Source organism: Lissotriton helveticus, chromosome 9, assembly GCF_964261635.1.
Source record: "Lissotriton helveticus chromosome 9, aLisHel1.1, whole genome shotgun sequence".
Lineage (NCBI taxonomy): Eukaryota > Metazoa > Chordata > Amphibia > Caudata > Salamandridae > Lissotriton > Lissotriton helveticus.
In genome coordinates this window covers 76,313,034-76,385,122 of record NC_136070.1, presented here as the reverse complement: position 1 = coordinate 76,385,122, position 72,089 = coordinate 76,313,034, and the positions used below count along the sequence as shown (strand labels likewise).

The 72,089-nt window shown below is 45.3% G+C and overlaps 1 protein-coding gene across 1 annotated transcript; it reads left to right on the top strand.

Moving 5' to 3' along the window:
• Positions 1–23,894: 23,894 nt before the first annotated feature.
• Positions 23,895–63,564, top strand: GPX2 (glutathione peroxidase 2). Its single transcript, XM_078661988.1, has 2 exons — positions 23,895–24,120; positions 62,726–63,564. The coding sequence occupies exons 1-2, from the start codon at positions 23,899–23,901 to the stop codon at positions 63,074–63,076; spliced, it is 573 nt and encodes a 190-aa protein (XP_078518114.1). The 5' UTR covers positions 23,895–23,898; the 3' UTR covers positions 63,077–63,564.
• Positions 63,565–72,089: the final 8,525 nt, after the last annotated feature.

Sequence of the window (72,089 nt, the reverse complement as noted above, 5' to 3'; positions counted from 1 at the left end):
AGCACAGGCAGCTCAAAGCTGTAATCCTCATGGGCGCTATTTTGGAGAGGGGGCCAGCTGAAGTGGACAGATCTACAAAATGCACCTGCCCGATCTCGAGGAAGCAGACATGCCTAATCTGATGGCGCTCCCCAGCTAGGACTTTTGGATGAATCAATATGGAGTTAACGTCAGTTACATAAAGTTTATATTTGATGCCTCTTCATTTGTGTTTAACAAGTGTTTTTGAGCATTTGGTACAAATTTAGATCAACTTCACCCCCTGCTTTCACTGCCCCATCGAAGCCATGTAGTGTTTCTTAGCCCTGGGGCTCCACTTGGTGAACAAGTGTCTTGTTTTCAAATTGCAGCTAGTTTGTACACGAATCCCTGACCCCAGCAGAGCACAAGAACATCAGGATGTGCCCAGGGAGGCAAATCCTGGGACTTTTCCCAGACTTGTCGCAATACTGTTCTGTGCTGTAGCTATCACTTTAAAAGCAAAAAAATCTGGACACGGGAGGGGGCGGCATAAGTCAATTCTCGCCTAGGGTGGCAAAACACCTAGAAACGGTCCTGTATTTAAGCAACTATCTTTGAAAGTGCTATAGAGTGCCACTTACTTTGTCACAAAATGTCAGACGAACATAACTGTGCACAGCGGGTGACATGGTAATATACCAATGTATGTGCCTCTATAGGTTATGTGAAGATATTTCTGATTTTATGACAACAGATTACATAGTTATGACTTCTAAAACATCAAATGCGATTATTTTACTGTGGGTGACCTTCATGGCGAAATACCATTACGGTGAAAGCACTCTTAAGAAAAGTAATTATAACATTTTTTATTTATGGTCAAGATAGCTAAATAAATGTAACTTTTTTCATTATTGGATTAAAAAAAAAACAATGTGAGTAGGCTACGGTCTTAAAATGGATAGTGCAGAGTTAAAATGGGAAGAGTAGACAATGCATTTTTATGTAAAAAGGGTTCACTATTAAAGTGTCATTATAAAACATCAAATTTTTATATAAATTTTCATTGTGGAGGATTCTTCAGTGTGGCTTTTTCAAATGTTTCCATAAAAGGCCCGAGTTTTACCAATGTCTGAGAGTCACTCAAATATTTCACCAAATACTTTTTGTTGTTTTCCTCTTCAAAAAAGTATCCTTCATGTCAAGATAACTTAACTTAGAATGTGATCTGGTTTAAAATGTGCACTTTCTCTTGTCCAGATCTTTCTCTGCGTACTCTGTGAACTTTTGATTTTCTGTTTTGCACAAAAAATATATAGTGGATATTCAGGACATACTGATTTGGTTTGTGATACTTTTCACATGAAGTACAATGTGGCCTTGTTTGAGCAATCAGAATTTCTATTTCGTTTAATGTTTTGTATGCTCAAACTGCACAGATGGTGCTAATCAGAACAGAAGTGTTAGTTAACTCCATATTACATTTTTAAGTTACTTTTCCCCAATTATGTGACAATCTGTGCTTGTAAATTATTAGAGTTTGCCAGATAGACAAAATTTGAGCTTTGATTTTTGCTTCCCCCAAAAAACCAATGCTGCCTCTGCAGAAAGGAAGAAAAGGAGCAAAACACATCCTTATAGTAAGAAATGTGTTTCTGAATGGCACCACAAGTGTGGTTTTTGTAATTTGACCGCTTACATTTTCTAAAGAGGGCGACCCTGGTTTTAAGGAATGAAGTGAAGTTTAGGCCCAGTTCAACTTTTGTTGAAAGATAAGAACTCTGATATAACCTCCAAAAACATGATTTTGCAGTTGAACAAGTTGCCTTTGAACAATAAATTTAAATCATATAAAATTTGAACTCACTTATAGATAAGAAAAAAATCTGCCCCTAAATTCACTTTGCCTTCAGGAACTCATTCTGCACACTTCACCCAGCAGAGTCATGATTTAAAGAGATAAAAGATAATGATCTAAGAGGAGGACAATAGAAAATTATCCCCCATATTCCTCTTGATATTTAATTCCCTAGAAATGGCAGGTCAGCATGAAAGAGACAGAGGAGCACTGCGAGAAGTTGGAGGCCTGGACAGGAGCAACTACAACACTCTGAAAGTGTTCGCATTTTGCTTCACACTTTTTACAAACTAAGATTTCACACACCCTTGACTCAGACTACAGGGTTAGCATTGTGGGGAAAGCATTTGCAAGTGGCAAAGTACACTTCTCATTATTTCCTTTAGGGACAAATTAAGATGGCCGGCAACTTTCCAAAGAGGTAGTACATCAGCCGGAAGTAATGACGTCCTATTTGATAAAAGTTTTTTATATGGAACAGGCAGATATCATCATTTGGTCACATTGGGATATTGAGTAAATTGTATCTGTACCACAATAAGAGGTCTGCCATACGGCAGTTCGGCATTTGACTTTATTTTAAACCTAACTGGAAGTTAATTTAATTCACACCTTTAGCTGTTTTCTGTCTCTTCATGCTGTAACAAATTCAGTCCATGGAAGAAAATATCAATGTTACTGGATATTATTGTACAACAGCACAGTCATTTTTCAACAAGCACTAAAGGTTAAATATAAAAGAAGTACCTGTAAAATATAACACCAGTATTTTAATTTTAATATTTAACATACTCTTTGTGTAATGTCCGTACATAAACTCTGTGTTTTCCTTGCAAGAACATGTGAACAATTTCAGTATATTGTTTTATTTCTACAAAAAAGTGTATTATTTACTCTATTAGAATAAAATGTAAACAAGTTTTGAGTGCAATGTTGAGCCCAAACGGTATAGCTACTGATTAAAAAAGTGATAAAGTCCATGTGTGGCATTTAATAATTTCAGATAATTTGAGCAATGTTTCAAGAATTTATTTTCAAATTTCAATCTGAGATGTAAAGTCGATGTATAGTTTGTATGTGCAGTAGCAACTCTATTTAGTCTGCATCAGAACCTGTTGCACATACACATACTGTAAGAAGAGCCAGCCATGTGAAAAGCTCTTTACGCATTCTACTGCCTCTGTATCTGTGAATTTGCAAACTTTCGTCTCTGGTTAATTGTATGATCTCCAACTGAAGTACATTATTTTAAACACAAATGTTTACAAATAAAGAAAAATTTTAAATTGTTTCCTGATTTCTTCAAGTTAACAAAAACTGAAGGTTGGGTGGTTTTGATTTTCTGAGTCTTAAGAGGCACAGGATGAAAGATCATAACATCCTGGTAAGGAGGAGGGGATATCTAGCAGGTTGCACAGCAGGGACCATAGACCCCTTTGCAATGGTTACTGGTGTATTGTAATATATTTGTCTGTATAGAGTGCTTACTACCCCTCATAAGGCTTGAGGAGCATAGCGGTAGGTAGCACATTACTCCGGAACCCATAGTAAGTAGTTAATCCAGTGGTGTTTGGTTCCCTTGATGAGATGTAGTCTGCTCCATCATCGATTGCAGGAGAGATTGACTAAGGTTGGGATCCCAGGGGTTTGTTGCACATCCGAAGAAGTAAAGATTGTGTAGGGTTGATTCCTGGTCATTTCCTATTTGTCCAGCAACGCCATGGTTCCTTGTGTTACTTTACCTGCTACAGATTCATGAAGTCTCATTAAACCGTAGGACCCCTCTGTTGAAGAGTTCAGAAAGAGTAGGCAAGGAATTTGCCATGGGAAAATACCAATACTGCAGGGGTTGCTATTTTCCTGTCTGGCATTTTCCTGTGGTGACACCGCTATGGGATTCCAAGTTTTCAACCATGGAATGTGGAATAGCCACTGGAATCAGTGTTTTTGCATCGATTTCCACATGTTTTTGCCTTTTTCGAGGACCTCTGACTTGCATAAGTGCTAAAAGATTTTTCCTGCAAAAATTGCCATTTTCCCACCAAACATGTAATCCTGACAAGGCCAGCAACTCCTGTTTCCTGCCAGTTCAGGATTTCCCTGGTCCTCCTGATGAAGGTCTAAGTTGCTAGCTCTCAATCCTCAACAATTGTAGAAATTAGACTACCCCGTGGGCTGAGTAGTCGCCACGATGACCTTTGAGCGGTAACTCATTTTATGGAAGTTACTGAACAGGATCCCGGATATGATTCCTATTTAGACGCTGCATGCATGAGCTGATCTAGACCCTGTTAAAGGACCCCAAACCATCTTCACATACTAAAAGGGAATAAGAATTGTTTGAATCTGATCAGATAACTTAACCTCCTTGTGTTATGTATAAAAATAGAATTCAACAGGACAATCCTGTTTAGTACTGTCCTACTTACATGCTCTAGAACACAAAGAGGTGCCTGAGAAATTTTGAGACCAGCAGGGGGCGACAACTCTAACACAAAGTCATAAAACCTTCCTGAGCTCCTCCCTCTCAGTGAGGGGGTTGTAGCCCGATCTGTGACCAGGTTCACATTGCAAGGAGGTTACCCTATGATGAAGCATGCCACCTTCGGGTGAGGGAGGAAAACCGTCCTATAAAAGGGACCCTCCTGCGCTTCCCCGCTACTCTCTATTAGACCCGGGGCCTTTCTGTGCTAGTTACATGCTTGCCTCCCATCCTGACTTTCCCTAAGCAGGACTTATCGGTCCTGCCCCTTCCCCTCTCTACATGCACACAAAGTGCTGTTGTGCATACCGAACCTCACTCAGGGGAAGATCCCCGGCTGTAGAATAGTGGGCCCTGATTTTCTAAAGGTTTGAGCTGATGATCAAGCGACAAAAAGTGGTGGAAACAGCAGCTACCGATCAACTTTAACGCAAAAACTAATTTGTGCTAAAAGTTGACTCACCCTGTGCAAGAAGAGCTTTGCACCCCCCATTAATGTATGCAAAGGGATGTGTCTGGGGTAGGTCAGTGCAAAGAGGCTTGGTTTTTGGTACACAGTCAGAACTATATAGTAACGCGATCTAGTTTACCTTAAATCATACCACCAAGTAAAAGCATGTAAGGGGTCAAGCAGTATACTCTAAAGCACACATCGCCTGACTTTTTTGCTGTTGTCTACACATGAGGAATTTGCACTGAAGCCTCCTGTTCTAATACAAAGCGAGACACCGCTGGCTCGCCTTTTTGCAACACCTCAATCTTAGCATCCAGCAGAACAGTCAGATTTAGAATGAGCACCACGGATAAGTCATTGGCAAGCACCTTTTACTATAACTGGAGCTGTGCTATTATCTGCACTTTGCGCAGTACAGTTTTGCAAGTTTTCATACACCACTCATAGCGTAAAAGGTAGTAAACTCCTGGAGTGGTCTCATGGAAGTGCTTGGCGTATTCCTCGAATCCTTGATCAGACCGGTGTGGAGCATCCATAAAGGCAAAACTGGGTGGCGAATCCTTGATCAGACCGGTGTGGAGCATCCATAAAGGCAAAACTGGGTGGCGACCTAAGGCGCCAAGTCAAGAGGAGCAGAAGCTGATTAAAAAAAATAAAAAATATTAAAATACAGCCTCTAATGCATACACATATAACCGTTTGCATGGCTCACCTATGACACCAGTTGCTGGCGGCTAGTTGAGCGACGCTTCTTTCTGCATGCTATATCAAACACCTAAAACAAATACAAGAAATAAGCAATGGCAAAGCCAATATGTCTGCCCATGGCAAACCAGCAATGTTTTTCTTGTTTTTAACAAGCGTATGCTTGAGACAGTAAACGTCTACCAATAATAAAAAGTGAAAATGCCACTGTCTAAACGCAGCATGCAAATAGATCGGCAAAAGAGTAAAAATAATTATCTCTTACAAACTAAAATAAATAATACACAAAATGAAAACATAAATGAATGCAAAGATTGGTGTACCAGCTATAATATTCCCAGGGGGATGTGTAGGTGTGCAAGATCAAAATGGCTGAAGAGGGTTGATCCACTGTCCTATACTGTTGGCTCTGGTGGGTATTGATTGGATCAACCCTTGGTGGGTGGAAGCAAAATGTGAATGACCCTTGAGCAGACCAATGGTTGAAGAGGGCTGACTGAAAGCCCCTCTGCATGTATGTTTTGGGGAAATCATGAAGCTAGCGAGGTAAAAAAGTTGTCTCTAGGCCAGACCTAAAAAGTAACAAGTCAGGTAGGTAAATAACAAATGTATGAAGGCAGATCCGGATAGTTACAAACCGCATTTTTCTGAAAAAATGCAGCTGTAAAGTTATGACAAGCCTATTTTTTTTTAACAATTTTGGGGTGGTTACCCAAATACAAGTAATTATTCCAACTGTGATGAAGTCCTCTGGAGTACCAAGAGTGCTGCATAGTTCTAATAAGCCGGTATCAACGTATCTCAAACACACCTCACAGACTCTCCCCTACCAGACTTCAGGAAGAAGCTCAAGACCTGCTCTTTGACTGAACCCAGCAGCCTAGCGCCTGGATATCCTCACGGGTGATAAGCCATGCCTTGCAAGTACCCAGTGATTGATGGATTGATTGACCCCAATCTACCCCACACCCCCACCTCCCTGGCACCCATTTATACAAGAATTTACCACCTTAATCAGAGCACAGTCAGAAGAATATGCAGGCAAAATCTCACCAAAGAATACCCACTGTACGACCTGTCAGCTTTAGAGTGGTCTTCCCTCAAACTTTTTGCCTTACTCCTCCATGTTTGCCGATTTCATTTTTGTTGGCCTTAGGCCTCTTTACCACTACTAACCAGTGCTAAAGGGCATTTGCTCTCACCTTTAAACATGGTAAAATTGACTTACACCCAATTGGCATGTTTAATTTACTTGTAAGCACCTTATAAAGTGGTACTACATGTACCAAGCGCCTGTAAATAAAAAGCTACTAGAGGGCTGGCAGCACTTCTTGTGCCACCCACCTTTGCTTTAAACATGTCTAAGGCCTGACATTACAGTTGTATGCAGTTTTAAACTGCCAAGTCAACCTGGCAAAGTAGACCTTTTGCCAGGCCTAAACCTTCCTTTTTTAGGTCTCGGCATTGAGACCTATTGTCGCCGAGTTCACTCTAAACGGAGACAGACCGGGGCACGCGCCGATTCTGGTGTGGGCGCGCACGTCCAGCCACGCGCACATCTCCTGTCCCGAGGCAAAAGCATGCAGTTTAACTTTCGCGCAGACACTGTACTTACACCAGGCTTTTAGTCGACCCGTAAACAACACAGCATTCAACATACCCCACTTACCAGCAATTGTGGTGACTTTGCGCTGGTCTCGTGTCTTCATCGGCATACTCCGTCTTACTCCGTCTTGATCACGAGCCCCGTAAAGTCTGCATCGCCGTCACTGTGCACGAGCCGGAACAGCGCATGTGCGAGCAGCCCTCGCGCTCCAATCCCCTGTCTCCTCCCCGGCTTGGATTTGGAGCACAGGTGCCGCGATGCTTGTTTTTAATACATTTCCATGGGGCTGGCTTTTCTCTAGACTAACCAATTACAGACGTTGTGTTCCAGGACAGCCACCCAATCCCTGTCAGACACTCTTCGTCCCCTATGGGTCATTTTAAATTTCTATTCCAATTGGTTCGAGCGGATTAAGAGGTGGCGGCTGCCTCTGGAAGCGGGAGCTGTGCGGGTGTTTGGGTTAGAGCGTTTTCCGGTGTTGTTTTGCCTTGGCATCCAGTGGGCGATCGCACAAGATAGTGCATACTCTTCGCACAGGGCGTCTGCATGCAACAAAGCACGCAAACTCAGGTGAAGCGTGAAAGAAGCTAACAGTTTTTTTTATTTATTTATTTTATTTTATGCGTTTTTATATAGCGCGGACTTTACCCGAAGGTGTCCGAGCGCTTCACAATAGGAACGAACAGTAATGATACATGAGGAGAAAATTACAAGTGAACAAAATACAAAAGCAAACGTAAAGTTACACGATGGTCCCGTGAGCCCCCTTCTTCGCCAATCTTTACATGCCCCCCTCCCCCTCACTGCCCCTGCTTGCCTCTGAGGCTCCCCCTGCACCCCTCTCTTCTTTCTGTTCCTCGTCTCTCTTGATTACTCGCAGCCCGGGGTCTCTTCATTTCATCTGGGATGCCCTCTTTCCCGGTGAGCTGCGACCCCTCGTTCCCTTCCCATCTCATCCCAGCACATGCCCTCATCCCTCCTCCCCCTCTCGGTCGCCGCCCCCCCCCCTCTTTCCCAGGGATGCTGCCTCTGTTGGCCATCCTGCTCTCCTTTTCTGCCGTTCAGCAGATTCCAGCCCTCTCGCCCCTCCCTCCCTCCCCAGCACACCCCGTGCACACTCACGAAGGCAGGGACACCCCGAGCAGGGAGACCCCCGGCGCCAGACCCCCGATCCCCTGCCCAGCCTGGCCCTGCCGCATGAGGCTGATGTTGCTCTGCTGCACCTGGAGGGAAGAGCTGATGGGCGAGGAGGAAGGTGGGTGTCCGCCTGCGGGGAGTGTCTACAAGGGAGGGTCCCAGGGTCCGACGGGGGGTGAAAGTCAATTAGAGAGGCGAGGAAGTGTGGGTGAGAAGAGGAATGCAGGGCAGAGGGAAGATGGGCACCGAAGGGCAACGAGGGGGTGCCCTGGGGTGGCGCATCGCAGGATGGGGTATGCGTAGGGCTTTGAATTTATTTATTTATTTATGCATTTTTATATAGCGCGGACTTTACCCAAAGGTGTCAGAGCGCTTCACAATAGGAACAGATCTGATACATGAGAACATTACAAGTGAGCAAATTACAAAAGCAAACGTTACATTACATGAGGCAAAAGTGACACTCGTGAGCCAACAAAATACAAGAGGTAGCAAACGGTGCATTACAGGAGGAAAAAAGTGACGTGTGCAGGTTACAAAAGCGTCAATAAATGGAGGACACTCAAACACAAAAACAAACATTACGTAGGCAATGGTGGCACGTGTGCAAGAATTGAAGGCAAACAAAATGTAAGAGGTAGCTGTGCCTTCGCAGTGCAGTTTGCTTTTTGACTCCCAGTTTCTTTGCGCAGCCTCCTTTGTGGTTGGTACATGTTGCGAGTAGCCCCCTCTTCGCAAGTTAGGGGATACAGTGACTTCTGGGGTGCAGGTCCAGTAGCGGATAAGCTTTACCCATAGGGAATGAGAATTTACTTAACCAAGTTATGTCTCTGGTGCATGCCCAACCTCTGATGCATGTGTGAGGAAGCAGATTGTACTTCACTTGTACCTGTGGCCTCAAGAATGTGTTCACCCATGAGCTTATGTATAGCCGCCTTTGGGGTTCTGGATCAGCCCGTCGGGGCACCCATGTTTTTCAAAAGGCTGTGCCTGCATTAACCCTGGTAATGGGTCAGTCTCTTGTATCGGCGTGACGATTTCTCCCTAGCAAGTCTTTCTTCATCCATCTTCTGAGTGCCTACACACATTTATAGACCTCTTCCATACGTGTCCATACAGTCAAGTTTCAATTGAGGACGTAGTTTCGTGTATACCCCATGTTGTATGCTCTCTGCCTCATCACTGCAGCACATAGGGAGGTGGGGCTCTGTAGCAGGCTGGGCAGTCACATTTTAAAGTCCACATTCAAGTGGTCGAGTGCGAACTTGGCTTTAGTCCACTGAAGTTTGTTCTACCTTTTGTATTTTTTTTTATGGCAGTGACCATGATGTTTGAGAGGGAGAAGGAGGTGCAGGTGCAGTGTGAGTGGGGCCAGTGTAAGTACATCACCAGTCACATGGATGACTTCTGTGGACACGCGTGGGAGCATCTACAGCATCACTTTGCGAACGTGGAAGACATGGAGGCCCACGGTAAGTTATGTAGGAGCTAGACTTTACCATAAGATTGAAGGGATGGGGAGGACCAGGCACCTCCAGCGAGGCTCGTGTAGTTTAATCTACAGTTAAATATGTGACTTCTTTTAGGATCCTACTATGATATGTGCGTCTAAATCTTTTTACAGTTGTAGAAGTGAGGTATGTTTTGGACTGATGGCTGCTGCCTCTGGTTCTTTAGATTCACTCCCTGGTAAGCTGTTCATTAGACTGCTCTAGTGTTATTCAGTCAATGGGGTACTTTTTAAAGACACTTGTAGAGCATGGTCCATTTGTTTCTGGCATTGTGTTAGCAACTGTTGAGGAACTAAGTCTCCATGTATATAGTTTGTGAGGTTGGATTGGCCAAGCTGAGTGTAGATAAGTAGTCCTTACGCCATAGCCACATTTTACAGACTTTTCCGGGGGTCAGAGCCACCCAACCAGAAATTAGTTTCAGCACACTGACGTCTAACAAACTTTTGCTTCCTTCACCGCACATTGAGACAATGGCAAGTGCCAAACACACAAACATTTGATTTTGGACATAGTTGCTCATAACCAGAACAGACTGGAAAGAGACAGTTTGTCATCTGCATACACACACAATTACATAACACATTTGTGGCCAGCATCCTTGCAACCACTACAACCCTTTTGTTTCTCAATGAGCCCATTCCATTTATTAGGCGGTGCTTATTAAAGTTTTGATGTGCTGAACTGCAACATCAGCATGACTTTGTGAGCCGTAATCTGTGATGCATGTTAAGTAAAGAAGCCTTGTTCTTACTAGACCTTACTTTGACACTAGAAGAGCCATATCTTCCGGGGCCACTGTCGACCTACAAGCGTTTTTTATTGTTTATTGTCCAGGTTCCGATTGGATTTCTTCCATTTATTACTTGCTGTTCCAAAAGGGAGCTGTAGAGGTCAGGTGTTAGCATCCTGTGGCTGCGACGGCCTGTATCCACAGGATTTGCTACACTTTGTTTTTTTCGTACATTTTATGCAGTACCTCGCAGACATTTTTTAACAATGCTTTTAAAAAGTTTGAATTTTAACCAGGTTCGTCCAGTCCTTTTTAGGTTTCGGACCGACGGCTGGCTTGCCAGCCGGAAGTTGGAGAATTATTGTCTTTCAGTGAGGGGGCTTAAACCTGCCTCTCTCCTGGTCTCTCCTCCATTGGCTGGCTTCCTAAACGGAGGCCAGCCATTGGAGGAGAGAGGCGTCCCTCCAAAAAAGCTCCGTCTCTTTCGGATTCGGGGGCGTGTTCGTGCTGTTCTTTCCACTTTTTAGCCACGCCCCTTTTAGAACGCCGAACACGCCCCCGAATCCGAAATTTCCGGAGCTTTGCGGCCTGGAGAGGAGCTGGTATCACCCCCGTGGCGCCGAGTGCGCGCTTTTACCTTGGGATACTCGGGGCAGCAGCTCGCAGGTATTTTCAGCGTAGGTCTCCGCAATCTGGCCTCCGGTCACTCGGGGTCGGTTTCCTTCCGATGTCCCGATCCGACGATCCTTCGTGGGGGCTCACGCTGCAACAGCCAATCGGGGCTCGAGCCAGCCCAGCAGCCTATCAGGGCGTGAGTTGACTATGACGTGGCGCAGCGGGCTCCAATCAGTGTTCTAGATGGCCAATGACGCGTTGGCCTGCGGACCAATCGCAGCGCGGCTCTGACGGGCCCAGCCTCGGTGCTGCTGAGGGGGCTCGTCTCCGTCGACCAATCCGGGTGCAGCTCCTTCGATGCTGAAGCGGAGCCCTCGAGCTGCGGCGGTGATGCAGGTGAAGGGATCTGGACGGCCGTATGCTTCTGGGATCCCGGCCTCGGGCGTGGGGGCTAAAATAAAGGATGGAGCGGCCGCAGGAGACCCCTCCGACCTGCACTTGTCTCCTATTACTGCAAGCCATCGCTACGGTCTGCCTGCACGTCAATGCCCAGACCCGTCAAATGCGAAGAGTAACTCATCTTTGAGCAGTGGCATCAGTGCTATTTCAAGTCCAAGTGCACTACCGGCCTTCATCCACTACACGACCAGATGCAATGATCTGCAATCCTGTTGTGCGAGTGGCCTCTTAGTACTACTGTACAGCCCCGGTGACAAAAATCCTTAACTTTAAATCATTGCTTCCCGCTCGCGGAGAGAAAGCGAGCAATACCCAGCGTGTTACTTTTCAAGTTCCACCATTGCTTAGCTTCTTTCATCAAAGGCATCAAGCCGCTCCCCTACAGGCGGGGCATACCGACTTTGAAAGTAAAGAAGGCCTACAGTAGACGCACTTATCTGCGGCAATGCTAGGAAAAGCTGCGTTTACCCATTTTGAAGTGGAGTGCTCTTTAGATTGATTGAGGGTGCGAACAAACAAAATGCAAAAGCATGGATGCTTCTTCAAATAATGTATTACTTGAGAACACTATATTATAATGCTAAAGCGGGCGTCTAATTGTTTATACATTGTGAATGTTAAATATTCTACGTATAAACAGATTGGAATCCACTAAAAAGTGGTGGTGATCCTTAATGTGATGGGGAGCACACAGTGTTGTTTAAATGCCCCTCACACACCAACAGGCCCCTTGGTGTCATGCTTCATCATCGGGGCCTTCGCACCCCTCTACGGGATGCGGCGTGCTACGACTCACGGATACGCAGGAGCACTTATAAGTGAACTATGTGTATGTGTGTGAAGGACAAAGGTGTGAGTAATCAGGTGAGGTGAAAGGAGTGAAGGATAAAAAATACCTGGCTCGTAGGTACAAAACAATTTATTATAACCTCGGCTGGTATTGTTAAAAGAGTGCAAGGTGAGGTTGACAAATATACGTATTAGGGTATATCAACCTCTGGAAAGCGTCAACATGTTTCGGAGTTCTGAGACTCCTTCTTCAGGACGAGGATCTGCACATTGAATCATCACCTTACTCACATGGATGTGAAAAAAATGTAAAAGGGTAATTTTACCTAAAAAATAGGTGCAATGTACCTATCAGTGTTGTTTTTGTAAGCTCTGTTGCGCCCAGTTGGCGTGTAAAGAACTTATGATTCAAGATTGTCTGACCTCATGAGCCCAAGCGTGGTATTGGGGGGTTCCTTCCTCACTGCTCAATATGGCAACGGTTGCTGCACGGTCTAGTAGACTGCCTTCCCCTCAACGCGGCTCCGCGGCCTACGAGCCAGGTATTTTTTATCCTTCACTCCTTTCACCTCACCTGATTACTCACACCTTTGTCCTTCACACACATACACATAGTTCACTTATAAGTGCTCCTGCGTATCCGTGAGTCGTAGCACGCCGCATCCCGTAGAGGGGTGCGAAGGCCCCGATGATGAAGCATGACACCAAGGGGCCTGTTGGTGTGTGAGGGGCATTTAAACAACACTGTGTGCTTCCCATCACATTAAGGATCACCACCACTTTTTAGTGGATTCCAATATGTTTATACGTATTATCAAGGGAGACTGAATCCACTGTCATTTCTCTCCCTCCCTCCTCTTGTTATGTTTATGTTAAAAATTCTACTCAGTCGTATTGGGCAATAATTTTCAGCCGTTTTTTACTTTTCGTTAAACGCGTTTTGCCTTCAGTAATTCGTTGTAAGCCTGGGAGAGCTATGTCTTTCGTTTCAGACGATCGTAAAGCTAGCGACACTTCCCTTTTATGATGTTTGCTTCCCGGCCCCCTGGCTGTGCCTGCACCCCTGCCCCCTGGCTGTGCTTGCTCCCCTGCCCCCTGGCTGTGCTTGCTACCCTGCCCCCTGGCTGTGCTTGCTCCCCTGCTCCCTGGCTGTGCTTGCTCCCCTGCTCCCTGGCTGTGCTTTCTCCTTTGCCCCCTCGCTGTGCTTGCTTGCCTGCACCCTCGATGTGCTTGCTTCCCTGCACCCTCGATGTGCTTGCTTCCCTGCCCCCTGGCTGTGCTTGCTTCCCTGCCCCCTGGCTGTGCTTGCTCCCCTGCCCCCTGGCTGTGCTTGCTCCCCTGCCCCCTGGCTGTGCTTGCTCCCCTGCCCCCTGGATGTGCTTGCTCCCCTGCCCCCTCGCTGTGCTTGCTTCCCTGCCCCCTCGCTGTGCTTCCTCTCCTGGGTGTGTATGTGGCTCTGTGTGTGTATGTGGCTCTGTGTGTGTATGTGGCTCTGGGTGTGTATGTGGCTCTGGGTGTGTTGGGCTCTGAGTGTGTGTGGGGCTCTGGGTGTGTGTGGGGCTCTGGGTGTGTGTGGGGCTCTGGGTGTGTGTGGGGATCTGGGTGTGTGTGGGGATCTGGGTGTGTGTTTGGCTCTGGGTGTGTGTGGGGCTCTGGGTGTGTGTGGGGCTCTGGGTGTGTGTGGGGCTCTGGGTGTGTGTGGGGCTCTGGGTGTGTGGGGCTCTGTGTGTGTGGGACTGTGTGTGTGTGTGTGTCTCTGTGGCTCTGTGTGTGTGTGTGTGTGTGGCTCTGTGTGGATAGCTTTTTTTGTAGGTGGCTCTATGTGTGGGTGGCTCTGTCTGTGTGAGGGTAGCTCTGTGTAGGGTGCTCTATGTGAATGACTCTTTGTGAGTGGCTCTGTGTGGGTGGCTCTGTATGTGTGTGTGGGTGGCTTTGTGTGTGTGGCTCTGTGTGGGTGTAAATGCAATAGGTCATGCATTTGCGAGCGATTAATCTATTGGCATTGTAAATTACAATGCCATTTATTTATGATTTTAAAAAAAAATGTCATGAGCAATGCCAATAGCTCTACCTTTAATGATGCCGAGACCATTGCATTGTAAATGCTTGTTTTATATATGTCACCCCTAGGGTAGGCCCAAAATAGCCCATAGGGAAGTGTGCAGGGTATTGTTGCACATGAGCTTTTAACTTTTACATGTTCTTATAGTGAAAAGCTCTTAAATTCGTTTTCACTACTGCAAGGCCTACCTCTCCCATAGAATAACATTGGGTAACCTCATTACAGACAATAAGTGATAGCTTTCAATTGGAAGCAGATGGGAATCTTGAGTTGGATACCTACGGAATTCTAATTTAAAACCCTGTTTAATGGTAACGTTGGATTTCAGATCACAATTCTGAAAACGTCACTCTTTGAAAGTTCAAATTTTCTTGTCCTAAAAAATCGGTGCCTGCAGCATGCATCCTGGGTCACATGACTAGGTGTAGCTGGCAGTTGGTCTTTGTGTATTGCTCCCAGATAGTGAGACAAAGAGGAAATAGATGTAGGCAAGATGAATCAACTCTGACTTGATTAGAGGGAAAATGTCACTTACCACACACAGGCTCTGCCTGAGCACTCACAAACAGTTTAACACTGGCCTTTTGTGACCCCAACAAACAGGGACCACGGGAGAGAGGCAGGAAATTCCAAACACCTCTAGGGATGTAAACCTCTCGTACCTTCTCCTACTTCAAAGCTGGCACCAGGTGTACATTTTGGATTACAACACAATACTATCCACGGGTCTAGACAATCAAATAGACAAACAGGAGAGACCTGAAAGAGTGTGATCCCTAACCTCTAACTAACTATGACAGGGAATTAAGAAGAAATGTTCTTGACGTAAATGTTTTGGAGTCCTACTCAAAAGGACTGATTCCCTCACTCACCAATGGTGACATGCTTCATCATCTGGGTCTCCTGCTAGTGCCACACTAGTGACACTAAGGGCTACAACCCTTTCAAAAGCAAAAGGGAGCTCACAGATGTTTTCGTCAAGAGCTATTGATTGTGTTCTCAAAATTAGGTGCTTTAGTAATGGACCTACAGAGGTGAGCAGCTACTATGTGTGGGACAAGAAATGTGCAGTGCAAAGATAGTTTTCAATAAGTGAATTAAAATTGAGCAGTGAGAGAAAAAACTTTTATTTATCTCTCATTGCTCAAACTTAAAAACAGTGCAATGGACAGTTTTCAACAAATAACTGTCTCGATGGATACATGGGTCAACATGTTTCAGCAATATGAGGTAAAAACTAATCCTCTGTCTTCCTCAGGACCACAATAAGATTGCCACTGCAAACGTGAAATCAATAAGAACCGGTTGGAACCAATACAACCTTATCACCTGTAATCAGGAATGTACACCATGTCCTCTGCAAGTGACGTGATTCTAATGGCTTCCGTAATGCATGAGAAGACCTCACCTCACCTCACCTGGCTGCGGCTCAGGAAAGAGGAGGCACCGCTCTAACCATTGGTAGCTCTGGCGGTCAACCGAACCGCCTGGGGAGACGGTGTACATTCCTGATTACAGCTGATATGGTTGTATTGGTTCCAACAGGGATACCACAGGGCAAGCCAGGGGTAGAAAGGGTGCTGCCAGTGGTACCAAAGGGCAAGCCAGGAGTAGCAAGGACTGTGCCATCGGTACTAAAGGGAGTAGCAAAGACTGTGCCAGGGTAGCAGAACACCAAACCTGATCTAAATCCGCACTGCAGGGAAACAGCAGGAGTTGAAAGGAGGAGCAGATGTCCTTACTCCGAGCTAATTTACTGTGTCACTTCATGACCTGGATGTGGAGGTTGGAGGACCCCGAGCATGCGCATGCGCACACCCTTCTGTTGGAAACCACGCCCGCTGCACCGGGTTATCGCACTTTGGTACCCATGGCCCATATCTCCATTGAGATCAGATGACAATAAGCAGAGGAGGGGAAATCATAAACACATTATCAATGTTTGTGTCTTTCAGAGAGCTTAGAAGGACCCGTAGAAAGCTGTACCAGCTGTCCCATGTTGATTCTGAGCTTCTGGACTACTCTGGAGTTGATGTTCTCGCTCAGCTGCTTCAGCAAAACTGTTTTTTATTCCAGTAAATGTAGGAGAAAAGGAAAGCTTTGGGAAGTGTTTATAAAAGCCCAAAATAATGGACTGAAACAAGTTTTTCTGAATTATCCTTGGCGATTGCGCCCAAGATTCAAGCCTGGAGACTTATTCCCAATCAGAATCGGGGAATCCTTAAAACACTGAGAAGAAGAACATCTAAATGGACTCTGGATATAGACGGACACATTTCTGTTTAGGCATGGAGAGACGAAAGGGGAGATTTATGTCGGACTTGCGCCACGTTTACGCTGCCGTTGCGTCACGCAACGGCTCGGAAATGTGGCGCATCCCTGCGACCTATTTACAACGTGACGCATCTAGGCAGATGCCTCACGTTGTAAAGCCCTGCGCCACATGAAACCTGCGTCAGGTTTCATGTGGGCGTTCTGTCGCAGGGTGGGCGTTCCCTCGTAGGAAAGCCCCGTAAAACAGACGCAGTGAAATCTACAAGATTTCACTGAGTCAGTTTTACGACGCTGCTGGGTCAAATCCTTACGCCTGCTTGAAGCAGGCGTAAGGAGTGACTCACCACGTTATGTATGGGTGGCCTCTGTACATTGCAGGAGTTGCGTCGCACTTGCGACACTACTCCAGCAATGCGCCGCCCGTACACCACAAGATGCGTCACGCATCTGCCCTTCCTTGCACCATGGTGCGCCGCATTGTAAATGCGGCGCATCTGTGGTGCCGCAAGGAGGGAATTGCGTGACGCATCAGTTCTGGCGCATCCCTGCTGATTAGCAGAGATGCGCCAGAACTCACAAATCTGCCCCGAAGTGATTTGCCCAGAATCACAGGATGCTGATCCGACGCCGAGACTCAAACTCGATTCCCCAGCTTTAAAGTCCGCACTCAGCAGCTCTGGCCATTACACTACATCCTCATCTTGAGGGTTGTCAAAATAATTCATGTGGTTATTCCTCTAATAATACAGGCCCACTTACATGACCTGGATTCTTTAATCTGGTCTCAATGGGACCAGGCATGCCATGCTGTCTATGTACTGCATCTCAGGTTGAAGATTCCTCTGGTCCGATAAAAGGTTCTCTATATGGAGAAGATTTAGGGGCATATTATCAAGCAGGCCAAAAGGCAATTATCGCCGCTTTAGCGGCCGTTTTCGGCCACCAAGTGGCGATAATTCTATCGCTCTATTAGCAAGCTGTCGCTAACTGATTTTAGCAACAGCTTTTAGGCGATAGCGAGCGGTTTGGGGCCCGCTTTGCATGTCACCGATGTTTATTGCTAATGACTTGCAAAGTGGGCGTACCCAACCAGTTAGCGACTGAAAGCAGTCGCTAACGTCGCTATCGCCTATTAGCAAGGCAGGCGTAGCGATGGAAATATTCACACTAAGCGCGAATATCTCCAAATACTAACACCTGCTCAGACCAGTTCTTAGACATGTTATCCAATGGGAGGTGGATAACATGGCTAAGAGCATTTCGTCGCTAATGCGTGAATATCGCTGTATTCTCAGCGATATTCACGCATTTCGCCGCTATCGCTGGATATTTTAGCACAATGGAGAAAAACGTTGCTAATAGCATGTTTTCTCCGCTAACATATCCAGCGATAGGCAGCGATAAAAAAATGCGCTAAGCGCATTTTGCGAGAAATATCGCTATTCCTTGGTAATATGCCCCTTAGTTCACAGAGCACCTTACAAAGCCTCTATATTGAAATAAAATCTGCCTATGTTTTGTGACTCAGCCCCATATCACCATGGTACATCACAAAGAGGGTTTATGGAAGCTCAGCAAACAAGAAAACCTGGTGTGAGGAGGGGGTGGGTAAACCTAGTGTTGCACACAGCTGCCCACTAGCGCCCTTTGTCTCCAGAGAAAAGCAAGGCGCTACAAACATACCCCAAGGCAACTACTGTAGTAAGGAGACTCAGAGTCATCAAGATTAGTCCTGATTCATTAAAGCTCGACCAATCACACTAAAATATGGGTGTCCAATGACAGCCCATGAGGGCCGGATCCATGCCCGATTTTCACCATCTCTGTGTAAGGTAAATTACATACAATGAAAATCTGTGCAACACATTTACATAATCAGTGCTTTTCCTGAAAGTCTTCCATGGATTCTGCCCTCCTTTACCCATGTTGGGAGGACTTGCTTCAAAGTATCACATTTGCAGTGGCTTGATTAAAAAAAAACTATCTCAGAGCAGGAAATGTGGTATTCAGACAACAGAAAGTCGTACTGTTACCTTACCCAAAAATTGAGATACTTTCATGCCCAGATGTTGAGGATTCTATCACACACCCGAGTTTGTTTTCTGTTGGAGTAGGGTCAACAGTAGTGTGGGTAATATCCAGGTGTATGTGAGGAGTAGTCGCTTTGCGCTGTGATGTAGGCGGTCTATACGTTTTTGGGTGTGTCACCTGATGGGCCTGTATGAACACTGTACGGCTTGATGTTTGTGTCTGTAGTAACTGAGGCTACACCTATGGTTTTGATTGTTGACTACTATGGTCTGTGTCGTGAGACCGGTGATTACGAACTCCAAGAAATATCTCAGCTGTGTTGTTTGTTCGCATAGGGTTCTGTCTATTGTGTTCTGCTGGATGTGGTCTGCTACTTAGTGGAGCTGTCGTGTCAGCCTCTCCTCCAAATCCAAGTCACATCCTTGTGACTCTGGAAAGTGTCCACAATCATGTATGTTATTAATTGTGACGTGTCCTGCTGTGAGCCTGTTGATATCCAAGTATATGGAATATCTGAGCAGTGCTGTCTGGGTGTGAAGTATAGCACCTAATGTGTTGTGCTCAGTGGTTTTTATTGATGGAAGGGTAATAAAACCATCTTTAATATTTGATGCTCCTTGTATGGTCTAATGTTTCCTGTAGGTACATGAGGTAGGTCTGTAGATGTTGTGCTGATACCCATCTGCCAGTTGAGGAGGTATACATTTGGGGGTCGTACACACCTTTCACCTGTCAAGCCGGAGGAAGGTTCCAGCGCAGCAAATAATAGCGGTTTTTTTCTACCAAACGCACATACATGTCAAGCCCAGGCAAATGTTTCAGGATCTTTGATTGAGGTAAATTTACATACACTGAATTAATTAGTAAATTATTTCCTTAAACTGTGATTATCCTATAAAATGTTCCTAAATCCAGCCTTCATGGGCCTACGTTGGGCACCCCTTGTTTAATGACTAAGTAGCTGATTTTGAACCAAGAGATCTGCTTCCAAATATCAGTTTTAGAATATAACAAATCTAATTTTGCGATGCTGGACAGGCCCAATATTCCTAGGCCTCATATTGTAAATATGAAATGAAAAAAGCTGCAATAATGTGGCTGTCTAAACCCACGTTGCTTCATGCTGAGAAGGAGAAAGGACCCTTGCATGGCTCTGGAGAATGTTCTCTCCCGCCTCAAGTTCATCACAGCAAACTATGGTTTTCTGACCCCCACCTCACCACACTTGACAATTATGCAGGAGTGTTTGATGTATTTTTTGTGACATAATTGAGACCGATAGCAGGGCTCTGTGGTCTGAAGTGGCACACTGTGTGCACTCCCCTTACCGAGCATGACTATTGTCAGCCCGACATTTTAAAGCAAAGAAGTAGCCAAAACATGTAAATACCCCCATTTCTACCCAAAGCTCTTATGGTACCAAACAAACGAAGCAAGTCATCCTGACTCTCCCCAGAAGAGCTCTCTTGTTTCATTCATCGAAGCATCTATCCATTCATCCTTCCATTCACCTGCTGATACTTACTATTTTACCTTTACATTCTGTCATCCACTCATTATTTCATCCATCATTTAGTCTTTCGCCATTCCGTCCATCCAGCCATATACAAACCTATCCATCCATCTCCAAATCTATCCATTAAGCCTATCCACTCATCCATCAATGTAATTTCACCTTTCCTTCTCTCCACCAACCCTTCACTCATCCATCCATCCTTTCGCTTATCCATCCATCCGCCCTTTCACTCACTCAGCCATCCACCCATATATTCCATCCATCCACCCTTTTGCTCATCCATCCATCCACCTTTTCACTCACCCATCCACTGTTTCACTCATACTGCCATCTCTTCACTCACTGACCCAACTACGATTTCACTCATCTGTTCATCCATTCACCCTCCCTTTCACTCATTAATCTATTTCTTTCATTCATCCTTCCATCCACCCTTTCATCCATCCATCCATCCACCCACCCTCCCTTTCATTCATCCATCTATTCTTTCACTCTTCCATCCATCCTTTTTTCCATCTTCTCTCCATCCCTTTTCACTCATCCATCCATTCTTTGACTCATCCATCCATTCTCTCATGCATCCTTTCTCTCATCCATCCTTTCACTCATCCATTCATCCTTTTACTCCATCCGTCCATCCTTCCTTTCACTCATCTCATCCTTCCATTCATCCATCCTTTCTCTCATTATCCACCTATCCGTTCACTCATCCGTCTAGTCTTTCTCTCATCCACCATCTTTCACTCATCCATCCACCCATCCATCCTTTAACTCACCCATCCATCCACCTTTTCCCTGACATCCATCCACCCACCCTATCACACACTCACCCTTATCTGCCGAGTTGCAGACAGAAGAGGCCCCTCAAGAGCCCCACCCACGCTGTATCTGCTAAAGTTGGGACTTCATGACACCCCAGCATCCACCCTTTTACTCATCCATCCTTTCACTCATCCAACTATCCGCCTTTTCACTTAGTTCCTCCTCCATCCACCCTGTTACCCTGCCCATCCATCCATCTTTTCACTCGGTTATGCATACTTTCACTCACTCATGCATCCATACTTTATCCATACGTTATCTCATCCATTCACCATTTTACTAATCCTTCCATCCACCCTTTCATTCATTCCTCCCTCCTTTCACTCATTCATCCATCTACCCATCCACCCTTTCATCCACCCTTTCAATCACACACCTATCCAATTATCCTTTCTTTCACTCACTCACACACCCACCCTCCCTTTCACGTCGATTATGTGCCTTTGACAGAAGTGGCCCACCCAGAATTTCACCCCCGCTGTAGCAGCTACAGCAGGGGACACGACGCCCCTGTTTTAAAGTTGAGTCTTTTGTAGCATCGTGTTTAATGTCTAGACAATGTATAGATTGTGCTCTAATGTTTTTTGAAAAGGAAAGGGCGTGCTTAGCTCAAGCGCTTTGCCAAGACGTAGGGGCATATGTAGGTAATTTCCATTTTGCGATTCCCAAATAGCGATTTTTAAGGAATCGCTATTTTGAGAATAGCAAAATGGAATGTAGGTAAAAATTCGCAATTTTTTTGCGAATCTCTAACATTCCTTAATTGCGATTAGCAAATTGCGAATCGCAATTAAGGAATGAGTGTCCCATTCCTTCCTATGGGCTAAGAGGCCCATAGGAATGAATGGGGATGCATTCTCAAATTGCGATTTTCTATGAGAAAATCGCAATTTGAGAATCGCAATTCCAAGGGTGCCAGGGTGTACAAAGGACACCTGTTGCACCCCTGGAATGTGCCTCTAAGTACATGTGGCGCACATACATGCCCTAAGGGCATGTCTGTGCGCCACATGGCACTTTGAATTTAAAAAAAAAATGCATTTTGAAAGGAAATCGCAAAATATCATCTACTTGGAGTAGGTGGTATTTTGCGATTCCTTAAGCCAAAATCGCATTTTAAAATTCACTCCTACATAGCATTTAAGGAATCGCAAAATTGTGATTCCTTAAATGCTTGAGCAAAATAAGGAATCACAATTTTTGCGATTCCTTATTTTGCTAATGTGCACCTACATACCAAAGCACCGTTTGCAATTCGCAATCGCCGAAATTCGGCGCCTACCTACATATGCCCCCAAATGACATGTTGTGCAAAGCTGTTAACTCACTGCTGCGATTTGGATTCAAATTGAGGAGAAGTAGCCTGTCCTGTTTTACCTAAATGAAATGTTAAGATTATGGTAGATTGTCACTGCATCTTTAAGAGTTTGTCCAATCTCACTGCAAGATGTCAAGAATGGCTGCCTTAAACATTCGTGGCAAGGAATTGTACAAATATCTGTGCCAGCGATCAGTTCTCGTGATCAGTATATGAGGAAGGAATTGCTTTATACTTCATGTTTTTAAGGAAAGTAGTTTCCGCAATACACTAAACTAAACTGAAAAGGCTTGAATTTTACCCATGTCAGGACGGCCCTGCACGAATACAGATGTTACCAATTAAAGGCACATCTTTTATGTTGCTGTTTTTAAATGGTGCTGTTAAAATACGATCCTCTGTGTATTCAATATTGTTTTTTCGATATTAAATGTTTTGTAATGTGTTCTTTTATGGTTGACTTTTATCCGAAAAAAAGAATTATGAACAGAACATAAACCTAAAATAAATAAATGTAAAATATAAAAAGCGTGTTTTTAGGGGATCCAAAAGCAATCAAAACATAAAACAAAGAATTTACCTCTGGAAAAATAAAAAGAACACCTAACTTGATGCCTGTATTGCTATGTACATAAATTCAGGGGCGGGACACGCTTTGCTTTACCTTTATGAGGGGAGGAGTTGTCGTGTGGCTCTGAGCTATGGACTTTGATGTGCAATAATCGTACTGCCATGAAAATGTTATTATACAAACTGTAATAGACTCTTATAATCTTGCATTTAAAGCTTAATTAAGGTGGCGGAGAACGTGGACAAAAGCAAGCATAAATTATCATATCTCGAAATGACATATTAATTGTATCGACTGTACACATAGGTGTTGCTTTTGTGCATTGCCTGTCATCTGGCTCTGTATTAAATCCTCTGCTGGCAGGTGCCGGGATGTCATTGCTTTTTTCAGTGCACCGTCCCCCAGGAATTGCTCTTTTGTTCCAATGCTCTGAACGCCAGAAGGAGTTACCATAGCTGCACAAATTAACCTGGTCGCCTTGGAAATGGGTCACAGGGTAGCTGGTCCTTAAACTCGCAGGCATTGAAGGCAATCCACAGAATACCATGTTTGTGACATCAGAAGGAGAGGGAACAAAACAAAAGTTCTAAACCTTTGAACTTGTGTATCCATGGGCCAAGAACAAACAAGTGCTGCTTCAGAATAGGAGCAGCTGTGCTCCTCAATGTTCCATGAGCCTGAAAAGAGGCGACAGCGTACATCTAAATTAGCGGCATTCACTATTAATCGACAATAGTGCTGTGAAAGAAGACGCTGTTTCCCCATTGAGGTTCATCAATGTTTTAGAGATATCTCTGATGACTGCTATTGTTAGCCGGCTCCGCTTGGTCAACAAGGCTGTGCAGTATCGATGACACCGAGGGATCAGTTTCCGGCAGGTGTCCTCTGGGAGTCTACCGTTGGCCAACGGTGGCCATGTGACTTCCAAGGCGCCCAGCCTCAGAGACGGTTGTTCCAGCAAGCGATCACACCGCTGCTAGCCACCACTGCGACAATGGCTTACATCGCAAAGTCCTTCTACGACCTGAAGGCCACAAACTTGGAAGGGGAGGTGGTGGACTTCAACAACTTCCGCGGCCGGGTGGTCCTCATCGAGAACGTGGCATCCCTCTGAGGCACGACCACCCGGGATTACACCCAGATGAATGAGCTGCAGGGCAAGTACCCTCGGCGGCTCGTCGTGCTGGGGTTCCCGTGCAACCAGTTTGGGTATCAAGTAAGTGTCACATGCTCGCGTGATTCCATTCACATAAATAGTGTGGACCTGATTATTTAACCTCATCGCTGTGGCGCGAATTCCGCCACCGTGCTGAGATTCCAATTGCGGGTGTGGTTATGACGGCTCCCGGCCGTCATCAGCACACTCCCACCGTGACTCATGACGGCCGGGAGCCGTCATGAGCATGGAAGAGGTTAAAATATTAGTACATTTGCGCCAGGAGGATAACAGTCATTGCAAGGGGTAGATTTTCACATTTTGGGAACTCACAAAAATTTCCCAGGTTATTCCTGGAAATCTGGCACAGTTGCAGGGCTCCCAGTTCACATAAGGACAAAATTCGCGAAATTGCAACCATTTCTGCATGCACAATTGTGGTGTATAACTGTGCATGAAGAAATGCCGGTGCATTTGTGAAAAGGTGTTATTTTTCCTTTCCCCTTTCCCTTCTGCCAATAATCGAGGAGTTTTATTCCCCTTCTATTTTGAAACGGGGGGGGCAGGGGGGGGGGTTACATCTGCTGTTGATAGAGGATAATCTGCCATATCGTAAGTACTGTAGGTTGCCCTCTGCCAACCAGTGTACTTACTGTAAGCTTACTTATCCTATTACACACTAGTTACACCTCTGTGTCCCCGTTCAGCGTTCTTTTGCTGGTTTCGTCTATACGACTACTAGTAGGAGTTGATACCCTCCATTGCACCAGTACTTCTCTAAAAGAGTACTTAGGGGGACTTTTACAAGGAAACGGAGCAATACGGCGCTACACGCACTTTAGCAGCACTGCGCCAGTTAAAAAATGCAGGAATGAGCCGTATTTACAAGAATACAGTGCACCCATGTGTTTTCCATTGCGCTGCTGCCTAGCTCCAACACAGACACCCTTTTGCCATAGTGCAAGAGTGCCTGCGTTGCAGTGATGATTCTCTGAAAAATATGCACCCTTGCACCATAATGCAACGGTGTTTCTTTTGCAGGGATGATTGTATATTTGCAGGAAGGAATGCCTTCCTGCACATAAACAATCTTTAAAGGTGATTTGCTCTCTCTAAGCGTGCTGCAGGGTGCAGCACACATAGAAAGAACAAAAACTAGGAGAAATAAAAGTTGTGATAATGAAACGCCTGTTATTCAGTGGCATTAGTTTTTGGAGCTGCCTCGGATTTACATTTACACATCCTTGTAAATCTGGGGCAGTGTTAAAAATCAATGGGTGTTACAGTGAAATGCCCACGGCAACACCCATTGTACAACCCTTTCACGCAGATACCTGCATGAAAGGGGCCCATATTTTCTGCATTAAGCGATGCAAAGTGGCTTAATGCCACATTGTAAATTTGGAGCGGGGCATTGCACCACTGGAACATCCGAAAAGTGGCGTTCCAGTGGCACGGTACCCTTGTAAATATGCCCCTTACTTGTTCAGTGTTGGACTGGCCTGTCAAGCACTCTGCCGGTTTTAGGCCATCTTTTTGTTTTTTTAGGTCCCGTGGGACGTGACCCGATTACTAAAATGACCCACACATGCGCCCTTTCAAGCTGGCGTGAATAGAAGTGCCAGAGTGCCCAAAAGACCAGTCCAACATTGCCTCTGTTATACCCAAATCTCCCCCAAACGGTCTTGTCTTATCCATTATTTTAGAACCCCAACTCTGCCAATGAGCTTCTCATCTCTACCTTATTTTTACCATTGAGGTACATAAATACCTCTATTGTATTTTCTCTCCTTCCTCCATACTTTATGCATTTTAGTTTGTCATCTTTAAGTGACTGGGACATTGATGTTGCATCTTCTTGGTCATGCATCACACAACATAACATGTATATTTGTTAAGCGCATGTTCAGCCAGAAGGGTATCTTGGCACTGAATAACAGATGTTTATTGTTACCCAACTCAGCGGTAATCATTGTATTGACCTCAGAAGGATGAAAGACTGAGTTGGCCCACAGGATTTGAACCTGTGACCATGAGGTCGAACACAGAGCCCTACAATGGACACATTAGACCACTAAGCCACTAGACCAGGCAATTGTCCAGTTGAGGCCTTGGTAAATGTTTCCTCTGTGGTAGCACAACATTCCCTTTCCGTCAGCCAAACCTTTTCCTGTACATCTGAGAGTCCCTCTCTCAAGTCAAGCGCCCCGCTGTCCTCTCCTCCCCCTTGCTCTCCTTCACCTTGTTTTTCTAATTCAAGTGCGGTGATGCCGATCAACATTGACGTATATGTTAAAGGTTCAGATAAAGAAACAGACAGAAGTGGCATAGAGAAAAGGTTCACTTTCAAGGGGGCCCCTTTGGATATTTCAGCACCCTGGGCAAGTGCTCATGTTGCCCATGCATTAAAACATCTCTGTTTCTGCTGAGGTCTCAGTGCATGATTATGGCTAGGCTGGTATTTATTGCATCTGATAAAAATCTGACACTGATGTGTTCAGAATTAGCATATGCGAGAATTATTGACTATTCCACTTCGTTTTACAAACAACAAGCAGATGTTGGTGCTTACGGCACCAAAATATGCATATCCTGGTGAAAATTGCACCTTTTCCCTTGTTAAATTTAACAAAGGATGCAGTCTTTTTTATACCTGCTAATTACCTACCATCACACCGCTTACATTTGCAATTCCGACTGCAATTTATTAGGCCGCTTGTAATAAGGGTCTTGCTTTTGATTGAGAGGAGGATGGTAATAGGACTTCTTTCAAAAAATGGAAATTTAGTCTGGCCTTTTCTACTTCTCCTCCGTCCCATTACAAGTTTGGTGGAAGCCAACAATTCCCATGGTGGGACCTAAACCAGCTCCACCGTCAAGGACTTGTGGCCACAGTAGATGTTGCAGAAATTGAAGCTGCAGACAATTTCTTGGGCAGGGGGTGAAGGTGGGGAGTTTCCAGGAGTTTGGGACTGTGGTCGATGGAGTGCTTGAGGATGGATGTTAGTGCTTTGCTGATTGGTAGGAGTCCTTTGATGGAGGCAAGTGCCACATGGGGCCCCTGAGTGAGTGTTCTTCACGGTAACAGCGGTTTCGGCAGTGGTGATGGTAGGCCACAAGGTCAGGGTTCATTCTTTGGCCGTGATGGGAAGTTGAGTTGCAACAGTGACATGGTCCGGTTGAGGGTCGAAGGTGACGTATATAGAGGCAATTTTGTTACAATAGAATTCCAACAACTTCCTACAAAGGTCTTGCAAGGGGGTTATGTTGCTGGAGATGGCAGGATGCACAAATCTTTGATGTCTCCGTTTACGCTACCGTCAAGATGGATTGCGAGGACTGTGCGTGTTGTGTTCAGTATCTGCAGGTGGTAGAATCTTAGGGTGATTTAAAGATGTCTTTATTTGTGGTGTGTTCACCTGTTCTCCATTTGAACTCCAATTGCTTGCTGTGGAGGTTTGTCAGCCTGAGTTCCTCTGTCTACCAGATTGCCTATGGTCGGGCTCTTGCCATTGGGTTGCGCTAGAGGGAGGGCAGGGTGTTGGCACATGCATTGATACATCTCTTGAAGTTATTGATGACTTTTGGTAAGTTGCTGGTGTGCTCAGGCTGGTGCGCGGAGAAGGCAGAAGCCAGTCCTCTTCTGTGCTGCTTTTCCACCTGCCGCGGGTTGGTTCTGTGGTGGTAGGTCTGTGATGGTGCTGGATGGGTATGCTGAAACGGACATGGGTGTGGTCTGTCCAAGTGGTGTAACGGAACTTGAAGGCGGCCCACTGCAAAATACATGGAGATGCCAAACCCCATCCTCTAGACCCAGCCAAGAATACTAGGGACAGGGGCCTGCCACAAGGGCACAGTGCTGGAGGCGTCCCCCTGGAGATCGGTGGCTATTGTTACGCCACTGGTCTGTCCAGATCATAGTTGCTTACTTGTCGACTGTGATGTTGCATATTGAGAAGAACATTGGGTCCAATAGGTGTCCTGAGGTGTGCGTGGGCTTGGAAACTTGCTGGGTGATGCTGAGGTTACTGATGTTTTCTCGAAGGGCCAAAGCACTTGTGTCGAGAGTTTGGGCCAGAGTGATCTTCTACATGGAAATTTCATTTACATAGCGCTTTGATACTACTAGTTTGGGCCCGAAGTGCTTGTAAAGTATCTATCAATTTTGTCTCAAGCTTGCCTGATTCGCATGATTGGTTGAGTATATGCTTAGAGTGTGGCTTATCGGGAAGTGTTGGCTGTAGTGGTGCAGGAGGGCCGAATGCTACAGAGGCGCTGATGCAGACTTCTTGTTCTGCCTTCATACGTCAGTGATAAAGAAGAGTGTAAGATTGACATAATGTTGCATGCTCATACTGTGACCGATGTTTGAAGCACCAGGTCTCATGCATGAAGGCTGGCCGGTGGGGAGACCAGTTGCACTTCCTTAGCTGGTCCTGAGCCAAAGTATGTCAGCAAGGTTGATAGACCACACATTGTTGACGCCCTACCAAGAAATCGTGGTTACATGACTGTGCGTATATACTGTGCCCATTTATGAAGCACTGTGTGTCAAGTGTAAAGATCATAGGAGTGACCGGTGGGAAGACTAGTGCCTCCACAGCCCTAGTGCTGCGCCAAAACATATCAGTCATGCAGAAGTGTGTGAGATAGCATCACAATACTGTAACAAGGGGGCATAGCATTCAGCACTCAACCATTTGTTAATTTTTAACCCCTTCCATGCTGCCGTCGCCCGTTGGCCGACGGCAACGCTACCTCGCTGGTGCTGCCGTCGGCCAATGGCCGACGCGGCCCCGCCCGTTTTGCGGAAGTGCCGCACTTACGCAAAATCGCGGGCGCATGGGAGGGGTTAAAGAAAATAAGCATTGTATTATCTTCATTATCCCAGCACTGGATGCGAGGATGCACTTGCTTCTGAATTCACTCACTATTAAGGCTTCCACTCACAGTGGTGCTGGAATAATTTGAGAGTGGGGGTGCTGCTGTCGATGTTACATCACTGAAGTCATAGGGATTGTGAAAAATCCAAGCATCGCACAAATAATGAGAGTAGCAAATGAGCCACGCCCTTTCAGCAAGAGTGGTGAGGGTGTAGTATGTAGCTGGTGGTGCTTTTTGAGCACACATTTGCAAATATATCATTAAAGCATGGTGTGCTCGTGCACTGCCATTTATGGATGGCACATTTTTCATTGAAATTGGCCACTAAATTTGCACAGACAGAGTTTTACTGATAGCCCCACACAACGCACAAATTATAATGTGTAGAAATCAGGTTTCAGTGAGTTTTAATTGCACAACACCAAGTAGTGTCCTGGTTTGTTGTGCTCATATTGCAATACTTGTTTCCACCATACTTCAGAATTACAAAAGACAATTATTCATTTGTGATTTTGTAACTGCGGATATATTCTAGCACAGTTAAAGTTTTGCTGCATGTTAGAAAAAATAGCATCACACAGCCTTTCCTTTCAACTCATCAAGATTGTCAGATACTTCACCTCATAAAATCCTTCCACTTTGTAGTCAGAGAAAGAAAAGTAATCACCAATCCCCATGTTAAAAGGATAAGCAGCAATTTGTCAAAAGAAATAACTTGACTATTGACCTCTATGACAAGATAACATTTAAAGGCATCTTTATTGCTCATTCACCCTCTGAACTTCAGCTTTGTTATTTTTGCGGTGCTGCAGCACCCCAAAAACCAACGCCTAAGTCCACAAGATGTGAAATCGACAGGGGCCAGACCTACACCAAGGTTACTTTAGTTAATTGACATATGGTGCCCCACAATAGGCCACTAGGGGCGCCCAAGTGCAAAAATGCCAACAAAAGGCATTGTTGATACAGGGACGAAGAGCGCCCAAACATCAAAATGCTATTTTGCCTCGAGGTCCAAGAAAAAGTTTTAAAACACAGCACATCTGGGCATAACTAGAACATATTAAAAATACTGATTTTATATTAAAGTGTAATAAATGCCTTTGAAAACATTATGATGACATTGTGGCATATTTCACCTGTTTGACTCCATTCCTCGAATATCTAACATATAGTAATAATCCATGAGTCCGCCTGACATTTGCAACACAATATTCACCGCCTTTTGCAATGCATGAAAAATTAATAACGCTCAGACAGCAGGTGCTGTTTCCCTTCATCCTGCATTTAATTTCTATATGAATAATTCAGAGCAGCACAGGCACTCTGAGAAGGAGGGCCCTGGCTGGAGCCAGGCACATGGGAATTCGAAGCATACACCACCGCAAAGTTACAATTAGATGTCTGCCTCCATTATGCCTTGATAGGGTACCCAGGCCTGCAGACCATGGGTGGAGAAGACCACTGTGGAGAGGTGTGGTGTAGTGGGCAGGGCAGCTGACTTCGGAGCACAGGGTTCACAGTTCGATTCCCGGCTCCAGCGGCAGCTTAGCTCAGCACCATGTGACTCTGGGCAATAGCTCACTTAATTTCCACAATGGCCCCCAGCGCCTTGAGACCCGTAAGGGTGAGTAGTTCGTGCTTTACAAATACAGATTTTTTTATTTTTACTTCTCACAGTACTTTTACAGCAAGTTGTAAAAGTACAAAATAAACTTTGCAATGTGATTGAAAACAGCTATTAGAATAATTCACCCTGTACTACGTCTGGAAACCTCGGCCAGGTGCAGGTTTTTATATTCCACTGGAGGAGGCACTCATGAACTCCAGGTAATGGCAATACAGGCATTCTAGTGGCTGATGCAGTTTAGTGTATCGCAACTACTGTATTGTAGCTATCACACATGGGTTGGGCTCTTGGCGATGGGTCGTGTAAATAACTCCTTGTGCCTAATACGGAAAGTTGAAGACGCAGACTTAAAGCACATGATAGGGGGCTGCGGTGGGATACAGACCTCTGTAGTGTCCTGCTGGACACATCCTAGTGTCTCAGCAGGCACGTATATTCCCAGCCACTCCCTCGAGGACTGGACACACATGCACCCCACACCCATCCGTTACAAGTGATGTGACCCTGTTAATAAAAGGGCCCGGGTGCACGTGCTCGTGGCAAGTTCCAGTATCTTACTACTGTGTCCATGTGATTGATCGAGCAGCATGTGGGCCTAGGGCCCACCACATTACCAGCCTCCTGTGAGGTACTCAAGTGGGATCTCGTGGCTGTTGCACAAAAACGGACACTTCGGACACCACAAGTGGCATTTCTTGGCTCCTGCAGAGGGGAAACAGCCTTTACCATGCAAGCTGGAACCATGTAGCGCCTTTACAATGCGGTCTATACAACAAATGCGTCTTTACCAATCATTCCTTTACCATGCAAGTCTTTGCAACAACTTGCTTTAGGGAACGCTTTGTTGGACCGGTGCTGGATTTTATGTCCAATACCAATCAACCAATCAATAAATAATATTTTAATTGATTCAGACCTCTACTGAGGTTGACAAATACAAAATGCATAAATAAAACAACTATTTTTATGTCCAACACGTTCCCAACTGCTGCGCAGACTGGAGTTGGAATAGTAAATGATACTATTCCGAAGTCCAGCGCTTCCCTACGGCAAGTAGCTTTAACGACTTGTGTGGTAAAGTAATGCATGGTAACAACACATTCATTTTATTGACCGCATTGTAAAGACATGCAAGGTTCCATCATACAATCCCTGCAGAGAGATAGAGCCCCCCCTAAATAATCTTACTCTGATTACACTTGGTATTATGATTGCACGCAGAGACTTACTACATCTGGAGGAAGAGCATTGGTTGGTGCATGGCAAGGAATAAGGTGGTGTGTGAGAGTGGTGTTGAGCTAATAAACATGAAAAAATATGGAGGTCATAGTAAAAATATCATGGGCTTTCGGGTTGTGTCAGATTGTCATGAAAGATCATACAGGGAGAGAAAGTTGGATGAAACGGTGACAGCCACTGGCATGTACAACTTCTCACTTGAAGGTACTAGGCTTTGGACTTCAAGAAAATGCACCCACAAATTATATTTGTACTCTGGCACACTGCTAACATTTTATTTGTTTTTCCTTTTTCTTATTCTTTCCTAAAACATGTAATAACATATTTTAAACAAGCACTAGCAAAGCCAATAGGTTGGGCTTGCATTTGGAGTCCGGAGTCAAGGCCTGTTTTATTTTGTCCTGGTTTTAACAAAACGTTATAGTTGGGTCAGCTGTTGGGCCCTCATCAATCTACAAGAAAAAAAATTGGTTAAAAAAACACTCATTGACATAGTAGTCCCAGGGACTTAAAGGACCTCTTTGCCATGTGAGAAGCAGAATTACATCCCTCACAGTCAAGTTAGCCAATAGATTAAGTGGGCTGACCCACTGCCGCAAATTGTATGATGTAATGTATGGAAGAAATATTTTAATGTCACAATAACAGACCAATGGACAAAAAAGACTTGCTGAAAGCCCATATAAGTATATTAAACATACAATTGAATCAAAATCAAAAGAACTTGCCTAGCACCAAATCTAAAAATTATTCATTTCTGTGTATTCAGTGCATCTCTGGGATCATTAATTTAATGTATGATGATTAAGAGTTATTTTAGCATGGTAAAATAGTCCCTGGGTTTAGACAAAGCATATTCTATGGCTATATTAAAGAACTAATTACAATAGGTCAGCGGATAGCAGCTCATATAAGCCAGAGCTAAAAATCTATATTTCTTGGCACTGTGTTGTATGTGTGATGGTGCCAGGAGTTTTGACTCATGTTTGATGTTGGGGTGAAGTATTATTATAATTAGTCCTCTCTGCTCAGAGGTCATTCAGATTTTCAAGTACAATTGTAAAATGAGAATAAGCATGCTTTAATATAGCCTTAGAGCACGACCTAGCGGGCTCTAAAGGCCATTAAAGGCCAACTGCAGCCTTTAACAAGGGAGCGGGCTTTTAAAGGCCGGTAGAGCCCGCTAGGAGGGCTCTAAGGCTATTAGAACATTTCGCCCCTAGAAGGCAGAATGTTCAAACAACTAAAAATAAAAGCCTCTCGGAGCTCAAGGGGGTTTAAATCCCCTCGGGCTCCGTGAGGCCTTTGTTCACAGCAGCAGCTGTGAACAAAAACAACATTGGAATGTTGCTCTGCGGGCTTTTTCCAGCATATAGAAGCCGGAGCACTCCATTGTCTGCATTGGAGATTAAACATTCTAATGTTCTAATTGTGGATATAAAACTACCAGAACTATAACATAGTTGTAAAAAGCAGGGGAACTATTTCACAGTGCAAAAAAATCCTATTTGATCTGGGTGATGTCAGTCTTGGAGAGGGAAGATACCAGGATAAAGTTTAACCAAAAAGTCATGAAACTTTGATGGGTAGGATGGAGGTGGTAGAGGGGAAATGACGAGAAGGAGAGTTGGTTGTCAAAAGAGATTACTGTTTAAATACCTCCAAGAGGCTTTAAAGAGTGTTGTAATACTCTGGATTGGTAGTTGAGGTGGTGGAATCCCCATCAGGCAACAACCACAATCCGTGTCGGGGTGAACCACAAACGTCACTAAATTAACCTGTGCTTAACTCTCTGGTAGAGTCGCAGAAAGAAGTCAGGCTTAACTTGGCAATGTGTAAAGTTTTTTTGCAGCACACAAATAGTTATCCAGTGAAAACACAACAAAAAATCTCAAACCAATTTAGAAAAATGTAGTCATTTTCAATAAATCCAATGGTGCCAAAATAGTAAAACTGCAATCAGTAGAACCAGAGTTATGTTAAAATAGCACCAAAATCATAAAATGCCCACCGCCGTTATCTGGTTGAGCTGCACTGGGACAAAGTTTTGAATTCAAGTCGATCCTGAGCGCAAACCTGGTATAAGACTAAGTTCGACATCTAGAGAGTTGTATCTGTTTGTCCTCTGTGCAGCAATGCGAGGTCCTTTGTTAGTCTGAGTCGCATTGCAACAGTTCCAGTGAAGCCACCGATCAGGAGCTGCAAGGTCCTGCATCAGTCTGTTTTGGCTCTGGTGAACCACTATTAAGATGCTATGATGCAATGTCCAGCGTTGGACTGAAGCGGTTCCTGTGTCAGTCTGTGCCACTCTGCATCGGTCCTGCTGAAGCCATCAAGCAGGAGCTGTGAAGTGCTCCGATGGGAGGTCCTGTTCTGTGCTGCGCCACTTTGCGTTGGTACCAGTGAAACCCTCAGGTGTGCTTGGAAGAGGGCACTCTGACTCCAGCCAAAGGTCCAGGACTCGAAGGACAGATGTTGGATGGTCAGTACTCGCTTCCAGAGAGGCCAGCAGAGGAGACTAGGTTAGGCCCAGTTGGTTCTAGTCAGCTGGGAAGCAGAAGAGGCTTCTGTAAGCTTCTTGAGTCTTTGTAGCTTAAACCTGAGGTCCGCCAACTGACCTTTAGAGTCACTCTTGGTAGCCTGGGATTCAGGCAAGCAAGTTCAATATTCAGTCTTTAGCAGCAGGGCAGTCCTTCTGGCAGCACAGCAGTCCTTCTGCTGAGTCTTCCGCACGTCCAGGAGTGTTCTGATGAGAGGTTCTGAAGATCCCACTCTTATAGCTGATACCAGCCTTTGTGTGGAAGAATTACTTGACCTACCCTCAAAACTAGTTCTGGGCAGTTCTCCTTTTTCCCCTGGTCTTGGCTCCAAACTGTCTAGGGAGAAAAAGGCAAGGACAGGCCTGGTGTCAGATTCTTCATTTTTTCTGCCAGCAGGGCTGTTTGAAGTGTAATCAGGGCAGGGTACAGCTCTTCCCCAGCCAGACATTAAGGCATATTCTCTCCCGTCAAATCTCATATCTCACGCCGTTGCCTCACTGTCTGGAAGCAATACACAACCCACACCAGGAGACCCATTCACAGTCACGTAATGAAGGACACTGGCAGAAAGGCACTTTCAGTTTGGACAGAAACATTCCAACTTTCTAAAAGTGGTATTCTTAAAATCCTAACGTAAAATCCTACTTTACCATCAAAGAGGATTTTAAAATAAAATCTATTTGACTGTAAACAGGATATCTCAATCTTGTCCCAAACTGAAGTTAGCACTTATTATGTGTAATCAGTTACCCTAGTGTTAGTCTATGGGAGAGATAACCTTACAACAGTGAAAAACGACAATAGGAGTTTTTACTCTCAGAGCATGTAAAACATACACATAGATGTCTTCATTTTTAAATACCCTGCACCCTGCCTTCTGAGACTTTATGGTCTACTCTATGGGTGACATATAAGCATTAAAAAGTAAGGTTTAGGCCTGGCAAAAGGTTTATTTTACCAGGGAGAAATGAATGTATACAACTGCACTTCAGACTTGAGTGGCAGGCCTGAGACATGCTTTTATAAAACTATTTTAGTGGGTAGCACAATGAGTGCTTCTGCACACAAGTAGCATTTACTTTACAAGCCCTGGCTACATTTAGTACCATACAGTAGAGACTTCCAAGTAAATTAAATGTACCAATCAGTTTTACAACGATTGTGCCATGTTTTTAGGGGAGAGCACACACACTATACCACTGTTTGGGATGGAAATAGTGCACAGAGTCCTAAAAGTCAACAAAAACTGGTTCAGCATAAGAAGGCAGATGGAAGGCAAAGATCTGGGGTGACCCTGCAGAAAGTCTTAAAATATAATTATGTATTAATATGGGTATGCTTTAACTGCAAAAGGAAAAGCACTAGAACTAGGACAATAATCATAAAAGCAGTGGAATTATCTAGCTGAAAAAATATAAAGTAGTGACACTAATTCAGGATAGTACCTGCTCAATTTGCCTTCTGGTTCTTTGCGCTGCAGTTTATCTGCCATCATTATCAAAAGAACTGAGCTCTCTGGAGAATCTGAAGTTTCTTTTCTTAGAATTTTTTTTCTACACTCTTACACCTTACTGTTGTCAGCGTCGGGAAACCTCCTTGCTGGGGCAGCTGTCACGCTTTACAAGTCTATTAACATTAAGATTACAGAGTGTGCGCATTTATTCAGACACTTTTTGTGTATATCAAAGATAAAGTAGCCCCTGTCGTACATTATAAGGATATTGTAAGTCACTGAGGAATTCTGCAGTGATATAGAGAAACAAGTTGGTGGGCCAAGTTCCTTTATGGGATCATGGAACTCTGAGGTAATATACAATATCCTTATAGTGTATGGCAAGGGCTATCAATAGTATGTCCTGTATTGAGTTTGTCTATTATGTTTATGGGATTTATAAAGCACATGGCTGCCTGGGGGCTTCACACCACTACAGAGAGGAGGCAAGGTGTGGAGGAAGAGACTTTAAGGAAACAACCACGTCTTGAGTTTTTTCCTGAAACTCCTTTCTTCTCTGGTCAGTCTCAGTACTGTGGTCATTGAGTTCTAGGGCTTTGGGGCAAGGTATGAAAAGGATCTCCCTCCCCATCTTGATCTCTTTATCCTTAGAGTGTTCATAAGGAAGTCACAATAAAAAAGACATATCATCCTTATGCAGGCTGGCCAAGCACTTATAATCTCTCTGGTAGCAGCTTAGAAGCCTATAATCTTTGTCACAGTTGCCTAATATCACATAACCTGTTTTAGGAGCTGTACCAGGTCCTGTACTATATTGGACGTGTGTATGAGACTAGATAGCCTGGGTAACACAAGCATTTGCTATGCAATAGGTCTTGCATTTACGCAAGTTTAAGCTATTGGCATTGTAAATGACAATGCGTTTTATTTATGTTACTAAAACATAAATAAAAGGCAATGTCATTTACAATGCCAACAGTTCAAACTCGAGTAAATGCTAGACCTAATGCATTGCAAATGCTTGTTATTTATATGTATGTTAGTTTTAAAACTTTACTCAGAATTTTGCTGAAATATCTGTAGTTGTTACTGTGGTGTAACACCGGCCCCCTCGGTGCCTGAGGGCCCCAAGCTTCAGGGGGCCCCCTCCACACAGTATCCTGGCAGGAGAGCGCCTGATCGAGTCCGGAGGGGGTCCTTGCAGGTGGCCCCCCTCACGCACTGCATTGTTCTACTTTTATGATCTTTATCGGAAGGTCAAATAAAGTTCTTGAACTGAAGAGTTAATTTCAACACCCCAAAACCCAGTTAGACATTTGTTGCAAAAATATATTAGAATCTGTTAAAAGTAAGTCAGATTTTAAAACGCTCTAGCTCAGAATGTGTAGAAACTTGCATAGAAGTTATTTATTTCTTATAATTATGTACACATATTGCTCTAATATCTCCTTTCTGATCAGTGAAGCAACGAAACTTGAGGGAGCCCCCCTGCAAAGTACATGGAGGATGGAGCCCCTCAACCCCTAGCTCTGGAACCAGCCAGGAGCTCTCAGGCAAAGGACCCCCGTCCGCGCGCAACGCCAGAGGGGGCCCTCTGTCTGAAGTTCAGGCCCCCCAGCGCCACGGGGGCTGCGGGGGCTATTGTTACACCTCTGTTTCTGTTGATCACTGTTCATTTAGAAAAACAGATCAGAAGAAGGGAAATGCCTTTAAGTATGCTCCTTACCTGCTTTAACTCTTAGCTACAGGCTCTAGCAGCAGGCCTTCTGGGGTCAGAAGTCAACTGTAATATTGCTTTATAAAAAGACGCCATTATATGGCAGTACTTACTGGGTTCCACTCTTTCTTATTTTAAAGGCATACTTTAAGACCGGAAGACAATTTTTTGAGAAGGCGTTAGGAAAGGAGTAACATTTTGCTTGCTAATTATCCTGCTTTGTATTTTTTCCAAATAACTAAATATGTGCCTGTTGGCATAGCATCGTGAGCCATAAGACACCAATCACACATTCCTCGTGATTCTCAACCTCACATTAACCAGAGGTGTGGCGGTGTACTTACTTGGCTGCTTGGCTCAAGACTCTTGGCATTTGCTGACACCTGCTGGCAAGCTACAGGACTACAACTAAAGGCTACAGGAAGGAAATGTTAAGATACTATTAACACCCCTGAAAGGTGCTGCTAATTACAGCTCTTGACTGGTTACAAGACTTGAGCAAATGGACCACTGAAGAGTTCGCAGTTCAACTGCGTGTCCATCAACATACAGGGGGAGCAACGTCACTGACTGAATGGGACACATTACTCATAGCTCTCAAGCAGAATCTGATGAGAGGCCCCCCTAAGGAAACACAGCCGCATACGGCTAAGCACAGCATAGGGAGGCTGCCACACATTTTACCATTGGTGTAAGGCATGTCCCTGTGGCGCAGAGCGGGGGGAATTCTTCGGGGGGGAGGGGGGTATTCCCCATGAGATTTATGAGATCTGGGAGAGTTGGGGGCCCTTCATCACATTTCGCAGGGGTCCCCATTATTTTGTGATCTGCCACTGCATTCTACATGGCACCACACACAACTAGGGAGGTCTTAAAATAAATCATCACACACCTTCACACCTGCCAACTTGAAGAACAATCTCACTGTGTGAAGAGGGAAAGGCCTTGAAGGGGGCTTGGCCTCATGCAGAGAAGTATCTACGAGGCACTTTTGAACCCCACTCTGGCCCCAAATCCCCTCCCCCCAAAAAAACAACCTTGCTGAGGCTGGTAACGATGCCCTGGGACCTTTTCACAACCCTTAAAGGACGTTGACAGTTCAAAGCCTCAGAAAACAGAGTGAAAACCACAATTACAGTGGTTTTCAGCTCGTTTTCCCTGCCACTGTGTGATTATCGGCTCCTAACCAATAGACCGTGTGATGGGAGCCGATATTGTGTGTCACACGGTGGCACAGTGTGAGTTGGCAGGTACGCACCTTGGCTGTGATGCACCGATACAAAATAATGCGCAGACCTGCGCAGAGGTGCCCTACTTTATACAACACTGAGACATAGGTGGAAGGGACACACAAGTATAGACTGATACAGGCACACTGTAAGAAATGGCGGAAAGGAGGGGGAGCCCTGAAGATACGATTGTCACATTTTGTGGTAGCCAATGCAGTATCGATATAAAAAGGTACTGCTGTTCAGGGGCGGCTGGTGACATTTGAAAGTGGTAGGGCGTAAAATTCTTGTCGTACTTTACCAACCTACAGGGGGTTCTAATGGTGCATTTTCAAGCAAATTTGAGAAAGCACCTCTCTCTCACCAGTCTATATTGTCCATTTGTCTATCCTTCCAAACTCTCTCAGTCTCAGTTGCCTCTTTCTAGTCTGTCTTTCTATCATAGGTCTCTTTCTCTCTTCTGCGCCCACGCTCACTCTGAGCTGTCTCTCACCAGCCTGCAATTTTAATACACCTATCTTACGGGCCACCTTTAGTTCTCACCATCTTACTTGTTTTCTCCTTTTATTTTCCTGTCTCCTTCATGCATGTGCATATCTATATCACAACTGTCTTCTATCTCTCCATGCTCGATATTCTCTTTCTCTCTCATACACATGCGCACACGCACCTTCTCACATTTCTTTGTAGTGCACTTTTTCTCTCTTCCATTTTTCAGCTTTCCCTGGTGCTCTCTTTCTCGTGCCTCTTCTAAGCCTGTACCCCGGAATCACAAATGTAGATTGCGAAAGTCTTCTCCACAGCAATAAAATGACCCCCAACATTTTTTGGGTTTCGCCTGCCGAAGGCTGCGCTCTGCGCAGCTCTTCAGCGCAGGTGAAATCCTATGTCGTCAATAAGGACTCCTGGAACGTCCCCCGGCTCTCATTGGTTAGCTCCATAAATGGAGGCTAGCCATTGAGTGCCGGATCTGTCCATCAAGGCTGGACCAGATTCGGGGGCGTTCCGGAGATTTTTTCCCAGGGCGGAGTTACGTTTGTTCCCGTTCCCTCCCCTTTCACTGAAAGTGAATTCAGATGCGCTGTCCATTCCCGCCCCCTCCGTGTGCCTTTCCGCCCCCCTTGCTGTCCTGTGCACGTTTCCCGCCGTCCGTGTCCTCTCCCGCCCCCTCCCGCCGTCCGTGTCCTCTCCCGCCCCCCTCCCGCCGTTCGTGTCCTCTCCCGCCCCCTCCCGCCCCCTCCCGCCGTCCGTGTCCTCTCACGCCCCCAGCGAGTGCCCACCTCGCGATTTCTGCCCGCCTGCCTGCCTAGCGAGGGCCGCCGCGCTGCCCGCGGCGGCCCGGAAGTACCTGGCCGGCCGGCCAATCCCTTCGCGGCCGGCCGGAAGTCCCGCACCCGCAGCCCGGGGGAGGGAAAGGGAAGCCTTGCTGTTTGCCGCTTCCCCCTGCCTGGGGGAAGCCTTTGCCGGTGTTGCCGGTCTACCATGCCTGGAGGGAGACCGGAGAGGAGCCTGACGAGGGTGGAGCGGAGGGGGCGCGGGGCACATTGTGGTGCCCGCCCCCACCGCAAATCCGTACCGGCAGCAAGGAGGAGGGCAGCAGCGATCAGGTAAGGATCAGCGGAAGACGTTAGAACCGTGCAGATCTCACCACCCACGTGAGCCTGTCCCCCCTCCCTGAGCCCGTGTGTAAATGCTTGTCTTTGTCCAGTAGCCGCCGCCAAATTGTAGTTTTATTTCTATGTCAAGCGTATTTCACGGCCTTACAGCACTTCCTCTCGCTTTACGGCTTGCTGTATAGCTCTGTTCGTGGCCGGGGCTCCTTCCCTCCTCCCTTTCTACGCTTCACCAAGTTGGCCGCCGGGGTAAGAGTACGGAGCTGAGGGCCTGGATTAGGAAATCGGTTGCCATCCGCCTCCGTGAAACGGGCAGCGGGTTCAGAAAAGTGTGGCGGTCACTCAGGGTAGTACAGATAGAGTATTTAGATCGGGAGACCCCGGGGGGAGGGGGATACCAGGACTCTGCCCTGTAGGCACTGCCCCGACCCTGCCACACTTCACTGCGAGAGCCGCGGACGGACAGACAAACAGTCACACACAAGCACACACATAGACACAGAGTACACACACACAGACGGCAAGGAGACACAAACACGAGCACACACATTCATCTATGCAAAGGCAGACACACAAAGAGACACACAACTGTGCACAAAGACAGACACACAAACATAAATGCACAAATAGGCACACACACAAACTCACACATACAATACCCACGTTCAACTACTGAAGTACGACACACTCAAACACAAACATACAAAGAGGCACACAGACAACAGATAGCCATGCACAACTCCTCAAACGACAGAGTCACACACGCAGACAGACAGACACAGGGGGGCAGACGCGTCCGACTACTCAGAGACAGACAGGTGCACACAGAGTCACAGAGGACAGAAACACACAGACACACCGACACCCCACACAGGTGCACACGGGCGAAGATTGCAGGATGCCTACACATCTGCACCAATAGGCAAACAGTCACACAAACACACGTCCTGCAGCGCACTGGAGCTGTGCCATTGTGCGGCTGCGACGTTTTCCGCACATTATGGAAGCGCTGCATTTGCTGCATAATTCGTCCTCTGCTCCACCATGGCATGATTCGAACAAAAAACAAATCCGTTTCTATTTCACACACTTCAAACGTTACTAAAGTCGCAGTGACAACTGATGGCGGGCAGTGGAAGCCCCTCGTAAGGTTGTCTTCTCTCCTTTCTGAGGCTTGTTGCTGTGTTTGTGTGTTAAGACGAGCTGCAGACTATTGTTCCCAGACAGTTTTAACGAGGGTAAAAATGACAAAATGATGTCATGCTATCAGCAAATGCGTTGCATGACGCTGCACCATTTGCCTTTTCTTGCCTCATATTTCAGTCAACCCTGCTGCATAATGTGCCCCCCTCCGATGCATAATTCCAGTGCCTTGAGGTTATGTCAGATAAAGCACCCAGCCGAGCCGTGGCTTAGCTGTTCATCCTTCCAATGTCGATACATTGAATATCATCGAGGTGGTTACTCGGTGAGGTGCTCTGGATTATGTAATGAGATCCTTACAATGACACAATCCAGACGGATTGGGCGTCTAGGCGCTAGATTACGCTAATCTAGGAATGGTATTCAGCGACCAGGAGTCCTCAATGCGCCCAGCGCGTGTCCCAGCGCCTCTTGGCGCTTCGTTGTAGGTTTGCACTATGGACGGTGTGATTCTATGTGGTGTTTACTACTACGAGCCCGGCTGCTTCATAAAATGTTATTTAATGATTGTGGTTTAATTACACTAAAATACACATTGGTAAGCCATACCCTATCCATCCCTGGGACCTAATAACACCTTACTGTAGCTAGCTGCCACCCTGAGCCGACCCTAAAAACGCCTTACTGCCCCTAAACACTTCCTATGAGTGACCCTTAAAACTCCCCACTCCCCGCACACTGCCCACGCATGAGGCCTACAATCTGCCCACTGCCCCTGCGCACTGCCCCTCTCTGAACACTAAAGGCACTTTTGTGCAGTTTTAAGAAGCACAAACTTGGCCACGGCAGTTGGAGCCCTTGGATTATATAATAGAGGGGAGGAGGCATGTTTTTTAGGCCCAGGGAGATTATGTGATTTTTTTTGTCAAGAATCACACAGTATATTGGCGCAAGGCGTTCAGCTGTGCTATTTGGCACCCCATTTGTAGGGTGATTAGATTGAGTGTATTTTACCGTTAAAGGACCTAGCACACTAGTGTAACCAGGTGCTGTATGTAGCACACGGACATACCAATAAAGGGAATTTAAACTGCATAGATGCGCTGCTCTAACTTTTCCAAAGGCGAAACCATTGCATTGTAAATGCTTGTTTTATTTATGAGGTGAAAATACAGCACCTGCAAAAGACGACTATAGCAGAGTTTCAGGGAGTCCCCCATGACCCTTCACTTGTGGACGCGGCAGACACTAGCAAACTAACCGAACAACACCTCACTGAGAAAAGTCCGGCAATCCATTATACCACTAAAGTGTGTGCATTGTCCAAAGCCCAGGCATACGTGCGCAGTATTTTTTTTTCACATCAGAAACATGTAAAAACGCGGTACAACTATCATCTGGTGCAGGCAGCAACTCTGACAGGGGGCCAGCAAGGGCCGGCATGCTTGCGGGAGGGAGGCGGGGGGGGGGAGGAGGTCACAGATGGGGATTAAAATAATTAAAATAAAACATATTTTACTGCCGGGAATGCCGGATAGTGCTTTTTAATTTTTTTTGTTACTTTTATATAGCGATGTGTACCAGTGGAAAGGCGCCACTGCACTTCACAGGCTGCTTGGAGACCGGTCCCACAGGTATCTAGCGCCTAGTTATCTGAGATTTACTGTGCACTTCGCTAATGGTTCGGGGGCAGGCTGACGAACCAAAAGATATGCACAAATATTAAGTGGCACCTCTCCTTCTCGTGAAGTTGGTCGGCGCGAGCTATGGGCCGCCAAGCAGGCAGGATGTTGCATTAATTGGTGTCCAGGCGCTATCTGAAGGCAAGCAAATGCAGAGGACCAATAGGAGCTGCGTGGAGCAGCCGAGACTTCGGACGTAGTGGAGATGCCCATGGCCCGTAAGCTAGAGGGTTATGCTGCTGAGGCGAGGATGGCAGCGGATGAAGCCTGCTGCTCCGGACGCACCCTGATATGCCCCGGCCTGGACCGATACTGCACCACCTCTGCTCCTGTTGGTCAGTCCAGTCACGGATCACGAGGGGGGGGGGGGTGTTCGCGCGGGGGTGGGTGGCAGCCTGCAGGGAATTAAATATAATATAGAAAAAGGAAAACGTAACTTACCCTTGGCGCCTTCATGAACGGCCCTGGAGTGGACAGCAGCCCCTCAGCCAATCCTGGCGTTGCCAGCAGCGCCAAGCGTGGCTTAGGGCATGGCTAATCTTCGCCCGTAGCATGCCCATTAGGAGCCCGAGGGGCTTCTAATTGGCATGCGCCAACAAGGCAAAACACAAGTGCGCATGAGTGAGCACGGTGCGAAAATTCGCCATCCGTTCCCACTCATGCGCACTTGTGTTGCTGCCTGCCCTGCTGCCCCAGGTGACAATCATGTCAGTCAACATGACGCCAGACCGCCCACCCCCTTCAGTCTCTGAAGGGGGTGGGCGGTCCGACGTCATGCTGACTGACATGATTGTCAGACAGTTCTCTCCCTCCTTTGGCGTCTTTGTACTTGAGTAACCTGCTCAGTTTACTGAAGTCCAAAGAGGCCGGGGGAGCTGCGGGCGGGGGGCTACGCCCGCATGCCCCAATGAACGCACCGCGACTGCTGCTGTTGTGTATCCATAAGAGTGCACACGTGGAAGGCAACTGCTGTGTGAAAGCCAAATAAAGAGTTACTTAAAAATAAATAAACAAAGGTGTGCTGATTAGGGATAGATCTGGAACAGTGGTGCTAGAACAATTTTCAGAGTGTTTGTACTGCGATCAATGTTGCATCACTGAACTCATAGGGATTCTGAAAAATCCAAGCATCACACAGAGAACAGGTGTTGTATGTGGGCCACGCACATTCAGGAGGAGAGTGGTAAGGGTGTCTTATATACCCGTTGGTGCATTTTGGAGCACTGTGTCACAAATATATTACTAAAGCAAGGTGTGATAGCACACTGTGAAATGCAGACAGTACAGCTTACATTCACATACAGTTTTACTGATAAAACTATGTAGTGCACCAACAATATGTGTCGAAGTTCGGTTTCAGGGGATCTTTGTCATTTGCCCATCACCAACTAAAGTGTCCTGGTTTGTTTTGATTCTATACAAATCTTTGTTTCCATCATACTTCAGAATTAGACAAAGCACTTCATGTGCGTATTCCTGTTTATTTTGACATATTTGTACATTTCATTTATAGGTATTTAAATTTTGTTGAGGGTTTTAAGAAAACAAAATCCTACAGTCTTTCCTTTCACACCAGCAAGATTGTCACATGGTTCACTTTACAAAATCCTCCTACTTTTCAATATGAGAAGGAAAAGTAAACACCAGTCTCCATGTTAAAAGAATTAGCAACAATTTGTCATAATACTAGACTAACATCTGACCTCAGTCTTTGAACGCACATAAAATGTGACAAGATAGAAAAAATATAAAGTCATCTTTTATGCTTGTTCACACAGCTTGTTCACACAGTGCCCAAAGTCACGGCTGAGTACTAATCCACATCTAGTGGCAGCCGGTAAGAACAACTTGGAGAGGGATGAGAGGGGGCACACACAAATATGCACTAACTTACATCCATGCATTCACATGCAGACATGCGCACACACATCCATTTTCAACACTCACAAATACACATACTTTCATACACGCATGCAACAGTCAATAAAAAGCACTTACATGTTACAGCTCCAGGGAAGGAAAGCCTCGGAGATGCCAGGAGGGTTGGTACTGCAGCCTCTCCTCAATGGCTGACATTAAATCCGCCATCGAAGGGAGGAAGCAGTCCCTAGCTCGTCACAGAGTGAGATGGGGTCAGTGAGACTTGCTGCCTCCACCCAAATGTGTGACAAGGTATCAGTGATAGACTCTCAGCCCTGGTCACTTCAGTGCATAAAACTGAAGCACCCAGGTACGAGGCTATCACTTACGCTCCCCGTGGTCATGAGGGGGAGGTGCTCGAAGACCTCTGCTGAGCTGAGGAGGTCATGCCCACAGGTGTTGTGAAATCCTTCGCCCATCAAAGTTCAGCTCAAGCAACCAGGAGGCTGGGCATTTAGCACAGGTCTAGTTCCTAGCTGCCTGAAATAAAGACAGTCTGTCTGTCTGACCTTTGCTCAGCCTGACAGAAAGATGCGGGTGCATGGAAGCTCAGCCCTTCAGGGTGGGCTGCTACTGTGCACATCTGAAGCACGTATGAGTGTTGACCTGTATAGAAACTATTTTCTGAGTTCAACCCTGCACAATGTACTAATATATGTACTAGGATTTATATGGACAGCTTTTTCAAATTAATGGGGCCTGGGAGGTGATAAGAGCACATATACATCAGGTAAAATGTTCCATTACATGCCCACAATACACATATGTACAATTTGGAGTACAGTGAGTTTACCTTATTTGCTCAGTTACAGTGTTGAGACAAGTGATGAAGTAAGAATTGGAACAGAGGTCCCCAAGATTCAAATCAGCAGCATAGGTACTACACTGGAGTGGCTACAATACATTCTATACAGCTGGCAAAAGGGTTCCTTGATTTAGCACTCGCTGCTGACATCTGTGTTCACCTGCAGTTCAAGAGTTTGAATGTCTGAACAGCTAATCAGCCTTCAATCCTTCCAAGGTCTGTAAATTCAGTACCATTACAAGCGATTATGGTTTAGTGTTATAGAATATATGTTTTTCACAGCAGTTGTAAATCGCACAAGTGCAGAATGAAGCTCTATATAAAAAGGTGCGGTTTCTAACATATATCCGAACCATGACAATTACCCAAAATGAATAATTTAGGCAATATGTAAAGCAGGAGGCTTGAAAGCAGATAACACTGTAAGCTGCCACCTTCATGTGTAACAACATCAGCCAATCTTGTCTCTGAAGCCAAAGACAATTTTAATACTAAACATTTAAAGCCTCTACTTATAATGCAGCAATAAACCTACAAGGTCCAGAATGCAAAGTGGGGTGGTTTAAAGCAAGTAGGTTAAGTTTCAACTGGACTATTCTACTAAACATTTCTACAATGGATAGGACGCAGGTTGATTGATATATGTTAAGGGTGATGAAGAAAGACTTCAGTATTAATTTATGCTGCATTACTGATGCACACAACCCGTGCAGTTTATGCAGAATCCACGTAAGACTGTCATTCGTGGACTGATAACCTCATGAAGCAGCTGAAGCTTGCAAGCAGTAGTAGACACAGGAGGCTGGCTGCCGCAACGCTAGTTAGGTTTATTCCAGTTACTCTCACTCTAAGGGGCAGATCTACAAGAAACTAACACAGTGCAGTGCCGCATGTCATTTTGCTGTGCCGCCCTGCATTAGTTTCGAAGCACAGGGATGCAACATACCTACAGCAACATTTTGCATCTCTGTGCTTTCCCCTGCGCTGGTGCACAAACTGTTGCCATGCGCAAGCACTCTTGCACCATGGTGCAGGGATGCCTGCGTCGTGGGGAGATTGATTTTGTACAGGAAGGGGCCCCTTCCTGTACAAAAACAATCAATTGAGGTGATTTCCTCCTCCAATGTGTGCTGTAGAATGCAGCACGCATTGAAAGAGGAAAAAAGCGAGGAGAAATGAAAACATTTCTCCTCGTTGCACCTCGCTACGCAAGCCTTAGGGTGGCGTAGTATTCTGACGCATTTCCAGATTTACGATTTCTCGTAAATCTGGAAATGTATCAGTGGATATGGGTGTTGCATGGGAGCAACCACAGCAACACCCAAGTCATGCCCCTAACATGCAAAGTGTTGCATGACATGACCAGGGGCAATATTTACAAGCACAGGTTAAGTCACACAGGGTGACATTGCCTGTGCTTGTAATTATCACTCATCTGGCTGCGCCACCGGCGTGTCACGCAACTTGATGCACTGGCGGCGCAAGGGGCTTGTAAATCTGCCCCTAAGTGTACAGGCTAAACTATCTCACCAGGAGCCATGATGAGAAGAAGCCATCACAGATCAGATTTTATGTGACCCTTTTGGAACAATAACACAAGTATACCGTAGACTGCACACATGGAACCTTTACTAGAGGCACAAAGACCACACAGATGATGATACCACCTTTACCTGGGCTTTAGGTGGGAAGTAGGAGGTGGTACTGGGAGAAACAGAGACCTCGTCTAGAGAATTAGAAATGAGGCTCAGGGAGTTAGGGCTCAGTTCATCTCTGAGGTCCTATCACAGCAAAAAGCTGTGGATTTACTGAAATTGAAGTGGTTCTGGAAATATCTGAAGGTATAATAGAAGGCAGTATGCACGGTTGAGAATCTGGGGAAAACATCTATCCTGGATGGTGAAGGAGAATGAATCCAGAAATGCAATTTGCTACCTGTAGTATCCTATGTGTCCCCGAACCCTGTATGTCTGAGCTCAATGCATGTATGTTATAAGGACAGCTCTGTGGAGACAGTGTTTTGGCGCTGTAGACACAGCGAGAAGAGGTCTTGCTCTGAAATGACCCATTGAGTTCCTGCAGTAATGCATTCAAAGGTGAGAGTGGCATTAGGAGAAGCGTTAGTGTGTGGTAAATAAATAAATAATACCCTATTTTTGGATGAATGAATGAATAACAGATAGCTCAATAAATAAGAGTCAAGATTCGAGGTAGTAGGAGTTTCTGCAGGTTTATTACAGCATAAGGACAGGATCAGGACAACCTGCATAGGAACAGGATGACAGGGGAAAAGAGGCCCGGCAGCTGCCGGGGCTTGGTCTGGGATGAGCTCGCTAACATTCAATAACAAGACATTCATTTATATACATAACGCAAACACATAGCATTACATTGCAGTAGGCGTAGCAGTGGGTGGAGCAGAAGGCATGACGTGTAGCAGTCGCGAGAGATAACAGTAAAAAGAGGTGTAACTGGGAGTTTACTTAGACATGTGAAGTAAAACGTAACAGAATATGTCATGAATGGGCGGAAACATAGGAGGGGGCTACCTAAGGAGCCGGGACCTCTAACCTAATGGTGCGCGAAAACTGGCAATGACGTGTTACTAGGAGAAGCTGGGGGCTACGAACTCTGTGCTAGGAGCAGAGACTAGAGTCTGGAGGGTCGGAGCGACATGTACCTAAACCCTATCTGGTATCTAATGTTTAGGGAACATGTCGATATAAACTAGAAGTCATGAGGGGAGAGGCTAACTTGATTCTAAGACTGGACCATGCATTATTCTACATGAAATGCGTGATGAAGAATACTAAATGACCATTAAATACAGTATTTCTCTAACAGGGAGACGAGAAGGCTAGACAACGACGGAAACTATTGATGCAGTTCAGTAGCTTAGGAATGCAAAGGAGGAGGACTGAACTGATAGCTGGAACTATAACATACTTTTGGCAGACTTAGAGGCAGGGCCGGGCTGCACCGGGCAGTGCGAGGCAGGAAGTAAGTGAAAGGTCGAGGATACAGGTGGGGGCTGTATCGCTCCTCAGCGAGGCTTTCAGGAGACAGGAGCTGAATCCAGGGTCCGGGCCCTTTTGAGGCCTAGAAACGGGGACTTTATAATGGAATAACGTGCACACTGAGAAACGTGGCAACATTATTTTACATAGGCCTGATATTCGTAGTATTCACGAGGACTGGAAACTAACATATTAGAGGTGGACACAACTGTAATTGCGCCATTAATCAGAAATGGGGAATAACATATGCATATTGGTCATGCATACATAACATATGATGGATGGGGCGTAGGGACACAGAACATGGCAAAATTTACTTTTCCACATTCCCTCCTTGTCACTACGTTTCCATCAGGAAACATCAATATTCATGATACCGTCTATCATTTCATACAGTACCATTTGCTCGTCTCGAATTGTCTTGGAACGGGATTTAGAACGGGGCTTGGGACTAGGAATACAAGAGGTAGCACACATGCTGCAAATCGCAGGGCCACATTGTATACAGAGGCAGCAGCTAAATATGATCGCTACTGCAATACCTAGAAAGGACAGGACTTTCCATCCCCATGCGGAAATTACATTCCAGAACCAACCGGACCATGTCCAGGTGCCTGGATCTTGATGTAACAGATGGGCAATTTTATGGAGTCTGGTTATAGCTGAATAAACAGACGGCGCGTTATTTGGAATGAAAATGCAACAACTGGATCCGAGAATTCTACAGGCCCCGCCCCTATCGGCCAGTATGACGTCAAGGACGAGACGATTCTGTAAAACGACAATTCTCATAAAGGATTGTTCTTCAGTTAAGTTACCTAGAGCAGAGGCAGTCTCATCTACTACAGCTTCAAGGGTTCTTGTTAACCTACGAATTAACTTACTATTTACAACTGTACCTAAATAAGGGAAAACACCTTTATCTATATCAATGAATTGCTCTGCGGCGGTTTCAGTATAATCGACAATCGGGAGATTTCTCTTGTGTCTAGTGTGTACTAAGAAAGAATTCCTATGATAATCAGGTGGGGCTAAAAAAACAGGTGGCAGTAGGAAAGCAATGTAACAGGTTCCCTCCCAATCGAGGGGCAGACGGACATATGCAGTTTGACCACAAACAAAATAAGAATGACGTGAAGCTTTAAAAATAGATTTCCTACTGTCACTATACTGGATAACAGTAGTACATTCACTATGACCTATATGTACAGAACCATAACTACGGACACATAATTCGCCTTTGACTGGTAGTACTGAAATAGCGGGTGAATCTGGAGTAGTATCAGACTGAACATTCAGAACCATGAAATTCGACGAATAATTTCCTAAATTATATACTTCATTTTCTAGATCTAAACCTGTTCTATGGGGGAAACCTTGCTTGTCTGGGAAACATGTACTGTTAAGAAAAGACATATCTGTTGAGGATGACGTTAGCGTGGACCATGCTCCACACGAACCATTGTGTGAAAATGGATAAGGAAACAGTGGCAGAACTCCCTTCGATGTCTGGAAAGGGGGGAGTCGACCACACACCCAACAATTAGTGGCATTGCTGGTCTGGTGTGAATAATGTAACATACGGATGAATGTGTTATTACGCATGGCGAGGCGGTATGAATATTCGTGAGGAGGCAGATCACTAAACGTGTGCTCTACTGTAGCATGAGCAGACATATTTACATGAGGAACTGGAAAATACAGATAGAAAGCATAACTGGTGCAGGAAATCATTATGCTGATGAATAGTATGAAACTCAGAAAAACGATGCATTGAAATGAACTTCGACTGACTCTCTCACTATGGGGGTCTATTTTATACATGTCAGAAACAGTCTAACCGTTTCACCTAGGGGAGGACTTATACAATCAAACTGGCTGACTTATTAGACCTGAGCTTTAACTTATACTCCTGTTGCGGAGTTTTCTCTACCAAGGGAGGGGTTGTAATAAAGTCTGGTGCGGGACAGTCCTTTAAAACAATGTTCTGGCAATCCTTCGAATCCGGGGAAATGTTCTTGGCAATGTCTTTGAAGTCTGGCTTTGGTCCTTTGAAAAGTTTTACATGAGAGAGGTGGACCCACCCCTTCCTGCCTTCTAACTTGACGGCAGTTCGGGTGGTCAAGAGGACCTGACGTGGCTCCTTCCAACGTGGTTCCAGCGGACTTGATCTGTCAAAATTGCGGACCATCACCAAGGATCCTGGAACGATCTCGTGCGGTGCCACCTCTGTATTGTCTGGAAATGCGGCGGCAACCTGTGAACGACATGAGTTGAGGGCAGACATCAAGGAAGCTAGGTAATCTGTCAGCATATTACATGAAACATCGGTAATACTTCGGGGTCTAGGAGTACCCCACATGTTAGGGGGGCGGCCGAATACGACCTCATACGGGGACAGACCTGATCTGGAATGTGCGACCATACGCATGTAAAATAGAGCGACTGGCAAAGCTACTAACCAGTCCACACCCTTGTCTTTACAGATTTTTGCTATACGGATTTTCAGAGTCTGATTATGTCTTTCGACTAGTCCAGCTGCTTCTGGATGGCGTACACAATGGAACTTCCACTGGTACCCTAACAACAGGGAAACGTGTTTCATGAGTTCGGATGAGAATGGCTGGCCGTTGTCAGAATATACGACTCTAGGGAGTCCGTATCTAGGGAAGAATTCACGAACCAGCTGCTTGGCAGTGGTCGCGGCTGTGTAATCTGGGACTGGATATGCTTCTGTCCACCTGGACAAAGCGCATACAACTACAAGGACATACTTGAAACCTCGACATCGCTCCATCTGAATATAATCCATCTGGAGGACCTCAAAAGGGTGGTCAGGGGGCTGGAAACCACCTTGTTCCACCGGGACACTTTTACCTGGATTAAACTGGCAACATATCATACAGGTACGGACTTTCTGCTTGGCTGCAGCTCGTAAATGCTTGTTGAACCAAATGTTCTGGATACTGTCTAACATAGCTTTTTCTCCTAAATGTGCTGGACTATGTGCGGTATTGATAATAACTTGAACCATAGAATCGGGGAGAAACCATGTGGCTCTACCCTTCGTTAACCATCCTTGATCTGTCTGGACCCCTCCTTGTACAGACCATTTCTTGATTTCATCGGGAGTAGCATGTAACTGAATATCTATGACATCTTGTGTAGGGTCCTTAACTGTCATGCATGTAATCAGATCTGGAGTATGTGTCATGTTTACTGGAATGTCTGGTGTCTGTGCTGTAAGCTTGGCTGTGCGGTCTGCTAGATCATTACCTTGGGAAATAATGTCAGTAACTTTCGTATGTGCTTTGCACTTCATGATAGCAATAGATGTCGGTAAATGTATGGCGTCTAACAGAGCTTGAATAAGGAGACCATGCTGAATCTTGGTTCCATGAGAAGTCATAAAACCTCTCTCCTGCCAGAGCACTCCGAAGTCGTGTACAACTCCGAATGCGTAACGTGAATCTGTGTAAACATTAACCTTCAGGTTTTTGGCATGTATACAGGCTTGTGTCAGAGCAACTAGCTCTGCTGCTTGAGCGGACAGAGTATCAATACGGTGTGTTTCAATAACTTCAGTGTCAGTAGTCACTGCATATGCGGCGACTAGTTCTCCTGTACTAGTTCTCATACATGAACCATCCACATAAAGTGTCAGGTCAGGATCTGGTAACGGAATGTCTGTCAGGTCTTGTCTTGGCTTTGTCGTAACGTTAACTACTTCCACACAGTCATGTGTGTCTGGATTTGAATTAACTGATGGTAACAGTGTAGCAGGATTCAGGACATTGCAGCGTTTAATTTCTATGTGTGGCTGGAACAGTGTCAATTCATAACCTGTTAAACGTGCAATTGTCAAGTGCTGAGTTTGTGTTCGGTTTAAAAGAACTTCTACTGAATGTGGAACTTGTACCGTCAGGGAATGTCCTAAAACTATGGAATCACTTTGTCTGATAGCTAGTGCTGTGGCTGCAACTGACTTGAGGCACGCAGGCAACGCCTGGGCGACCGGATCTAATGTGCTTGAAAAATAAGCACAGGGCTTGTATTGACCTGCTTGATCTTGTGTGAGAACAGATAATGCTGTACCTTCGCGTTCTGTAACGAAAAGTGTAAAAGGCTTACTGTAGTTCGGTGTAGCTAGAACTGGAGCTTGGCATAGGGCTTTCTTTAACTCGTTGAAACTAAGTGTATGTTCAGATGTCCAAGGGAGGACAGTCGATACGGCTGCCTCCTGTGTCGTTAACTGTATCAGTGGCTTGGCTAGAAATGCATACTGGGGAATCCATTGTCTACAATAAGAAGTAAGGCCGATAAAAGCACGTACCTCCTTCTGGGTTCTGGGCTGGAGAAGATTCGCTATTAACTGGATACGGTCGGGTGTCAACTGCCTACCCCTCTTGGACAGCAAGTGTCCTAAGTATACCACCTGCTGGACACAGAATTGAAGCTTTGAAGGTGACACCTTGTGCCCCATCTCGGCTAGAAAATACAGAACTGTAAGTGATGCTCGCTCGCAAGCACGTTCAGAACGGGCTGTGATCAGTAGATCATCGACATACTGGAGCAGGGCAGTGCCAGTTGGCATGTGAATATTGTCTAGTTGTCTCTTGAGTGCTTGACTGTAAATACTAGGGCTTTCTGTGAAACCTTGAGGAGCGCGTGTAAACATATAGCTCCTTCCATTTAAACAAAATCCGAAAAGAAACTGGCTGTCTGGATGAATTGGAACACTAAAAAATGCATTCTTGAGGTCAATAACAGTGAAAAACATGGCTTCGGAATCAATGGCAGTTAACAGGGAAGAAATGTCTGGAACAACTGGATACTGAGGAATAATACATTTATTAAGCTCTCGTAAATCAATCACTAATCGATATACTGGGGGTGCATTTGGATCAGTACGTTTCATGACTGGAATGATCGGAGAATTGCATACATTGGAGTCAGTTTCTACAACTACTCCTTGAGCCATGAGCTCGTCAATAATTTTGGATAAGGCTGCTACAGCCTCAGGTGGCAATCTGTACTGTCTGATTCGGGGTAACACTACACCCGGTTTGAGAGTCACACGATAGGGTGTGATTTGCATGTAACCTACATCAGTTGGACCTTGCGCCCATAAATGCTGCGGAACATTAGACAATCTGGAATCAAAATCTCGTAATACATAGTGACCCTTAAAGTCACGTAGGAACAGACGTATTCCCTCTGGGGAACAGCAAATAACTGCACCTAACTCTTTCAGTGTCTTAATACCTAACAGATTTTCTGGACATGCCTTAGTAAGTAACAGATCAGTAGTACGGGACAATGGACCTACTTCTAGAGTAACTGGCTGAGATATTTCATTAACTATGGGTTTTCCTGAAAATCCAAGGGAAACATTTCTTGAGCCTGAGAGCGGAGCCCCTGGAACTTCGGCGTGACTAATTGTGGTCCTACTTGCCCCTGTATCGATCAGAAACTTTCTGTCTTTCCCTAATACTTGACTGTGTACATAGGGACCTTCTTGGTCTACAGGTATCTCGATGAGAGGCAAGCCTACCTCCCTCTCTAGGCTGTTTCATGAATATGACTGGTATTCTGGATACTCGGACTGTGCATACTGGTACATCTGCGATGTAACGTGCTGTGTTGCAGCAATAGGCTGCGGTACTGTAACTGTCTGTGGTGCATTCTGTGACTGAGGAATCTGTGAAACTTGTTCTTGTCTAGGCGGACGTGGTCTTTCTTTAGTCTTACCAGTAGCTATGTTATGTTTCAGAACTGCACACTCGTTTATAAAATGACCTGGCTGTTTACAATAATTGCAGTTCCCTTTAACGGGAGCCGCAGGATGACTGGCTTGAATCGGACCCCTCTTCTGACTGTCTTGAGGAATAGATTGTGCAACTAGCACTTTCATTTTCGTGTCTTTCATACGTTTTCTTTCGTGTTCTTGCTCTTCTCTAATTCTATTCTGGTGATACTGGAGCATCTGGAGCATCTGGGACGGAGTATTTGCTTGCCAGGTGCTTTCGACTTTCAAAACTCGGTTTTTAATTTGTGGACTTGAATTCTCGACTAATTTGGTAACGAAAAGATGAGGGTATGACTCACTACTTGTCTTGAGACCACTATTAATACTGAAACATTTCTCAAATCTAGAATAAAAATCACTAATGTCTTCATCTTGTTTCTGTTTACAGGCTGAGATGGCATCCCAGTCTTCTTTTCTAGTTGTCAATAATCTGGGTAAAACTTGAATCAATAATTCTGGTAATTCTTTACATTTATCTCCAAGACCGGTACCTGGTACTCGTGCCTTGTCTTCAGCTTCTAGAGCTGTCCAATCGATCTTTTTCTCTCCCACCTCCCATTCTTTTTCCTTTAACTTTTCATACACCCCTGCGGGTAGCAGAACCTTTAACATTTTAATGACATCTGGGTACGTGTATTCTCCCATACGGAGCATGTCTTTTAATTCTCTATGGAACCCTGCTGGATCTTTGTCATGACAGGGAATTAGCTTTTTCATTTCGAGGAGTTCCATCTTTGAAATCGGAGTGTATACAAACACTCGTTGCATTTCGCCACCCGTCCCTTGGACTGGGTGGACTTCTCGTAACGGATTCTGTCTGTCTATGTAGAATGGTTTACTTTCTGGGGGTGAGACGTGAACAAAATGCGGGTTCAGGAACGTTCTATACTTGTGACGCTGTTCTAGAATAACACTAATTAAATCGGTACCTAGACCTCTCCATCTGTACTGGAGTAACTCGTTCAGGATATCGTGTAACGGGCCTGGATCAGAGTGTTGACCCTCATACTGAGTAATGAGGTGCTGGATCATATACATACCCACCAGTCGTTGCTCGGCTGGGGGCAGTTTCAGAAACATTTGTGCCACTATTTCGTCTGGAAAAGTGGTAGAATCAGTAATCCATCGGACTGCTGATCGGGCTAATTCTTGTTCATGCATGGTGCTTAACTCGCTATAACCGACTCGTGATTTCAGAATGTGATCGGTAGCTTGAAATACTTGTTCTAGAGAACAAGGCTCTCGTTCTGGTGCTGGATGATGAAAAATAGACTTGGGTTCTAGACGTAAATGGCGATCTGGAAATCTGGATTTCCCTACATACGCTATTCTGGCGGGATTCTCGTCTTCCTCTTCAGGATCAGAGATACTTTCTTTTTCACTTACTTGTGCTGCTTTACGCTGTTCGTGTAACCTTACTATTTCTTTACGAATTTTCTTGTACATACTTTCCATGGCACTAATGGTCTTGTGCTTACCCTCGGCTATATTATCACCCCACCTTGTCAGGATTCTCATTTCGGCGGGATCTTTAGACGGGTAATCTTGTTCTCTTATTAGACAATTGATCAGGAACTTTAATATCATGAGCTGAATCTCGGCTTTCCTTTGAGACATGATCTCGCCAATACTTTCTGGATCATCCCCTGTACGGATGAAACGATATATTCTGTCTAGATCTTCTTTCATATTTGGTAAGGTGACTAGATACTCGGTCACCCTTCTTACGCGTACGGAATATAAAACCATATTATATTCGCCTGGAACTGGATCATAAACACATTCGGCAAGGGCTTGTCTGATTTCTGTAACAGACTTATTACTTTTAGGAGTACGCTGTGATGCTTGAGCATGTAATTCGAGTGCTGATAAACGTTTGTGTGGCGGCGGGGTTTGAGGAGGACCTCCTCCTGCGGCCCCTAGACTAGAATCGTCGACTGACATTCTTCGTGCTTGCAGGGTCGGTAATTGTAACGTGGGCTGAACTTGTATGGCAGGCTGACCCGGGGGTACCGTAACAGGTACTCCGGTGTCTGGAGGAACGGGAAGTGCCTGATTTACAGGGACTAGCGGAGCGCGAACAGGATTTGCATATTCTGGGACTGTGTCGTCCAAATAGGACGAAATAAAAATATCAGCAGCGGTCGGTTTGTGACGTAGCTTGGTCGGAACTAATGGTGGCGGGAAATTACTGGGTGCCTCTGGGGTCGCTTTTGGCGAGCCTTCGGCAAGGAGAGGATACATACCCTTAATAAGGGCATGCCTCTGTCTGTCTGACTGTTCGGCTTTAACTTGTTCACCTATCTCGATTAATTCTCTTTCTTGGGTTCGTTCTTGGGATTCTCTACTTAACTCTGACTTTCTGACTTCCTTTTCCGTTCTTTTATGAGCTTCCTTACGCCATAACTCGATGGCATCTTTCTGTGACTGTCTGGCTTTCTTTTTCCATAATGCTTCTTCTACTCGCATGATACATTCGGCATCCCATGTACCCGATACGGGCCATCTATACTTTTCTTCTAACTGTTTGGTATACTCTACCCATAAATCTAGATACAATATGGCGCTTATGCCATGTTTCTGATACATAAAGTGACCTGGACTGTCCCTAGGCGGAACAGGAACTGCTGCTTCCAGCAGACCCTTTCTAGTTTTTAACTGACGTAACTTGGAAAAGAGCGGCATTCTAAACTTGAATCGGAACACAATACAATACACGAAAAACAATAACAATTGGGGAAACAATTCAGGCATACCACGACATTGGAAATACATTAAACAACATTATAAATAACAGTTCGAACAGAATACTACCTGAAAATACTGAAAACAGAACAGAATTCTCGAGAACGGAACAGACTAGAGTTACTGGATGCACTGCTATAATCAGTACGGAACATACCGGTCCCATAAAGGAACACATCAAGACCCGTATCCACCTAGGTGAACACTTCGTTTGTGAGCTTGGGTACCACCAACCCACGGACCAGAGTCAATTTAGACTGACCCTGTCTAGACACTACCCCAGCAATGGTACTCACCGGGCAGCACGGAACGGAAGGCCTCGGACGGGACTGGACTACGACGACGAACTTCGGACTTCGGACTTCAGTTACGGGTGGACCTCCGGATACCTCGGACCTTGGACTCTCGGCTTGGGCTCTGGTCGGGACTCGCCGCGTTCCTCCACCGTCTCGTTCGGATGCTGGACCGCCTCCTCCGTCTCCTCCGTGGGCCTGAGGGATACTTGAAGCAGAAATATCTGCCAGGTGCACGGTATGGTTCCGTCACGACTGCAGAGGGTCAGGGGGTCGGCGTGGCTTCACCGACGCGTGGGGAAAGGGCAAGTCCCTGTTCGGGCGCCATTATGTGGTAAATAAATAAATAATACCCTATTTTTGGATGAATGAATGAATAACAGATAGCTCAATAAATAAGAGTCAAGATTCGAGGTAGTAGGAGTTTCTGCAGGTTTATTACAGCATAAGGACAGGATCAGGACAACCTGCATAGGAACAGGATGACAGGGGAAAAGAGGCCCGGCAGCTGCCGGGGCTTGGTCTGGGATGAGCTCGCTAACATTCAATAACAAGACATTCATTTATATACATAACGCAAACACATAGCATTACATTGCAGTAGGCGTAGCAGTGGGTGGAGCAGAAGGCATGACGTGTAGCAGTCGCGAGAGATAACAGTAAAAAGAGGTGTAACTGGGAGTTTACTTAGACATGTGAAGTAAAACGTAACAGAATATGTCATGAATGGGCGGAAACATAGGAGGGGGCTACCTAAGGAGCCGGGACCTCTAACCTAATGGTGCGCGAAAACTGGCAATGACGTGTTACTAGGAGAAGCTGGGGGCTACGAACTCTGTGCTAGGAGCAGAGACTAGAGTCTGGAGGGTCGGAGCGACATGTACCTAAACCCTATCTGGTATCTAATGTTTAGGGAACATGTCGATATAAACTAGAAGTCATGAGGGGAGAGGCTAACTTGATTCTAAGACTGGACCATGCATTATTCTACATGAAATGCGTGATGAAGAATACTAAATGACCATTAAATACAGTATTTCTCTAACAGGGAGACGAGAAGGCTAGACAACGACGGAAACTATTGATGCAGTTCAGTAGCTTAGGAATGCAAAGGAGGAGGACTGAACTGATAGCTGGAACTATAACATACTTTTGGCAGACTTAGAGGCAGGGCCGGGCTGCACCGGGCAGTGCGAGGCAGGAAGTAAGTGAAAGGTCGAGGATACAGGTGGGGGCTGTATCGCTCCTCAGCGAGGCTTTCAGGAGACAGGAGCTGAATCCAGGGTCCGGGCCCTTTTGAGGCCTAGAAACGGGGACTTTATAATGGAATAACGTGCACACTGAGAAACGTGGCAACATTATTTTACATAGGCCTGATATTCGTAGTATTCACGAGGACTGGAAACTAACATATTAGAGGTGGACACAACTGTAATTGCGCCATTAATCAGAAATGGGGAATAACATATGCATATTGGTCATGCATACATAACATATGATGGATGGGGCGTAGGGACACAGAACATGGCAAAATTTACTTTTCCACAAGTGAGTGCACAGCACGGTTTCTCACTTAAGGTGACTGCGGCACAGGCTAGTCCATGCCTTTCGAGGATTCTGCATGCCCAGTTTATGGAAGTGTACTGAGATGCGTGCACATCTCTCCATTTGAATTCAATTGTCGAGCTTGCTGTGCTCATACATTGCGAGCAAGCTGGATGCAGCGCTAGAGGGAATGCTACATGTGACAAGCAAGAACTCTGGAGAGCACATGGGATCTGGCTGAGTTTGAGGAGGACAGCGTGCGGTCCCAGAGAACTGGTTAACCCCTTGCATGCTTATGACGAGCTGAGCTCGTCATGAGGCCCAGCGGAGCTGCGCTCATGACGAGCTGAGCTCATCATAACTGCCGCAGCCCTTCCACGCGCGGCTAATTCCCCGCCTGTTCGGGCGTTCTATTTGAGTGTGCAAAGTTGTGACGAACCCTGCTCGTCATGAGCACAGCTCCACTGTGCAGCATGACGAGCTGGGCTCGTCACGAGCATCGCAGCGCCGCGCACCCCTTCCGCGTGGAAGGGGTTAAAGGCATTCCACATATTTTATAGCACCCTGTTATTGAATGGTAGTGTTTAATATAGGTCTAGCGTGTTGTCGGTGAGAACTTCTTAGCCTTTTGACATGGTATGGCAGGTGGGTGGTACAGAAGGCCGAGGACATCTGGGATTGTTTCATAGTGCATATCATGGAGTATGTCAGTGTTGTGATTAAATGGTAGTGTTTGATGTCGCTCTAGTGTGTTGTAGGTGCTGACTTCTTTGCTTTTGGCGTGATCTGGTGTCGGATGTATGACGTTACAGCGCATACTTTTACAACGCATACCTTTACAATGCATTTTTTACAACGCAACATCCATTACAACGCATTCCATTACAGCGCATGCCATTACAACTAATTTTTTAAAACTACCTTTACAACGCATTCCATTAAAACGCATACTACCTTTACAACGTATACCATTACAATGCATAACATTACATTGCATGTATGGCAAGTATTGGATAGTGTAGGGGTAAAAATTACTATTCTAACACCTGGGGGGTGCAACAGTAGGGTAAGTGTTGGATAGTGTAGGGGTAAAAATTACTATTCTAACTCCAGGGGGGTGCAACAGTAGGGTAAGTGTTGGATAGTGTAAGGGTACTATGCGTTGTAATGTTATGCGTTGTAATGGTGTGCGTTGTAATGACATGCGTTGTAGTGGTATGCGTTGTAGTGTCATGCGTTGTAATGGTTGCGTTGTAATGGCATGCGATGTAATGGATGTTGCGTTGTAAAAGTTTCGTTGTAATGGTAGTGCGTTCTAAAAGTTGTGTTGTAAAGGTTGTTTCCCTCTGATGTCAATAATGGTATTGCTGGACAGCTTTAGTGTTTGATTATTGTGTCAAGAATATCTCAGTATGCGTCTAGTGGTGGCTGTTGTCATTGTGTTTGCAGGATGTTCCCGCTTTTTCTGGTGAAGTTTCCAATCGGCGTGGGGCTGGGTGCAGTTTAAAGGATTTCTTCAGCCTGGTACTTGGTCATGTTGGTTTGGCCAGCTAGTGTGACTGGGTGAAAGATGGAGAAAGAGTGAGGGTTTGTTTTGCTGTGTAATTTAGTAAAGTGAAGTTGATGCTTCGGTAAATTGTATATGAGTGTAGTTGTGATTACAGGTTTTGTTATGGAATCTTTTCAAGGGAATTTTGAGTTGCGGTGATTTAGGGTGAAACTGTCAGTTTGTGTTTTGTTGTGTGCTTTGTATGTGTATAGTTAGGGATGACTGTGAAACACTTTGGGTCCGATTACGATGCGGCTCGAAAGGCTCCGACCGATGGTCGGAAACACCCGAGCCACATCGTAATGGGCTCCTCGGTTTACTTTCCTACCGCCTAAATAACATATAGGCGGTCAGAAAGTAAATCGGCCGGTCATTCTGGCTGGCTTCCGACGGGCTCATAGAGCCCGTCTGCCAGTCGGAATCTGGCCAGTAATGTCAAGTGTGGGCCTTTTCACCCTTGAGATTACAATGCACGGTTTCTGGCATGGTTTCCGTGCCAGGCTGCCTGACATGGAAACTATGTCAGAAAACATGTTTGGGGGTCTCCAGCAGGGCCCCCTTTGGTGGAAGGCCTCCTGTTGGCAGCCAAGCGGGCACCTATGAAGCCCCTCTGTTGATCCCTGCACCTTTTGGCAGGCACCTTTAGGTGCCTGCCGTGGGGTGCAGGGGTGAACCACTCCTCACATTTCACTATGGGAGCATGCATTACGTTTGGTTTATGGCCGTAATGCATGCTCCCATAGTGAAATGTAGGAATGTGACCAAACAGTGTTTGGTCGCATCCTAATGAGGTGATCGGGACTGCCGACCGGGTGTCGGTCGGTCCCAGGACCGAGTCGGTGTTGGGCGAAAGCAATTCCGCCCAACATCGAAATAGGCCCCTTTGTAGTAGGAAGTCTTTGGGTTTCTTGCCCTGGTTGTCATATGACAACATCGCTTGCATGTACAATTGTTGGGAGACGTCATTGTGAGTGTGCAGACATGTGGCGGTACAGCCTCATGTCCAAGGATTCCGCAAGACTTGCATGTCTTGAACCATTGTGCAATGGCAGTCACAACGTAGTTGTTGTCTAATGTCTTTGTTTGAATTGACGTGTGCGGATCCTCATGTATTGAACAGTTGCAGAGTGGTTGTGACTACTATCTGTTGTCTTTGTATGTCTGCGTGAGTATTGGAGAGTTGAACAGATTATTGTTGGGTGAAAGGGTAAGCTAGACATGTTGGCAACTGAGTGATTGTGAATGATTTCCCCAGTACTATAAATGCAAGGGAATGGCTATTCTTTGTTTGTTGTTTGTAAGAAAGAGAGGTGGGTAGTATCAAGTGTCCCCATTCCCTGCATGTCTGAGCGGTGTCTGGAATGCGGAGAGTGAATGATGTAATAGAATGTTGGTGAGTGGTCTGCAGAGGGAGCTAAGGGATAAGGACATTTGTAGGGAGGATGGAGGACTGAAAGGACCTACCTACTGTTGCTGTAACTCAGGGAACCAATATGAAAGAAAGAATTCACCTCTCACTTGCAAGCTATCTTCAACACAAACATACATCTGGTCATATTGTTGATGACCCATAGATGAGTTAAGAAACTGTATTTTTTTTACATTTTATGCAGATCTTTATTATGAATACCCTATTGATCGCAGGCCCTAGCACCGGGAGTGTGGCAGGAACATTTTACTGGGAAATCAAGGACAGGGTGATTGGGTGCTAGTGTGTTGTAGAGCAATATGGTTACTTTACCATAGTTTCAATTGAAAAACCTGTTTTTATAACAATAACATGTATGCTTTAGTGTACTGAATATTTTTATCATACTGATGTTCTTAACATAATTTATTTTTTATCTGACAGGAAAACTGTACGAATGAAGAAATTCTAAAATCCCTAAAGTATGTCCGCCCGGGACATGGATTTGAACCCAATTTCACCCTCTTTCAAAAATGTGATGTTAATGGCAGGGATACTCACCCTGTCTTCTCTTATCTGAAGGACAAAATGGCTGCCCCCGATGACAATTCCGCCTCCCTCATCACAGATCCGAAATTCATTGTCTGGAGCCCAGTCCACCGAGCAGACGTCTCCTGGAACTTTGAGAAATTTCTCATTGGGCCAGAAGGAGAGGCCTTCAAGCGCTACAGCAAGGACTTTCAAACGATAAACATCGAACCCGACATCCAACGACTGTTGAAACTTGCCAAATAGGAATGCAATCTGCTTATCAGAATCATGGAAAGAGCCCTTCTCAGTCACTGTTTTGTCATCAGTGATCACCCTTGCTAAAATAAGTGATAAAGAAAAACCTGGTTTCTGGAGGAAATGTTAACTCTGTAGGCGAATTCCCCCGCTGAATGTCTTCCAACACGCTGCCACCATGGTGGAGGAAATGCCATCGTAAGCCGGAAGAAACAGGATCGAATTCAATCCCAAGAATTCCCAATGGACCATTCCACATCTGAAAACAAGCTTTGGAAATTTGACAACTTTTATGATATCTAATGTACTTTTCCATGCATGATCCAAGTATTGCTGAGTGACATTTAGTAAATGCTGTGTAACAGTGTCTGGATTGTAGATGGTTACTCGATGAAAGTACTCTTCTAACCTCTGCGGGGAGAGTACCAGAAGGTTGTAACTGGGCTATATTCCTGGATGTCACTGTTCTCTGCATTTTGAGTTTTGGATGGAATAAATTATACTTTGTTGACACACCCTGTGAAAGTTTTCTGTGTCCAGTAGTTGAAAAGGTTAAAAAACATGCTCTAGAAGCAGCCTTGCTGCTGTCTTTTGTTAATTTACATGGTTTGTCGCTAAAGCCATTGAGAACATTGTAGAGCATATGCGTTACTGAGTCCTGTGATGGTCAACAATAGTAGTGAGTCGCCATTTGCGATGTATCTCATGAGTACTGCAGAGGGTGGTCAGAATGTGAGACCTGATTAGAAATCAAAAGCTGAATTTTCCAAAATCCCCTTTCTGGCATACATGTCAGATGCAGATACTACATAACAAATGCGCCAGGGCACTTCTTGGAGTAACAGAGTGCTTAGAAATGTCATTTACATTTACATAAGCTGACTTCATCTCATCCAGAATGACAACTACACCATAAACGCTAAGGGCCCGATTCACAGCACTAACTTAAGACAAAATCCTAAACTTACTACTTTTACTATTCACAGAAGTTAGGATTTTGTCTTAAGTTTGTCTTAAGACAGACTTAAGACAAAATCCTAACTTCTGTGAATACCAAAAGTAGTAAGTTTAGGATTTTGTCTTAAGTTAGTTCTGTGAATCGGGCCCTTAGGGCGCACATTCCTAAAGTCTATGAATGTTTAACTTAACCCCTTGGGCGCAGCCATGATTCTGCGCCTGTGCGGCACATTCCGATCGCGGGTGCGGTCATGACGGCCGGGAGCCGTCATCAGCACACGAGCACTGTGTGCCATGACGGCTCCCGGCAGTCATCAGCATGGAAGGGGTTAAAATCATTCATTTCTTGACTTTCTCATATTGGAGGCAAAAATGACAATTTCTCTGTTTTGTCTTAGAAAAAGAAATTTTATTACAGACACAGAGGTGAGTATAGTTATGATTTAGTCAGAACACAAGCATGACAACTTCCACCATTAATGGGACTACAGTTGACAAGGAACTTGAGGCCAAATGTACAAAGCCATTTAGTGATCCTAAATCCTGTGACTCACTAAATCACAGGATTTGCAATCTATAAATGGCTTTTTCGAATGTACTAATTAATTTTTTTGTGATTCGTTAACAAGGTTGCTGAATCAGAAGATGGTTTTAGAAGGTCATAACAAATTACTATATGGTAGCAGTGTGTGTAGGGCGTCCCTTCATAATAGTAATTTGTTATGTTATGTATCAGTATTTTTCACTAGAAATGCGGTCACAAATCATTGCAATTTAACTGACTCCCCACATGGAGCCAAATGGAAGGATTCCTTCTCCCTCTGTGAGTGTAAAATGTAAGTTTGTTGGACAGTAGGCAGTGGTCCAGGGTAACACTGTCTATTCTCAAACAAACTTTTAAGCAGTTTTAAATGTAATTTTTTTCAAACGCAGTCCCAGGCTACATTAAAAAAGAATGGGCCCGATTCACAGAATGAACTTAAGACTCAATCCTAAACTTACTACTATTTTGGTATTCACAGAATGCACTTACTACTTTTGGCATTCACAAAATTAACTTACTACTTTTGGTATTCACAGAAGTTAGGATTTTGTCTTAAGTCTGTCTTAAGTTTGTCTTAAGACAAACTTAAGACAAAATCCTAACTTCTGTGAATACCAAAAGTAGTAAGTTCATTCTGTGAATGCCAAAAGTAGTAAGTGCAGTCTGTGAATACCAAAATAGTAGTAAGTTTAGGATTGAGTCTTAAGTTAAATCTGTGAATCAGGACCAATATATTTAAAGAGAAGTCACAGACGTGGTGGTCTCAAAACTGCCACAGACCACCATCCCTGTGATGGTCACCATCGTAGTGAGTCTCCATTTGCAATTTACCTCATAAGTACTGCTGAGGTAGGTTGGAATGTGACCCCCCTAAAATTTGACATTTTGTGAACCAACCTCTTAGTACATAGCTCGGTTTGCAAAATTCCATAATGGCGCCTTACCCTCCTCTTGCAGACGCCCATGGTCACCATCTGCCCATACCCACCTTAGCACTAGATCTGCAAGAAGACACACCAGCAAACAAGTTCCAGAAGTTGTCAAACAAGGGTAGTGTCGAGCAATAGCACTTCAACAACACACTGACAAGGGTATATCACCCCTTTGTCTCATGTAGTTGTTGTCCTTTACCTCGAAAAGGAAGATCAGAGCCCAGCAAAAACAGAGGAAAGCACAACTGCACCCAATCACAATATGAATCCTTTTTATGCCATTAGCCCTGCAATGCAATATCCTATAACTCCCACAAATTCCTAAAGATTCCAGTCAGAAAGTAACATTGACAAGACACCTGTTGACAGTTGATATAGTACCCACCCCTGTAGAATTAGACTCATTCTCCCTCTACTTTCCATCTGGCAGTGATGCTCAACACACACAAAATGCATAGCCTTCCATCATAATTTATACAGGACACATGTTCCCCTACCTATATAAGCCCAATTCGGGTAGTAGAAGGATTACTTCGCGAGGATTCCTGTTGCACAAGTGACATGGAGAGAACCAGAAAGCCTGCTGAGAAGTCCCAACACCTCTGTGAGCAGCTGAGATCTGTAAAGTAAAGTAGAGGTATACTGAAACCATCTCTTCCCTCCAATCCATTCAACCCTCTATTCCATACTTTGAAATTCTTAGACAACAGGGAACCACAAGTGATTCCACAGATTTCACATCAAAGATTTCACCATACTGCAAAGACCTTGAATGTAGGCTTTCAGAACCACAGGGAGGCATATTTACAATGTCCCTGTGGCACTTTTACGCCGCCAGAGCATCACTTTTGTGATGTTCCTGGGGCGCAGTGTGCCGGCCGATATTTACAAGGCCACGCAAAGCCACCCTTTGTGGCTTTTCATGGCCTTATAAATATGGAGTTAGGCAATGCCTTACTCTGCGTGGAAGGGGCGTTCCATGGGTGCGACAGTGGGTGTCCCATGCAACATCCATGGTTTTTGACCCTGCCCCATATTCAAGCATATTGTAAATCTGGGGCAGAGACAAAACTAACGCCTTCCCAAAGCAGGCGTAACGAGGGAAAATTATTACATTTCTCCTCGTTTTCCCTCTTTCCACGTGTGCTGCATTCAGCAGTACACTTAGTATGTGGAAAATGCCTCCTTGGATTGTTTTTGTGCAGGAAGGCGTCCCTTCCTGCACAAAAACAATCATGCCAACAACACAGACAACCTTGCACAAGGAGGCCTGGGTTGGAGCACGGCTGCAGTTTGTGTGCCGGCGCTAGCAGAAGGGACAGGAATTCGCTTTATCTTGTAGATACAGTGCATTCCTGCCCTTTTCTTTTGACGTAGAGCAACGCAGCTAAAAGGCTTAAGGCACTGCCCTGTGCCAAAATATTGTAAATATGCTCCTGGGTGTCAAAGAATCAACAAAGGAAATCTACTGCTGAAAGTGGGGCAATCAATACCTCCAGAAAGCGTCAAGGAGAGATGGCATTTTCAGCAGATCAATGTCATCAGCTCAAGCTTGACAAAACTGAACAGAGAAATTGTTATATGGATTCTGAACTTCAGTATGTACAAAAACTGCAATCAAGGGTATTATTTTTGAGATTGTATAGTCAACCTCATGGATTAGAGTAAGTGTGAGCATTATTAACTGATGTGAAGGTATGAACCCCTGATGGTCTTCGTGTATATGATCCACAATCCCCTTACTCAACTTCTCTGCTAAGATTTTTCAATAGATAAGGAAAACAGGCTACTTTTTTTGAAAAAGTATTTAAAAAGCAGTCACAGATATGGTGGTCTGTTGACTGCCTCAGGTCACCATCCGTGTGATGGTCACCAATTGTAGGGAGTTGCCATTTGCGATGTACCTCATCAGTACTGACGAAGTAGGTCAGAATGTGACCCACTACAATTGGACATTTTCTGAACTGCCCTCATATAACATAGGTAGATTTGCAAAATTCCATGATGGTCATACAAATACTGGATACAATTTGCGACCAGTGTTGTATACAACTTGCCCTACAACTGCAAAACACAGCGCACAGCCACCAACACTGGTAGAAATGTTCTTCTGAAGAAAAAACAACCCAACATATTCACACCCTGGCAGTCGCAGCTCGCATGACTCGCGGGTGGAGGGGTGTCGCGTGTGGCTTTGCGCAGGTGGGTTTAAAAAAAATTTAAAACGTACCTTACCAGGAACAGGAAGCAGGCATCCTCCCTCCCCTAAGCCAATCACAACGCTGCAATGGCAGCACTGTAATTGGTGCGGATGGCGCTCAGCCGGGCGCCTGTAGGGAGGCCATTTTCTCTATGTAGGCTGCATGCAGCCTACATAGAGAAACTGCAGAGTGCGCATGACTGGTCAGGGCCCACAACATTGGGCTAGCAACTCCTCCCTGACCCGGAACCACACAACCGCCCCAACCAGGCATACTATTCTGCTTTCTCATAACGCAAGAAGCAGAAACATAAAATGGTATTTAAAATACAATTGTATGTTTCTGCTTCTCACACTGCAAGATAGCAATGGGGTGACGCTCCTCTGCCCTAATGGAGGAGCCGCTCCTGCACCCTGGTGCCAGGGTACGACAATAGCAGATACTTTGTTTATCCACAAACACAAGTACGCACACAGGCAAATGCACCCGGCATTTGCGCCTGACAAATTGAGGACAGGTGCAAGTTGAAACCATCACATGAAGGAGCACTGAAGAACAAAATAACATTGATCAAGCAGAACACGCATGGATTCCTGCTGCTGGAGATGTGTGGGACACAATGTTATTATTATTATGATACAGCTTATAGAGCATCTGGTTACTCCAACTGAGTGTCCCTGCGCTAGAACACCAATAGTACCTTGACAGCTGGCCAGAGTAACCCACCAGCCCCCCAGCAATACAAAACATTGTAAACAATCTGTATCACAATTGAAAGCAATAGAGGTCAATATGAATAAAAGAGGCAGGTTTTTGTTCCTGGTTTATCACGGCAAGAAGAGGAAACCACAACAGAGGTCAATATCTTGTTAAAAACATATTTAACATTGGAAAGAATGTAGAGAACAGACTTTTGAATACCTTCAGAGGAATGCATCAGAGCCTGCAGCTTTGCCATTTGATTGGCTCACGAAGGTCTTTCTAATCTCTGCTTCTGTGATTCATATTGGGACCTCTCTCACCCTCCCCTATAAAGCAGGCAGGCCCAATATTCTCAAATAGGAAACTATCATACAATTATTGTGTTGTTTCATCTTGGAGTCCTAATGCCCTTCTTATTATCTATGGAGAGATTTCCCTGATCCACTGTAACTGGGGGGGCGAGGGGGTGGAGATCCTAACTACGTCTCTCTGAGCTGGATCAGCTTAAAGAACACTCTCATCAGCCATTTCTAGGGTAGAATGTGTTGAGTCTGAGTGGACCTTTCACCCCTACTGCTCTCCAGAGAGTTGGTCCAGATATTTAGCCAATTCATTTTCCGTGGTGGCTGGCACGGATCGGGGTGGCAGGGCGGGGGTGTCGTAGGGGAATGTAAATAAAAAAATATAACTTACCTTATTGTCACTGCGATTCTCCAGTCGCTCTTCTGCTTCAGGACTCGGCTGGAACAGGAACCAGGAAGCACCCAGGCTCCCCTGACCAATCGCAACGCTGCAGCATTGCGATGGGTCTGAGTGCCATGGTTCGATGCTCAGTCAGGGAATGGGGGCCTGGGCATGTCCTCCATGCAGGCTGGAATGCAGCCTCCATGGAGAACATGCAAAGTGAATGTTTGGCAGCCTGAGAGGGCCAGTCAAGCATTCATGCGCACTCGAAGTGGGCAAACCACTCCTTCCCTGCCTTACTTTGAAAGCAGAGCAGCCCCACCCGCACCGGACGCAAAGCAGCAGGAAAAAATAAAATGATAATAGCGTTTAGTTATTATCATTTTATTTTTCCTTTAGTTACACTGCTTAAAAGAAGTAGGGCGATGCTCCTCCGCCTTAGAGGAAGAGCCGCCACTGTATCATTTCCCTTTTTGACTGAAATGGCCCCACTATGGGTTTAGGAACTGGGTACAGAGCAAACTCTCTCAATCTTGATTTACCTTGTAAATCTCACTCCTGGGTGAATCTGAGCTTCAGTTTAAAGATCTTTTAGATACTTCTCAGTCTGGGCTTTTAGTGTAACTTCCTCCCACATAAGCCTTTTCTCCAGATACAGAGATTATATCCCAACAAGGGACTTAGGGGGTCGATTCCGATTCAGGAAAAAACGCTCCGAATAGCCGTTCAGAGCATTTTTCCCGTACGAATCATACCCTGCAACGTCCTCCGTACGTACGACGAAGAACGATTCGTACCAGGAGCCGTACTCCGTACGACTCTAATCTCCGTACGATTCTCCCTCGGAACCCGCTGTACGTAACATCTGTATGGTTTGCGGCTGGTTTTTACGCCCAGCAAGTACGATACGTGTCGGGTACGCACCGTACGACCCTTTTTCTACGGGAGCTGAAAACAGCTGTAAAAGCAGAGTTCGTGCCAAAACAGGTACGGAACAGCCCCCCCCGGGTACGGTCTGTACACCCCATGATCGCAGGGGTATGCACCGTACCCCTGCGATCCTGGTGTGCACGAGCCGTACCCCATGTACGATGGGTGTACGAGCCGTACCCCATGTATGATGGGGGTACGAGCCGTACCCCATGTACGATGGGTGTACGAGCCGTACCCCATGTACGGTGGGGGTACGAGCCATACCCCATGTACGATGGGTGTACGAGCCGTACCCCATGTACGATGGGTGTACGGCTCGTACCCCCATCGTACATGGGGTAGGGCTCGTACACCCATCGTACATGGGGTACGGCTGGTACCCCCATCGTACATGGGGTACGGCTCGTACACCCCATGATCGCAGGGGTACGGTGCGTACCCCTGCGATCATGGGGTGTACGGACCGTACGGTGTGTATGTGTTTGTGTGCTTTTCCGTACGACTCGCCCTTACCTGACGTGGACCATACGAATCGCGTTCTCATACCCTGGTCCGGATCGTACTCGTCGGGTCGTACGGCATGTGTACGAGTCGTACGGTATGTGTACGAGTCGTACGGTTCACGGTTTCAGCCTTGCAATACGTACGGATCACGACGATTCGGACGGATTCACGGAATATGGATCGTATTACGCAACTCGGACGGACGGGTACGATTCGTACGGAGAGGGCTCCGGATACAAATCGTACGGACGGTTTATGTCCTGAATCGGAATCGACCCCTTAGTGTATTCATGAATCTATCTTCAAAGGGTTTGCTAGATCTTTCATGGTTGGAATGGACTCAATTGAAGAAGAGTGAATAACTATTTGACAAAATGGACTGGTAAAGAAGAGATTCCAAAATCGAGGAAGCTAAATATGACATCAGGAAAGAAAAGAAATTTCCATCCGCAATGTACTCGATACTTGACCATAATGAGGTATATTGGAGGAAGCGCATGAATTGGGAGGTGGCTTTTGGGCTCCCCTTAGAAGATGAGTATATGTCTATGGCACACTTTTTGTTTCATAAAGTATTAAAATCACTTCTTTGTTCTTCCTGACTCTATTACTCTCTAGATAATTTATCCAGTATTGCCTCCTTCTGTCATATGTCACAATTTTGTGAATATTTCTCAGCTTTTTGGGATTAGGTGACTGACGAAATGGAATGCCACAGACAGCAGAATAAGGGCAACATGCCTTTTATTTTTCAGATCAAACAGAGATGTTTAATACATGCAGAACTTAAGTTGATAAGTTTACTATATCACAACAGTTGAAATGCAGATAATGAGATCTTAGATAACTGATATGCCACCATCTTTGTCTATGTGGAAGACTGATGTATGAAAAGCAGTGCACCTTGAGCCTAAGGTTATGTTATGTTAAAAAGACTTATATTGCGCTCGTCCACCAATGGATGTCTTGGCGCTTGCTGAACATGAACATGCTGAGACTGGAACTACTAGTTGTTAAACAACCATGTCTTTAGCTCCTTTCTGAAGGTGAATACATAGGAACAGTGGTCCCAGAAAACGTTAATACAATATAAAAATCACATGAATCAAAACATAAATACAAATTAAAAACTAGGACAAAAGGTATTTGTTGCTCACAGTGTTTAATTCACACTGAGCATTGGTCTGTTATTGACAATATTTACGCATTATTGCAGACAGTGATGTCCCTAGATAGGGATGGGAGGGGAAGACAGGGTGGGGGGATTGTGATTCAGGTGAGGTTAAGATAGTGACTGCTGTGTATAGTGTGCATCAAAACAATATGTCACGTAGAAAACACATGGCTCATTCCTCGAGCCTATTAATCACAATTTATACCAAAACCTTTATGTAGCCATGGTTTTAAACAATAACACAGTACAAACCCCAATAGATCAGTAGGCTGTTATATTCCTTACGCCGGGGTCTTCATCAGGACATAGGTGTGGTGGTGGGGGGGGGGGGCTAGGGAAGAGCACAGAGTTTCCCCAGCAGAGCAACGGTGAGTTACGAGCCAGAGCTCTG